Genomic DNA, 72089 nt, shown 5'->3' on the forward strand with positions numbered 1-72089 from the left:
AAAGTAATTTGAGGGGGAAGAGCTATCAGCTTTGAGAATCATTCTCATGTTGGAGGTAGCTTTGAACTAAGTTTTAATGGAAATTAGGGATTCTAAAAGGTGGAGGTTAGGAGGGAGGACATTTCATTCATGGGGGACACACAGGGCAGAGGCTATCTCCAGGTCTTTCCTAATTCCATTCCCAATAACTGAACGAGAATCTCCTCCCAACTCTGTGGAAAATCCTCCCTTCCTTCAAGGTCCACCTCAGGTACCATCTCCTCTATAAAGCCTTCTCTGACTTAGTATAGGAATAATACTAATAATATTGATTCTAATTATGCAAGTAGACTAGAATAATTAGGAAATGGGGGAAGTGTGAGGGAGAAAGATGGCAAGGGGAGGGAGTTTCCTGATAGCATAGGGTATGGAAACAAGATCTGCTTGGGTAATTCCACACATTAAAAAAAATCTAGATTGGCAAGACAAACATCAACACCTTCAAAATGGAGAGAGGCAGCCAGCTCACTAAGAGCCCAAGGGCTTGGTTGTTAGCTCAGATAGCTGACCCGGGTGGGGGGGAGTGGAGGGGAAGGGGGTAGTGTGCACAAGTGCAGATGATAATTGAAATAATAGTATTAGACCCTAACGATGGAACAAGGTCAAGAACTTCCCATAGCACGCACACATACCCTCCACCCCCATCAGCCAGGCACTTATTAATGGTGATCCATGACACTCCATTTCTAGACTCCATACATTTACACTTGTTGACCCCCATGAGTGGAAGGCTCTCCTTTCTTACCTCCTACTCTTAGCTTGCTTGGTTTCCTTCAAGCTTCCACTCAACGCCTCCTTCCGGAGAAGGCCTTTACAGTATTCTGATCTTCCCCACATTATTTCCTTTCCTCTGAGATCACCTTCTATTTACACTACATATATTTTATACGTGCATGATAATTTGCATGTTGTCTCCCTCATTAGAATGTGATTTCCTTGTTAGCAGGGAGTATGTTTTTGCCTTTTCTTCTATCTTCAGCATTCAGCCCAGCACCTGGCATATAATAAGTGATTAATAAATGCTGGTTGACTGAGTGACTGACTGAATTGAAACACTATAAGTGTGGTACATTCAGTCAGTGCTCTAGAAGTTCAGAAGAGGAGGAGATACTGCCAAATACATTAACACAAAAAAACTCAAAGCTGGAAGGGACTTCAGAGGTCATTTGTCCAGTGTGTGTGTGTGTGTGTGTGTGTGTGTGTGTGTGTGTGTGTGTGTGTACAGGAATAAACATTTATTAAGCACCTACTAAGTGCCAGGCACCGTGCTAAGTGCTTTACAAATATTATCTCATTTAAACCTCACTATAACCCTTAGAGGTGGGTGCTATTATGATCTTCATTTTACAGTCAAGAAAACTGAGACAGACAGAAGTTAAGTTACTTGTCCAGGATCACACAGCTTTGACTATGTCTAAAGCCAAATTTGAAGTCAGATAGATCTTCCTGACTCCAGCTCCAGTGCTCTATGCATTATGGTGACACCTAGCTCCTTGGGTCCAATAGAGACTTGAACAAGAAAGACAGCATGTACAGTGGAAAGACCACTGGGTTTGGAATCTGAGGGCCCATGTTCTAATCTTGGCTCTGACACTTATCACTCGTGTGACCTTGAACTATTCTCTTGCCCTCTCTAGAGCTCAGTTCTCTCAGTAATGTGAGAGGATTGGCCTAGATTAGTGGTTCTCAATCTTTTTAGTCTCAGGACCCTTTCACATTCTTAAAAGTTATTGAGGACCCCCCAAAAGCTTTCATGTATATGGGTTATATTTATTGATATTTACCCTATTAGGAATTGAAACTTAAATTTTAAAATATTTATTTATTAAAATAACAATAATAAACTTATTATATGCTAACAAATAACATATTTTTTAATTTAAAATGTTTTCCAAAACAAAAAAAAACAATGAGAAGTGTGATTGTTTTACATATTTTTACATATCTCTGTAATGTGTGGTTTAATAGAAGACAGCTGGATTGCATTCAATCTGTTGTGATATTGTGTTTTGTTTGGAGTACATATGAAGAAAATTTGGCCTCACACAAAAATGTAGTTGGAAAAGGGAGAAGTATTTATTAGGCAAATAATGTCTTAGTATTATCATGAAAATAGTTTTGATCTCAAGGACCCCCTGAAAAGATCTCAGGGAGGGCTTATGGACCACTCTTAGAACAGCTAGACTAAATGTTCTCCAAGTTCCCTTCCAACTCTAAATCAACCATCCTATGACCTCCTTCCCAAGAATCCTTTCTACAACATAACTGACAAGTGGGCATTCATTCTTTACTCTCACGAGGGAGAATTCCTGGCCTAATTGATTGCTACTTGCAGATTTTCAATGCACCTCCATAACAATCATCTCCAAAGCTTGCATATATCTCTTGAATGGTGGAATAAATACACTCCAGTATATTAGACTTTACATTTAATCCTAGATTTCTACTGACCTCCGATGCAAAAATAGAGAAATTTTTTTGGGGGGGGGGATAAAAAGTTCATTGTTTTGAAAACTGTTACGATGGTGGTGAGCCCTACGGTATTGTATATAATACACCATCAGTACTATGGCTCTTTGAATTTTTAGATACCCCATATCAGTCTTCTGTAACTGTTTGACTCTTTACATCTCTTCTGAATTTAGAATAACTATTCAGTGTTAGTTACTTTATCAGCAATATAACAATACTAGTATATTTTCTAGGGAAACAATGGTTAACTTACGGTTAAAATGAGGTATCTGGATTATTTGTGAATTTCATATCCTTGTATGGTTTTCCTCTCTTAAGAAACCAATTGGCAAAATTAAGTCCCTAGGAACCAATGCATGTGTACCCATAGTAAGCAATATCATGGTGGTCAGCCAATGGATACTCAGAAGAATCACTACAATGGAGCTTCCAGCTTTAATAAGGACCATTGCCAACCATTCGGTTTCTAGGTCATTGGCCAAATAATATCAGAGAGAAGTTCTGAGGTGTTAGGATAGGGCCTGGTTATGATATACTAATGGCATTCCTGAGAAAGACATCGATTAGGCAAATGTTTGCCCTTTCTCCATTTGACATGGCCCTATCAACTCTGAAAAAGATTACTGCCCGTGTATCAAATGAATTTCAAGTAGTCTCTTCCTCCAAGGTGTTATTTCCTTATGACAGTAGTCAGTCAGGTAGCTTTTTAGCAGCTCACATAGTATTTAAAAATTCAAAACTTGAAACAACGTTGTATGTATCTAAAATATGTGTTTAAAGCCAGGAGTCTTTCAACTAACCCTCTATTAGTCAAATTAGTAGCCTGCTGCTGGGATCCCTCCATTAGCCAGATGGTAAACACCCTGAATTACAAAGGACCCCAGAGTAAGACAGCAAAAAGCTGTACTGTGGCACTCTATTGCCAATCTACTAGGAACTATGGGCGAAACAGGAGCTACTGATGTTTTGATGAATTTTTTATGGCAGGCAAAAATTACAAAGAAATGCTATCATAATATTTTCCCATATATTTACTTCTCTCTTTAATTGTCCAGAGGCAGAAAAGGAACAAAGTTTATAATGGGAATTGTGTTTCTATAATGCATTGTTATTTTCTAATTCTTTCTTTAAACTGGTTAATATTTTTTTTTGGAGGGAGAGGCAAGATAGAATCACTTTTTGAGGTCTCAGAAAAACACCACTATATCATATTGTCCTAAGTGAGTATTTCTGCCAGCTTCCCCTACTTGACTAAAGATTTAATTACAGAAAGGCAATTTATGTTCATTCATTTCCAGAAGGCCAGTTGACAATGACAACAAAAGACTTAAGAGTTTTAACAAAAGAGATTCACAATTATTCTTTGTTCTATAGCCAGGCATGGTTTGGAAGCTGTAGAGGGATATAATGTTAAAAAGAATTAGCCAGTGTATACTAGTCTGAAAAATACAATGAGGGATTGCCCAGAATCCATGCAATTAGGTCAAACAAAACAGACTTTGAGATATTCAGACTGATCCTTCCTTTCCTGCCTCCCTCAATCCCCTCCCACTTAGTTTGTCTTTGAGGCTTACTTGAGGAGATATTTGGGAAGCTCTCGGCCATTTTCAGCATTCTAGAAAGTTTTCCTAAAAGGGTTATCACACCCTGTCAGTTGAACTTCTTCAAAAGACAAGCAAAAAGCTCAAACAAAAGGGAAAAAAATCTGGGTGACTACCTGGCTTTCTGAATTGTGTCCAAACATTTCCAAAAGAAAATGTTGAATTGAGTCTGTGGTTTAAGGTGGAGGGGAGAATGCAAGTTCCATCTCCCCTCTCCACCTGGTATTGGTATTCCCTACATGCTGACTACTTTCCCCTTTTCCCTTCCAAATACTATGGGGTTGGAGTGAGACATGGAGTGATGCTCCAGATCAGCTTGTACACATTCAGTGGTGGCAGAAACCAGATATAACCCTCTGTGACACTTACTAGCTGTCTAATCGTGAGCAAGTTACATAACATCCCTGAGCCTCAGTTTCCTTATCTGGAAAATGGGGTAATGATAATGAGGCAACTACCTCAAATGGTTGTAGTGAAGATAAAGACTTAATATATACAAAGTGCATTCTAAACCTGAAAGTGCTATATAAATGTCAGTTATTTATTCTTAATAAATAAACCATAATAAGAAGCCAAGCAGCATCCCTCCCTCACTGGACCTGGAGCTCTGTTTAAGGCAATTATAGAAAGGTTATTGGTCAAGAAGAAAAAGAAGCCATTTGGACCTGAGTTATAAGGGGAACTTTTTAAAGGCAGGGACAGAGAATGGACCAATGATTTCATTGGTATAGGGCAGCCATTCTCAAACGTTTTGATCTCGTGACCTCTTTATACTTCTAAAAGTTATTGAGGATGACAAAGAGCTTTTATATCTATCAATGTTTATCACATTACCTACCTACATTGTCCAAATATGCTGGATAAATTTTCAGTTCTCTCCTTTACTTTAATAATATAGCTCTGGCCTTAGAGAGGAAAAAGTAACTAGGAATCTCATTTTTTTCCTGATTATCTGGCCTCAAATTGAGAACACACTGATTACCTTATCCAAATCTCAATTACATTGCTCACAGTGAATTATGGAATATAGCGGAAACTGATTACCCTGCTTATATCTGTTACTGCAGTGACATGAGGCATTTCTATTGTGATCACTTGAAATAGGCCGCGTTCTAGTTAAAGTATTATAGTTAAACAAAATACATTTATTCTTCTTTAAGAAAAATATGCATACTTACATGAAAACACCCACATCCAACCATAAACCTACCCCCACTATGAGCAAAGCAGCTCAAAGCACACATCTTACTGATGGTGGGTTAATGTGCTATCGTCATATATTATGAGAAGCACATTCCATTCAGCAAGACCATGGGAAAACTTCCAAGCTCCTACCAAATGCCTCTAGACCACCCTTTAGCCAATCACAAAAGACCCACAAAATGCCACATTATCATCTCATTAAACTGCATTAAAAATCCCCCTACCCAGAATTTATAATCACAGACAAGAAGGCAAAGAAAAGCCAGAGAAAGAGCTTTTGAGCAGTAGTTTTCCAAAGGGCTTTGGGGATGAATAAAGATATGATAAAAGATAACGCATGAATTGTAACAAGGCAGGCTGGACCTGAAGAAACTTGCCAATGGAGGGGATGGGGGGAGGGGATGAACTTAGATATCATCTGCAATCTAGTCCCTGCAGCTGACTTCCAATCCCATAGGTCCGTCTGCATGCAGCTTGAAGGGCATCTCTTACAAACTGAACAGACACTTCTTCACAGGGTTATCATGAGGATGAAATGAAATGATGTAATCTTTTTTGTTTCTTCTCCAAACCACGGATTTCATTGGTGAAAGCAACTCCCGGTGATGAAACTCTCAATATCAATGTACATCAGCAACTTCTCTGCGATTTATAATCTTCCCCAACAGTATTCGTTGCTGGATGAGTCCTGGGCAATCAAGCAATAAGCATTGAGTATATAAGAAGCCCATGGTCTTACCTAACTTATCCACCGCCCTCCCGGTTCCTCCCCACCTGTCAATATGGAAGGAGGGGGAAAGTATTCTCATTCTAGGGGTGACAAGTACATCTGTCTTCCCTTCTCAATCCTTCAGTATCCCAAACTGCCAGCATAAATAGCTGATACTGATGCTTTACCTAGGGCTATCTAGAGTTTTCTAGATTCAAAACATTGATGTCATCTATGGTTTCTCTTTTCCCTTTATTCCCTACATACAGCCAATTTATCTTCCAGACCTGCTGGTTCTTTCCCAGCAACATTTTTTTTCCAAATTCACCCCTATATCCATGTCCTTATCATATCACACCCTAATCCACATCCTTAATATAGCACACTTGGATTATTGCAAAACCCTCCTAAATGGTCTCCCTGTATCTCGTTGCTCTGAGCTATCCTGTACAACAGAGGAATCAAGCCCCCAGCCTAGAGAGGCAAGAAGCCTACAAAACTTCCCTGGAGTCTGAACCACATTAAAATGTAATTGGGAAATGTTTAGCAAAATAAATAAAAATACAGTAGGTGATGAGTCATTTTTTCAGTTGTGTTTGACTCTTTGTGACCCCATTTGGGATTTTCTTAGCAGAGATATTGGAATGGTTTGCCATTTCCTTCTCCAGCTTATTTTTACGTATGAGGAAACTGAGGCAAACAGCGCTAAGTGACTTGCCCAGGGTCACACAGCCAGTAAGTGTCTGAGGCTATACTTGAACTCAGGAAACTGAGTCTTCCTGACTCCAGGCCTGGAGCTCTATGCACTGTGCTGACTAGCTGCCCTGGACAATACAAAATAGATAATGTCAATTTTTGGTTTTCTACATCAATATGCCTCCACTTTTCTATTTGAGTTTGATTCCTCTGCTATACAACACTCCCAGATATATCTTCCTCAAAACACTATTTTCAACATGTTACTTCCCTGCTTTAGAATTTGCAATGGCCATCTAATAGATCAAGTACAAACTCCTTCACTTTCTTTCCAAGGTTTTATATTGACTAGCCCTAACTCCCCATTCTTACCTCCTGCTACATTGTAGGATGAACCTTTTGCTCCAGTTAGGTTGGTACCTTCTCTGTAGCCCATATACATCGTGGTCACACTTACTTCCATCTTGGATTATGTTCCTCTTTCCACCTGCAGTATTTTTGATACATTCTTTTCCATTTATCCATATCCTATTTACCTTCAAGGACCTACTTCCTCTCTTTGCCAACTCCAGCCTCCACCACTGATCCCTTATCCTGTTATTTTATAGCACCTCGTCTCTACCACACAATTAATTTCTTCATTACAAACACAGAACCAAAAAACTTTAGGGCTGGAAGGAACTTTGCAGACAACTTGCATCTCATCTAGGGTGCTGGAACTCAGCCAAGCAAAGATTATAGCTAAAGCCAACAGAATGGAAGGAGGAAGCTAGGTACCGCCCAAGGGGGAAGGATTGCTGAGTAATGTCATCAGAAGTAGAGGGAAGCAAGCATCAGTGATTCACAAAGCTAAGGGTCAAAAACTGGAAAGTGAGTTAGAAAAGGCATCCATGCCAATGAAAGAGAGAGAGTCAAGGACTTCTGGCTGGGTGGAGGGCATTGAATTTTAGGGAGAGGAGTAAAAGCCAGAGGGGCAGTTAGGTGGTGCAGTACATGGAGTGCTGGGCTTGGAATCATAAAGACTCCTCTTCATGAGTTCAAATCCAGTTTCAGACACTTACTAGCTGTGTAACCCTGGGCAAGTCACTTATCCCTATTTGCTTCAGTTTCCTCGTCTATAAAATGAGCTACAGAAGGCAATGGCAAACCACTCCAGTATCTTTGCCAAGAAAACCCCAAATGGGGTCACGGAGAGTCAGACACGACTTTAACAACAACAACAAAAGCCGGAACAAGAGAAAAACATCAGAATAAAGGCCAAGTACATCAAGGAAGACCTAGTATTTATTTTCACAAATGAGGAAACTGAAACGTGCCCAATGTCAAACTGCCACAACAACTCTGATCCACTAACTCCCACCCAGCTGTTCTTTTCACGATAGCATGCATTTGTTGTTCAGTCATTTCAGTTGTGTCCAACACTTTGTGACCCCATTTGGGGTTTTCTTGAAAAAGATACGGGAGTGGTTTGCAATTTCCTTCTCCAGCTTATTTTACAGATGAGAAACTGAGGCAAACAGGGTGAAGTGACTTGTTCAGGGTCACATAACTACTGAGTATCTGAGGTTGGATTTGAACTCAGGTTTTCCTGACTCCAGGCCTGGCACTCTATCTACTGTGCCACACATTATTCTCTCATCATTCTATGGATTACTGGATTTATTTTTGGCAACTGAGCACTGTACTAGACAAGTGGCAACTTTGTACCTCACTCAATGTCAAGCATGGTGCTCTGTACAAAGTAAATTGTTTGTAAAACGAGTTGTTGAACTGAAATGAATTAAATTGGTGGTTGGAAAGAACACTGGATTGGGAGTCAGAAGACCTGAAGTTGAATCCTGGTTCTCTTATTTACTACCTATGTTACCTTGGCCAAGTCACCTAACCTCTGTGAACCTCAGTTTCCTAATATGAAAAATGAAATTGAATTAGATGATCATTAAGGTCCTTTCCAGCTCTAAATACTCAGATCCAGTTGACTGAATCCAAGGGTTTCCAAAAATCCCAATACCAGAATGTTCCATAAACATTAATTTTTTCTTTGGAGGCAATCAAGGTCAAGTGATTTGCCAAGGGTCACAGAGCTAGTAAGTGTCTGAGACTGGATTTGAACTCAAGTTTTCCTGACTCCAGGAATGTGCTCTATCCACTGTGCCACCTAGCCGCCCCAAACATTAAATATAAAAAATTAAAATATTCCACAGGGTACTTGGTCCATTAGAATTTTCCTGAAAAACTTGAGTTGGAAGTAGTATTAAGGCATGATAAATGAATAACATAATTAAGGCAGGATAAATAGAAATATATATAGAAATATATATAGAATATATATAGAATAATTTTACATATATACTACCTATTTGTGTCTAATGGTAGCCATCTCTAGGGTGGGGGAGAGGGAAGAAAAAAAGAAATTTACACGATAACTTTATTAAATATATTATAAAGAACAGCAATTTGTACATAATAGATTTGCAGTTTCATGTGCAATCATCTTTTTTATTATACTATGTTATAGAATGCTTCTTTTATTCCACAAATTAAAAATAAAATTTTTAAAAAAGCATAGCAGATAGTGGGCAACAAAAGGCCTCCAGTCAACAAATAATTATTGAGCACCTGCTGGGGATGACAATAAAATAGTAATAATAATAACAACTAACATAAAGTACTTTAAGTTTTACAAAGTGCTATACAAATATTATTTCATTTGATCCTCACAACAACCCTGGGAAGGAGGTGCTATTATTATCCTCATGTTACAGTTGAGGAAACTGAGGCAGACAGAGGCTAAGTAACTTGCCCAGGATCTTATGGCTAGGAAGTGTGTGAGGCAGGATTTGAACTGTGATCATCCTAGCTGCAGGTTCAGTGCTCTATGTACTTCACCAGCTTCAAGACACAATGTGTGCTGGAGGGGGAAGGGATACATAGATGTAAAGATAGGCAGTTGTTTTCAGGCAAAGCTTGGTGCAATTTCTAGGCTTTCATGGTCTTGTTGCAGAATGGAGATTTTTTTTTTCTTTATAAAAAAGCTTAACAGGGATTTCTTGGTCAACTGGAGCAGGAAAGCCATTATGTAAAGGTCACGTAAAGCGGGCTGGGACCTCCTCACTCCTTTACACCTGAGCAGTGATGTGTCTAGGTTGTAGACTGCCAAAGAGGCAATTCTATCAAAGAGATTTGCAGAGTGAATTTACAGACAGAGTACCATCGGAAGTGGTGTAAGCATACCCCAAACAATGCAGGGAGGAGGGCAGAGGAGTGTCAGGGGAAACAACTTCAGGTGAATGGAGCACACAAATCATAGCAAGAAAATATCACTAACGCAAGGAGTGAAGAGCCATAAATTTATGTTACAAGGTAGGGGAATGGAGGAATATTCCTGATTTGTGGCCCTGACTTTGGATCTGGGACATTAAGAGTCAAATCCCTTGTAACTGACTCCTTCCCTCCAAGGTCAGGTCCTATCAGGCTCTCTGAGGGCTACAGATCACCCGGGGCAACAGGGTATTGCAAGGGGCCCTTAAATCCAGCTGTCATTCCCAAAATAAGCAAATGTAAGTTTTGTAGAACAAGTAAATAATGCACTTTTGACTTCTCACTCTCACTTCCTCCACATATCCAATCCATTGGCATATCTTGTTTCTCAACTTTTTGCACATATGTCTCCTGCTCTCCCCTCACCCAAGCACAACCTTAGCCTACAGTATGTTGATAGCCTAATATTGGATCTTCCTACCTCTTCCCACTTCAATTTATCTTCCACTCAGCTGACAGTGATTTTCTTCAAGTTTAGGTTAGACCACGTCCATCCCCACCCATCACTCCAAACAATAATCTTCTGTGTCTCCCTATTACCTCCAGGACCAAAGCCTACCTTGCCACTGAACTTGGATGACTCAGGAGGAGATAGGGAGGCTGGTGACTTTGCACAGCTCTGCCTCACTTAAATCCAATTTACTTGCAAGTCAAGACATCACTCCCCTGATGTCATTGGTCCTCTTTGAGAAGGAAGGATGAACAACGGATGAACAAAACCAATTTAAAACATCTGCCTTTTTGAAGCCCTTCACAATTTAGCCTCTCTCTCCCCATCCAATCTTTTTACACTTCATTCCCCTTGGAACACACTCTAGGCCAGGTACACTGGCCTGTTTGCTGCTCCTTATACATGACAATGTCACTCCTGGCATCGTTCATCCTTCATGCCTGGAGTGCTTTCCTTGCTCACCTCCATCACCTCACTTCCCCAGTTCAAATTCCACCTTCTGGCATAGGCCTTTTCTGGTCCCCCCACCTCCACCTCAGCTGCTAGTGCCTTCCCTTCTGGGATTACCTGCCACCTACTCTGCATATACCTAGTTGTTGTTTGTGCTTCTCAAAGAGGACCACAACATCAGGAAGATGATGCCATGCCTCATAAGTGAATTGGATTTAAGAGAGGCAGAGCTGTACAAAGTCATCAACCTCACTTTCTCCTCCTCCTCTGGGTCCAGTGGCAAGACATAGATCAGGATAACTGAAGATGGTCCCAGATGTGGTGGGACACCTTAGCCTTTTTAAGCTAAGGTCTTTCCCATAATGGATAGAAAGATGGCATTAGAAGCAGGATGACTTGAGTTCAGATCCTGTCTCTGACATATACTGACTTTGGTGACATCTTACAAGTCACGTAACTTCTCAGTGCTCTAGGCAATATTCAGAAACTATGCATGGCAGAGGAGGTGCTGGCCTGCATTGGTACAGGAATAAACATTGTATGGACCAACTGAATTGCATGTTACCTCTCCATTAGAATGTTTGCTCCTTGAAATAAGGAACTATGGGGGCAGCTAGGTGGCACAGTGGATAGAGCACTGGCCCTGGACTCAGGAGGACCTGAGTTCAAATCCAGCCTAAGACACTTGGCACTTACTAGCTGTGTGACCCTGGGCAAGTCACTCAACCCCACTGCCTAGCCAAAAAAAAAGAAAAAAAGAAAAGAAAATAAAAGAAATAAGGGACTATGTTTTTGTTTTTCTTTGTAATCCCCAGTGCATAGCACAGTGCTTGAAATTATATTAAGCACTTAATAAATACTTGATGATTTTATCATTGTGGGGAACTTCCTTTTATAATTGTCCTCCATTGATGGAATTCAGCAGCTCTTCTGTAAATGACAGTCTTCCAGAGTTGCCTAGGGAAGTGACTTATCCATAGTCGAACCCAATCCTTCCTCACTTTGAGGCTGGCCCTTGTCTACTCCACCAGGTTGCCTCTTATTCAGGGTGTCCCAAAAGTCTTCTTATAGTTTTAGGCTATTATATTTTGGTTATTTTTCAAATGCATGTAGAAGCTTTGCAAAATTAATGTGATATGACTAATATGAAAACATGTTTTGCATGATAGCACACATATAATCTATCTCAAATTGTTTATTGTTTCAGGGAGGGGGGAGGGAAGGAGAAAGAACATTTGGAACTCAAAAATTTTTTTAAAATGAATGTCAAAAATTGTCTTTACATGTAATTTGGCAAAATGAAATATTACTTAAAAATTAATGCAATGCAGATTTGCCATTAAATTCACAGTAGATTTTTGTTATGTATTTTCTCCATTCCTGCATGCTAATAGTCCCACTATCATGTGAGGGGCAGAGAGAACTTTTTTTGGATGTTACTTGACAAGTTTGTGGATCCCTGACTTAAGTATCCCTTCTGCACTGCAACACAAAAGTATTCATTGAAGAAGCATTTATTAAGGGCCTTCTATATGTCAGACACTGTGCTAGGTGTCCAGCATACAAAGCAAAAATTAAACAGTGCCTGTGCTCAAGAAGCAAAGATTGCATGGGGTAAACGACACATGTCATTAGTGCACTAATACACTATTACCCCAGTCAATAGGGGGCACCTGGAACGAGATACCTGGAAGAGTTAGTTTGCCTCCCTAAGCAACTATTTTAAAACAGAAAAAAAAATAACTTTCCAAACTATGAACAACAACAACAAAAACCTAACCTGGCTGATATTACTATTTTAACATTAATTAATAAGGGTTTAATATTAAATGCACAGCAAAAAGAAAACAAAAACTATGTATCTGTGTGGTTCATAAGGAGCAAAGAATAATAGTTTCATCATAATTTACTTTGTATAATCTACAAAAATGTTATTTGGAAAATACAGGTAATCCTTTCAATTGGACAATTTCCATATCATTACTGATTCCTAGACTAGAGTTTAACCTGGGGTGCGGGGGTGGAAGAGAGGGAAGGGTAATTCATGCCTGTAAGTTGAAAAAGGAAACCTGCCCGTTAAGTCATCAGAACAATTGGAAATGCTTTTTGAAAACATGTAAGTACTAGCAAAATAAACCTTGTGATATCTTAATTAATGAAAAGGTTGCATTCTAAGGATGCATTTGTGGTCAGACACATCATTATCAGAGATGGAAATAATATGAGGCACAGAGATGAATTCCACAATGTCAGAAAAGTTGGGCTATGATATGAAAAGATCATTAAACACTGATTAAAATAATGTCAGATGTGGCAGAAAAGTTTAAAACATACACCTGGGTGTCTTGGGGTAGAAGGAGGGGAGAAGGAGCTGTGGTTATGGGCAAGGCCCCACCTGTGCTTTGTCAGGAAAGAGAGAGAAGGAGGGCCCAGGTTTTGAAAGAAGTCAGTAGTGGGACATCGGTTTTTCTGCCCCCAATGATGAGCTTCTAACAACCTGGCAAACTCTCCCAAGAGAGCTGGAGCTACCTAGTGTGAGGAGGTAACTTGGACCAACCTTTCTGATCTCCATCCTGTCACTCACAAAGCATTAAGTCAATTTTACCTTGAGGGTCAGCCAAACATTAGATGTGATGCCAGAAGTTGCCCTTTCTTCCCCCTTTTCCCTCCCCTCAATTTTTCACACTTTACTCATCAATGTCAGAAATCCCCACAACTCGGGACAATGATTTGAATTCTACAATTAGGGACAAAAGTCTTAAAATGCAAATGCCTAACTGAGAGGCAAGGTGGGGGGGCATAGTGTGTGCTCCTGGTTAAAGTAAGGCATTGACCGGCACTCACCCTAAAATCTATTAAACAGAGAATCAAGCAAAAAAGTGCAGATGTTACAGAATAGAATTGATAGGAAAGAATAGAATTTTAGAGCTAGGAAATGTTGGAGATTAAAATGGACTTAGAACTGGCAGGCACTTTAAGATCATGTTGTTGTCATTTCCCCCTTACTTTATAGATGAGACGTTGAGGCCCAGAAAAATAAGTGATACCAGTCTTTCCCATTTTGATGGGGCCGGTGCAATAATCAACCTAGACCTTCTCCCCTAGAGGAAGCTAGTTTCGCTGGGCCTGGAGTCAGGAAGATCTGAGTTCAAATCTGACCTCAGATGCTTACTAATTGTGTGACCCTGGGAAAGTCACTTAACCTCTGCCTCAGTTCCCTCAGTCGTAAATGGGGATAAATATAGCACTTACCTTCTGGGATGGTTATGAGGAGCAAATGAGATAATATTTGTATAAGCATTTAGTACAGTGTTTGGCATATAGTAGGTGTTATATAAATGCTTATTCCCTAGTATCCCTCTCACCTGACAAATGTATTTGCTAATCCCCACTTTTAGGCTATACTCCACCCTATACTCAGGTACCAATAGTTACTCTCATTTATACAGCACTTTGAGGTTTACATAGAGCTTTCCTCACAACAGTCCTGAGAAATAGTAGTACTTGTATCATTAACCCTATCTAATAAATAAGGAAACTAAACATGTTAAGTTACTCAGTCAATAAACACTTATTAAGTGCCTACTATGGGCCAGGGCATGTGCTGAGCACTGGGGATACACAGAAAGACAAAAGCTAGTCCCTGTCCCCAAGGAACTCACATTTTAATGGGAGAGACACTTGTATACAACTGTGCAAAAAATGATATACAGGAAAAATGGGAAATCATCAGTGGAGAAAAGTCACCAGAACTAAGGGGGCTGGAGAAAGGCTGCCTATAGAAGGTAAGATTTTAGGTAGAACTGGAAGGAAGCCATGGAAGCCAGGAGCCATAGAAATGGAAGAGGGGAGAGTGTTCCAGGCATGGGGAGCAGTCAGAGAAAATTCCTAAAGGTTGGAGATAGAGTGACTTGTGTAAGAAACAGTGAGGGCGGGGGGTCATTGAATCATACAGTATATGGCAGGGAGAAAGCTAAGATTGGAAAGATAAATGGACATCAGAAAGGCTTTGAATGCCAAATAGAGTATTTTATATTTGCCACTGGAGTTTATTGAATAGAGTGATGTGGTCAAAATTGTGCTTTAGGAAATCACTTTCACAGCTGAGCAGAGGATAGACTGAAGTGGGTAGAGAGAGGCAGGAGACCAAGCGGCAGGCTATTGCAAGAATCCAGGTATGAGATGATGAGGGCCTGCATCAGGTTGGTGGTTGTGTCAGAAGAGAGAAGGGGGCACCACAATACACCACACAACAATGCCACATACAACCTGAACCCCTGAGGGAAGGAATTAGGGAAGAGGTAAGGGGAGGCAAGCAGGGAACCAGGGGAAAAAGGACACAAGTCCATGTTGCTGCTAGCCCAGCTCTGATGGTGAGTCCCAACGCTTCCAAAGTTGAGCTTTGTCCCCTTGTATCTTGGCACAAAGCTTGACTCCTGCCCTTACAGTCTCTAGGAAGCAAGAGTTTCTACCTTGCAAAATTCACACCAGTATTACTCAGGTTCCCACCTGTGCAACCCATTCCTGGACCCAGCACTTTAATTTCTCTGTGTCAGGGCCCTGAGCTCAGGCTTTGTGGCTTTCCATGATGTGTCCCCTTAATAAAAAGGATTTGTTCCGTAAAACTTGGATTCAGTTCCCTCAGTCCCTTGAGGACCTGGAGAGCCACATGTGGCCTAGAGGTCACAGGCTCCCCACCACTGCCCTAGACTTTCCCACTGGACTTGTCTTCCTGTATGGACACTATCATTCACTCATCTGCTATTGGTGCCTTTTCCCAATCTTGGTCCCAGAAAGGTCTACTACATCTACTGAGTAGATACATAGTCATCATCCCCCAGCTCCAGCCGCAACATCTCAGCTCTTCATTGCTCACGTTCTTTCAGCTAGGTGGAGCAGTAGATAGAGCTCTGAGTCTGGAGTCAGAAAGCCCTGACCATGGACATTTACTAGCTGTGTGACCCTGTGCAAGTCATTGCCTTCTGTTTGCCTCCATTTCCTTGACCATAAAATAAGGATAATAATAGCACCTTCCTCACAGGGTTGTTGTTAGGATCACCTGAGAGAATATTTGTAAAGCACTTAGCAAAGTGCCTAGCAAATAGTAGGCATTATATAAATGCTCATGCCCCTTCCCTTCTCCCCTTCTCCCCTTTTTCCTCTGATGGACCTGAACCCCAAATCTCTAAACTTTGTTTCCACCTAAACTTTTGGCATTCAGACCCTATCTGTTATTTCCTTAAACTGACCTGCCCATCTTGGCTCCATCTCCAGGACACACATTCCCACATGGCTGTACCTAGCACAATGGAACCCTATGATGGCCATACACTGATGAAGAGATGCCTTAATCTAGGTCAGGGGGAGGGTAACCTGCGGCCTCAAGGCCACATGTAGCCCTCTAGATCCTCAAGTGCAGCCCTTTGACTAAATCCAAACTTCACAGAACAAATCCCCTTAATAAAAGGATTTGTTCTGTCAAACTTGGACTCAGTCAAAAGGTCACACTCAAGGACCTAACTAGGTTCAACAGCAGTGTTTCTGCCAAACTGTACGTGTACACAATTAAATAGAACAAAACAATTAGTCAATCAGTCAAAAATTAATTACTATGTACCAGACATTGTTTAGCACTAGGGATGTAAAGAAAAATCAAACCATAGTCCCAGACCTTAAGAAGCTCACATTCAAATGGGCAAATAACTATGTACATACAAGATATATACAATGTAAATTACAAGTAATCTCAGAGCAAAAGCATGGAGAGGAAGGAGGGAGTCAAGGGACCATTGAAGGCCTCCTTGCAGAAGGTGTTGTTGGTGGTGGTGGTCCTTCATTTTTGAAAAGGACCAATGACATCATGGATGATGTCTTGATTTGTTCATGAATTAGGTTTAAGTGAGGCACAATCATCAGCCATACTCTTTCTTCCAGAGTTATTGAAGTCCAGTGGCAAGACAAAAATCAAGATGATTGGCGATGGCCCAGGATGCAGTGATGATCTTGGCATCTTTGATGTCTGACCAAGCTCTAAGCACCCCACAGTGCCTGCTTCAGCTGCTTTCCTGGCCATTGGAACAAATTGTTCTCATCTGACCATTCCACCTAGGGAAGGCTCCACATGCTTGGGGCAGACATCCCCTTAACCCACTGAAGGGTTAGAGGATACCCTCAACCTGGTTTAGCCTGGCTGCTGCACATGCTGCAGCTTCTTGGAGCCACAAGTGAGGGTTGGGTGGCAGGTGGTCACCCACTGAAGGCGGATGAGCAGCCTTGAAAAGGGCGCAGCAAGCCCTCACACCAGAGGTGCTAGTCCTCCCTGAACACCTTGTAGAAGGTAGAATTTGAACTGAGTCTTGAAGAAAGCCAGGGAAGCCAGGAGGCAGAGGTGATGAGTGAGAGTATTCCAGGCCTGAGAGAGAGCCAATGAAAAATCAGAGAGTTGAGAGATGGAGTATCTATCATGTCTGAGGAGCAAGCAAACCAGCATAGCTGGATTGTAGAACATGTGTTAAGAAGTAAAGGATAAGAAGATGAAAGGAGAGGAAAGAGGCCAGCTTATGAAAAAATTTAAAAGCCAGAGGATTTTATATTTGATCCTGGAAGTAATAAGGCATAACTGAGGTTTATTGAGTAGATTAAACCTTTTCATTAGGAAAATCACTTTGACAGCTGGGTAGAGGATGGATTGGAATAGGAAGAGATTTAAGTCACAGAAAGTTGAAAATAAACTAAAAAAAATCAATCAGAGAGTTGACAATGGGAATAGTTATGAAGTTGGTGGTTTGTCTGAAACATGAACATGCCTAACTTCATCTTTCTTTGTCCTCATCACCCCCTTCTATACTGACAACTCCTCCAACTTCAGATGTCTTCTGAAGAAAAGACTGTCTTCTGTTGGAATTAGGGTTTGAACTGTGGGGACTGAGGCAGGGAAGGCTTTTTGTGGAGTGTGTGTATACCTGAATGGTTTGGAAGCTGAGCCTCTGCCCTTCTAGTCCTCATCTAAGCATGCTGCAAGACAAAGACGTGGCTAAGGATAGGTCCTATTTTTTTCCTCCACAGAGGAGTAGGAATGGGGAAGATACTCAGTCCCATCACATCTGAAGCTGAGTGGCCAGGAAAATCTGCGTTATCTATGATGTAGCTAGGGAGACACTGAGAAACACAAGTGCAGGGTACAACAGGATAACATGGTGCCAGAGTTTAATCTAGGATGTATTCTTTATCCTGTAGGGTCCTGAATTTCTTAGACGGGATGTGACCGATCACTTAGTTCAATCCCTTTATTTTATAAATTAAGAAACTTTGACCCAGAGAAGGTGAAAGGTATGTCCAAGATCATACACTTAGTGACTAGTATATGCATCTCCTGAGTCACAGGCACCTGACTCCACTAGGCATACCTTCGGGGGAAATGGATTAACTAATTGATTTTAAGATAAAAATACTACAAGTTCAACCAAGAGACAGACATAGCCAGTGTCTCATAAAACTGCAAAGCCAAATAGGCTTATTTAAATAACTTTACTGTTTATTAAAGAAAGAAAATTGTGGAGTTCTGATAGTGTGGGAGGGGCTTTCAGATTTCCATTACACTCCAGAGACTCTTATAAGACAGAAGAAAAATTCTTAAGTCAAAATTATTGGATCACAAGATTTAGAACTGTAAGGTACCATAGATGTCGTTAGTTTAATTCTTTTATTTTTTATATGAATAAGCTGAAGCTCAGAATGAAATTGCTTTTCTAAGGCGACTTTTTAAAAGTCACCATCTATCAGATGGTAGAGCTTTGATTTTAACTTGGGTTCTAATTCCAACTCCAGATGTAGATACTGGACTGGAGCTCACAACTATTCATTTTCATCCTTTTCTGAAGAAGAATTTTTCCACTTTCTTTATTCAATGATATCTTTGCAAAATTTACTTGAGGTTATTACCAATACCTTCTTGTCAAAAGCTCCTCTTCCCTTCCAACCCTGCCAGATACCCGTCTTCCTGGTCACCTATCCACACTTACCTTACCTCAAGCTCTCTGCTCATTGCTCTAAAACAATTTCCTGCTTTCACCGAGATTCAATAAGGGTGCTTTATAAAGCTGATAGCCACCTTAGTTATTAAAGCTCCTCATGATGCTGCTCAACTCACTGCAGACCTTTGTTACTTGTGAATACCTAAACTTCAGTTTGCTCACTAGGTTCTCATCTATGATGATGGTTTTGTTCCATGGATAAGTTCCACCCCTGAACTGCTCACCTAGTTTCAGACCTTTAGTTCCATGATAATCCATGACAGGCCACTCTCATGCCTCTCCTCTGTCCTGGGTTTTCATCCTTGCCCTAGATCTGCTACTGGCACCTCACATTGAAATCAGAGAATCACTATTGCCTTTGGTCTGAAATAGTTTCCAAATTATCCCCCATCCCTTTCAGGGAAGGCACTGGCAGCACATCCTGTTAACTTGAGGAGAGAGACGGACAGACAGTCAGACAGACCCAGAGACAGAGACAGAGTGTGCATGCATTCATATTACTCTCCTAAATTCTAACCCCTTAGACAAAGACAAGAGAGGAAAATTACTCTTCAGTTGCTGGTGGCCTACATGGCATCTCAGAAAGTAATACAACTGAGATTTCTTGTCAGACTGAATAGTGTGCAGGTACACAAACCTAGTCCAATCTTTAATAAATTGGTTGGAAAACTAGAATTTATTTTGAAGAAGAAGAAAAAGAAGAAGAAGAAGAAGAAGAAGAAGAGAAAGATAGAAAAGAAAAAAGAAAAAAAGGAGCACATCTCTCATGTACATAGCTTACTCATGTCATCTCAACACTCTGAACCTGAGGTCAATTTGTGTCAAGATAACAGGGGAAGGATGACAATGGATAATGAAAGGAGAAAAATAAAAAGAAATGAAAGCACCTGAACTGCACAATACATTTCTACATGCTGCCTCGATATTATATTACCATAATTTATTAGTAGTATTCTGACCAAAACAAATGACTTTTTTGGAGCTGCATTTCCCCTCAAAGAATCATTTTTTAAGTCTCTTTATATGTTAAGAAGTAAGTCCATATTAAATAGTTTAGGGTCCCACAATGAAAGTTGTCCTAGATTTCCTCTTTAGGTCAATGTTAGTGGTGTTATAATAGCACTCTTTAATGAGTGGGAAGCGTTTTTGTCTCCCTCCAGGGTTAAATTTTTGGCATTACTTACTAAGCATCCATTTCCCCCCTAAAGGTATTCATGTCCCTTCAGCCCCTTTCTCTTCTCTTTTACAAAGTCCTTTTCATCTCAGTGTGTGGCCTCCTTACTATCCCTTTTCAAAGCAGCAACAATGAAATACTCAGGCATTCTTTATTTTCATAACAAATCAGTTAGTTACCCTGTAACTTACACAGTAGGGAAGAGTATTAAACAGCTGGTTGCAAACAGCTAAATAGCCACAATATTATTGGAAAAGAGGAGAATGATTTTTTTTTAAATCACAGGATCAGCATTTTTTATTTAAAAACGTGTTTTTCAGTTCCCCCATCACGTTACACACCGAATGCTTCTTTCTTATCTACTCTAGAGGAAGAGTCTCCTTTTTCTTTCCTGTGTTCTTTATTGGAGGAAATGTTGACATAGAGTCGTTTTAGAAAGATTGGATACAACTTAACGATGCATCCCATCTGGAAGGAATCAGTCAATGGCCAGTCAGCCCTGATTGCTCCACATAGAAATCAGGATACTCTTCCGGTCATTGCCTCCATTTCTATAATTTAGAGTCCAAATCAGATGTCATCTCTTCTATGGATACAACTAAGGTTCCCCACTGTTGGGGATGCCATTTTTGCACCTCTTTAATGCATCTAGCATGCATTTTATGCAGTACAATTAATTACATATATTTAGCCCTAGGCTAGTCTGTATACTTTATAACAAAGAGGACTGCATCTTATCTAAACTCTGTACTTCTCTCTGAGACTATCACAGTACTCTATATATAGCAGGTGCTTCATAAATGTCTATCAAATTCAACTGAAATCTTTAGTTCTTTGTCCTTCCTCTTTCCCAATATAAATAACAAAAAACCCTTTTTGTTTTTCTGACCATTCATTGCAAATAATTACTAGATGTATTTTACTCTAAAAGAATATTTTTCCATATAAAAAGAGCACAACTGAGTGGAAAAAGAATACTGTGCCTCCTTTGGCTTGATTTACCTGCCCATGGGAAATTCAGCTGTTTGGACCTTACAGTCATAGTCCAGGTGTCACCACCCCCCCGGAAGCTTGAATTACAGGCACAGTACCAAGAGAAAATAAAGCCTCTGTAATGCTAGCCTTGGAAACAAGAGTCAAAGTTCTTCACTACTTTCTAGGTAGTGGAATGTATAGAATGGTAGATATGTAGTCAATGATACCTTAGTTCAAATCTTGTGTTAGACCTTTACTAGGTATATGATCCTGGACAAGTCACTTAACCTCTCTCACCCTCAGTTTCCTTATCTATAAAATGGGAATAATAATAATAACACCTCCTTCACAGGGTTATGATGAAGATCAAATGAGATAACGTATGTGAAGTGCTTTGCAAACTTTAAGGCATTATATAAAATCTAGCTATTAGTATTATTCTAAATTCAAATATATAAGTAATGTTTGGGATTATGTTTTTGATCTATTCCATTTTTCCATTTTTTCCCCTCAAGAAGGAGTCAACTATAGTTGGTTATTAAACATTATTAAATAGCTTTGAATATTATCATTCAAAGTTTTACCAAAATTTCTTGCTCTGCAAAATGTGTGTTGCCTCCCTTACTATACTTAGCAATATCTTACTTTCCAGAAAGGCAACATTTTGCACCTTATGAGAGAAAACTTCCTAACAATTAGAGCTGTCTAAAAGATGAAGGAGCTTTCTCTTATTAGAGATCTTCTACTTAGTCATTTCTTAACAAGGATTTTATTAAGTATTCACTGTGTGCTAGGCACTGGTGAAGTCAACAGGGCATTTGATCTGTGGAGGAGGAAGGCAGCAATTCTAGCTAATGTCCTCATAAGAACTCCAGCTTTACTCCCAGCATCTGCCTGTAACCTCCCTAGAAAAGCACAACAGCCAAGCCTTTCAGACTAGGGGTTCTTGTATTGTAGAGCTGGCTATGCCATCAGAACATAGATCAGGAGATGCAATGATACCCTGCGGTGGAGAGCACAGTAGGGCAGTTCTGGGGAGCTGGGTGACCTGGGCAAGATTCCCTGTGCTTGTGTGTCCCTAGGAAATATCATGTAGATAGCCGTAGTGTGAGCTGCTAGTGATCTTAAGATATAGAATTAAGAGAAGCTCAGAGTTGGAAAACACTTCACAGAAATCCAATCCAAACTGTTCATTATTCTTTCCAACATCTCCCAAACAGATTACCTAACCTTAGCCTGAGGAATTCCAGGAAGACCATCCAGAGTGTACAGATTTTGTGAAGAGATGTGCTATCTACCTCTTGACTGAGAGGTAACTGACTCAGGGTGCAGTTTGAGAATACAAACTTTGTTGGGGGGGAGTTGTTACTGTTTTTTGACATGATCAGTGGGATGGGGGATTTGTTTTGCATGACTATACATATTTGTTACAAAGGTTTTGTTTTCTCTGTCAATGGAGATTGTGGTTGGGAGGGAAAAGAGAAAGCTTTTCACTAATTAAAAAAAAAAGGTTTCATAATTAAAAAAAAAAGAAATCCAGTGAAGGAGAATCCACTAGACCAAAGGACCTAGTCAGAAATGATAATGCCGTAAGGTAGGCAACAGCTGCATTTTTGACAAAATACTCTGTCTTTCTCTGTTCTCTTGGCATACTTTTAGGAAGTAACACTAACACAACTACCAATAATAGCCAATGTTTACAAAGCACTTAAAGGTTTGCAAAATACTTTACATAGTTTATATCATTTGATCCTCACAAAAATCCTGTTAGGTAGATGCTATTATAGGAGAAGAAATCCCAGGAGACATCTTCAAAAATGTAGGAAGCACTCAAGAATGAAATTCTGGAGACATGAAAAAGCTTCACTGAGGAAGAAATGAGGATTTGTTTTTTAAAGATATCACTGTGCATTCACAGGGAATTTATCAATCTTCTGAGTTTTCTTTAAAAAACATAAAAATATAGAAGCAAGGATAACAAAAATGTAATAAACACAAAAGAGTGGCACAGGCCTGAAAGAAATGTCAAGACCGAGATAAATCTAATCATAATATCATGAAAGAAATTAAGGAGATGAATAGAATTTTAGATAAGTTAGGTATGCTAGACCTCTGGAGAATATTAAATAGGAATAGAAAGGAATATACCTTTTTCTCAGCTGTACATGGCACCTTCACAAAAACTAACCATGTATTAGGGCATTAAAACCTTACAAACATGCAGAAAAGCAAATATATTAAACGTATCCTTTTTGGACCACAATGCAATAAAAGTTATACTCAATAAAGGGCTTTTGAAGCATATATTTTTAAAAATTGGAAACTAAATAATCTAATCCTAAAGAATGAGTGGGTCAAAGAACAAATCATAGACTCAATCAATAATTTCATTAAAGATAATGACAAGAAGACAACATACCAAAATTTGAAGGATGCCGCCAAAACAGTGCTTAGAGGAAAATTTATATCTCTAAATGTTTACATTAATAAAATAAAGAGCAGATCAACAAATTGGACATGCAACTAAGAAAAAAAAACAGAAAAGAAACAAATTAAAAATCTCCGATTAAACACAAAAATAGAAATCTTGAAAATCAAAGGAAAGAGTAATAAAACTGAAATTTCTTAAAAATGAACTAATTTATCTAGAAGCTGCTTTTTATGAAGAAGAGTGTGAAGAAGGCTTAAGCTCAGGATAAGCTATGTTTGGTGAATGATTTAAGCCTTTAGAAAGGGAAGTAATGATCCCTGCAAAGACTCCCCTGAGCTGCCCTGCTCTGTTCTGCCCCACAGAGGTTTTTCCTGGTTTTCATGGTCTTGGTCCTGTCAACACAGTTAGCTTTGCAGTACATGGGCCTGTGTAGAAACCTTTCCCAGAAGGCGAACAGCTACAAGGACTTTATAAGCTAGATTTTGGGCAAAAAGGAGGTCTGAGAAGGGACTAGAAGTGTTGCTCAGGGTGGACAGGAATGGTGATAATTGACAAAAGGAGGAAAAGTCGAATGAATCAGCTCATTTAATTTCTGTTCTCTGTGTTCACAGAAAATTAACTTTGTACTAGAAAGGACACAAGTTGCACAGGGAGTTGAAACCCAAGATGTGTTAGCAAATAGCAAGAGAGTATCAAACTGCCCCTATTGGTTCAAGTCACTAGTTCTAGATGAATTACATCCCAAGCACTGGATGAACTGGTGGGTGTTATGATTGAATTATCACTGATGTTTATTTTAAAGGCCATGGATAACAGAAGAGGTGCCACTGCACTCCAGTAAGGCAAAAAAAAAATGATTTTTAAAAAGGGAAGAAGGTAGATTCTTCAAATAATAATCCACTGAGTTTGACTTTTATGCCTAGCAAAATCCTATAATACATTCTTAAAGGGATGATCTATGAGCCTTGAGAAAGGGCAGCAGTGATCATTTAAGCTTTAATATATATCCACCAAAAACAGGTTTCAACAAGCTATTTTTCCTTTCTTTTTTCCATTTTTTCCTTTAACCATTTTCATTTCCTTTTATTAACCCTATTATTAGATTAGGAAAATGTTATGTAGACATAATATGCATATATTTCCACAAAAATCACTTTATTCTTCTGGGCAAGATGGAGAGATTTAAATTGGAGGATAATGCAATTAGATGTATTTAAACAGGCTGAATGGAAGGACCTAAAGTACAGTGATTGACAGGTGAATGTCAATTTAGAGGAAAGGTCCTAGGAATCTGTGTTTGGTCATGTGTTATTTATTTAATGTTTTTATCAATGACTTGGGTGAAGGCAGATGGTCTACTTATCAGTTTTGCAGATGACAGTACTAATAATGGACAACACAAACCTGGGAGAGAAAGCCTGTATAATAAAAGCCAGAGTCAATATGTAAAAAACACTGACAGGCCAGAACCATGGACTGACTCTAATGAGATGAATAATGGAGACTCAGTCTTGAGTGTTGTTGCAGGATCACTTGCAATCACTAACAGCCCTCTTCCTTCTTGCTCCAATGTACATTCTTCAGGCTTCTCTAAGTGCCAAGTAGGAAAAATGTGAGCGTTTTCCCCTGCCTCTAAAAGGACTCAGCTGGAAGTGCTAACCATGCAAGGGATACATTGCCTGCTCTCTAAGGTAGGAAAGAGGTGAATGGAATTCTGTTGATCTAAATGGGGACCATCAGTTGAGACAGTTAAGTTGCTATGTTTTCACTGCCTCTGAATGCCTCCTTTGTTTTCAGCCTGAGTGGAGTTGTGGCCTGACTAAAATGAAAGAGAGAGAAATATGTTCATTAGCTAGTGGCTTGTTGGCTCTGGCTGTCATATTGTAAGAGATGTAATACTTTCTGGAAGAAGATGAAACAGATCAGCAACAGTAGCAGCAGTAAAAGGGTTAATGGAGCACGTTGGTGCCTTCAAGCCTCAACAGTGATGAAAGACTGAACAATGCAAGTCACAGACACACAGGCCAGTAAGACCCAGAGGCATCCACAATAGAGCACTGAATGGTGAGCACAAGATGGAAGAGAAATTGGTGCAGCAAGAACCTGAGGTCCTAGAACCATAGACTAGAAAAACATATAACCACAATGTGAAGGAACAAACTTGGGCCATGTCATTCACTAGCACTTCTGGACTGTGAAGGTCCAGAAAAGGGAAGGAAGTCAACTCTCTATCAACCTAAAGCTCTTTTCCTACTTGGAGGTCTTAATCCAGTATCATCATATAAAGTCACAGTGACTTTACAGGTTCCTGGATAAGGTGGGGCTCCCCAATACGGGAGGGATATTTAATTTCCTAGCACTCCTGAGTTCTTTCCCAGTTTGAGGGGTGGGAGATGAGGGGAGGGGTGTGATCCTCTAGCACAGAGTGAGCTATAAATCTGGAATAATTGCATAAAGTCCCTGGTAAAGATGAAACCCACCAGAGGGAACATTTTTCTTGATTGTTTATGGACTCCGGTACAAGCCTTTTTTCTACATTATTTGTTGCATTTTAATAAAACTTATTGCATGTTCCTTGTTAGCCTGGAGTCCTTGTAGGAAAAATGGAGAGGTTTATAGATGGATAAATTCTCTGAGCATGAGTTATCTCTTTCTTGAATCCAAAAATGAGCTATCATGATGTGAAAAAAATCTGGTAAAAATTTCCTAGGGGAAATCCTTAATCAAATTTCCCAGGGGAAATCCTTAATAAAAGGATTTGTTCTGTGAAGTTTGGATTCAGTCTAAGGGCCACACTGGAGGACCTAGAGGGCCACATGTGGCCTCTAGGCCACAGGTTCCTTACCCCTGGCAACAGTCAGGGCCAGAAATGCCCGGTTTTTTTTTCAGCTTGCCATGTAAGCAAGTTGTATAAAATAAAATTGTATTATATTTTCCATGTAAAAAGCATTCTTAACTCACAGGGCCTTACAAAAAAGGGAGGGAGGCAATTTGGCCCTCAGGCAGTTTGCTGACCCTGGTCTAAATGACCAACTGCAATTCCAGAGGACACAAGATGAAATGTGCTACTAATAAAAAGGTAATGAACTCATAATACAGATTTTTTTTTGACATCACCAAAGTAAGAATTTTTCTTTCTTGAGTACACCTGTTTGTATCCGGGGTTTTGTTTCTCTTGCTTTCTCACTTGGAAGGGGAAATGGAAGAGAAAGAGAATACAGACCTGAAAATAAAATAACATTTAATTTAAAACAATTAAGCAAACAAATAAATGCTCATTACTGAACAACACTAAAAGCTAATATGGTCTACTCTTGATTATCAGCATTAATAGAAGGGGTACTGGTTTTGGGTAAGAAAAGCTCTATGTATGATACATCCATTTGAGTCGAGACCATGGACTCTTCCTCGTGGCAAATTTTCCACAATGCAGAACACAGCTATCACAATAGCTCGGAATAGATGGACAGCAATGTAGCAGGACATCATGAAAGAGGAAGTAGAACAGTAGTCCTATGGCCTTCCTCTTAGTAATGAGGAGCAGCTTTTGGATGATGTTAAAAAACAACGACACAACACTTCATTTCAACAACAATGGAAGGTTCTCAAAGGAATTTTCTCACAATATTCTATAAGAGAAGTAAAATCCATTACATATTTTTAAAATGCAAATAAATAATTTACATGAGTTGGTGAGTTTCATAATTAAATGCATTAGAGATATTGAAGTCACAACGATCAGAAAAATTTAACCTTGTTGTAAGATAACTTCATTTAATTTTTTTATTGGAAGGTAGCATTTGAGTTTACAAAAGAACTCCATGGTTATTAAGTGGGTTGTCTCCATTTTACAGAGAAAAAAGGCCCAGAAAGGTTAAATGATTTGCTTATAATTACACAGCTAGTGAATACCCAAAGCAGGATACGAACCTGGTTGAGGGTCACTCTTATGAGACATGTATTTTTGGACACAGCCATTGTGTAGATTTCTTTTGCTTAGCTATGTGTATTGATTACAAGGTTGCATGACTCCAAGAGCAACACTCTTTCCCCAACCTGATGCTGCCTCTTTAAAGGAAATTGAGAATTAGCCCTATGGATATTTGCTATTATTCAAGACACTCAGAGTTGTCAAAAGGTACAGGTTATAATGAAAATTGAACATTAAGTAATTGAAAGAAAAACCAGGTATTTTCATTTTCTTTTAAGTATTAAACTGTTCGATAATAATTAGGCTTATTCTATTTGCTTTCAGCTTTTGGGTACATATGCATAATTCTTTTCACAGCTTGCTTAATTTTCTTAATAGAATAATACCACGCATACACAAAGGATGAATTAACAATATAGAATATGCTACTGGGTCAGATAACAAATGCACTCAGTAGTATACTAAGTTACATAAAGAGATTTGGAATTGTGCTTAATGTTCTTTCAGGGAGCTTAATAAATCATCAATCCATGTAACACCCCTGGGAGAGGAGTGGCAACAATGAGGTTTTATGAGTGGGACTGCTCCATTGTGTAAACTCTTGAGCATGTTTTACGCACCAGATTCAATTCCACAAACACTGAATGCCCCCAAAGGGTGGCATTTCTCCTTTTTTCCCATATCAGTATGACTCGAGGTAGGAAATTCTGATGCTGTCTCACCACAAATTATTCTGAAGAAAAGATAAAGTATAAAGTTTATGGTTATTGGTACCTGGTATTTTCGAAAAATAACATTAAAGAAACCTTCCCAGTATTGATGTTAACTTAATAAAGTTATTTGCCTTTGATGACTGATTTTTTCATAAATTATCTTAAGAAGATATTCTTGTGAAGGCCAATCTGGAGAACAATTTGGAACTATGCCCTCCTCCTCCTTCCAAATACTAGACTGTGCATGCCCTATGACCCAGCAATATCAATACTAAGTTTATATACCAAAGAATTGCAAGATAGAGGTATAGGACCCATATATACAAAAAACTTTCATAGCTTCACTTTTCTGTTGTCACAAAGGACTGAAAACTAAAGAGTGACCCTCAACCAGGAAAAGGCTGAATAAATTATGGTATATTATTTGGAATGGAATAGTATCACACTATTAGACATTACAAAATGATTCAGAAAAGGCTAGGAGGACTTGAATGACTGATATGGGGTGAAGTGAGCAGAACAAAAAGAGCAATTTAAATAATAACTACAAAATTACAAAGAAGAAAATCCCAAACTATGAAAGAACTCAGTTCAATGTAATGACCAACCAGGATTCTAGAGGACCAAAGATGAAACATGTTTTTCACTGTCTTCTAAAGGTGAAGAATGAGACATGTATTTTTGGACACAGCCATTGTGTAGATTTCTTTTGCTTAGCTATGTGTATTGATTACAAGGAAGGAGTTTTTTTAAGTGGGGGGAGGGGAAAACTGGTGGGCAAAGAGAGCAATGATAGCACAGAAGAAAAAAGATATAAGAACATCAACGAAGCATTAAGAAAATGTGCACATAACAGAAAGAAATTTAGAGGGAAACATAGAAAAGCAGAACAATTCTGGAATCAATGTACTGAATGTATTAGATACTAAAAACAAAACAAATCACCAAAACTGTCCATAATGTGTATTTGTGGTATTGTATACAGTCCTCTTTTCTGTTCTTTGTATATAGAAATGTTTGTGTTTGTTGGTGTTTATCTAGTTCAGAGTGGCAAAAGATTTTTAAAAATTTTAAAGGAATGTTTTCAGGCAAGGGAGTCAAGGGCATACTATTCTTAGACTTTAGTTATAATCTATATAGTCAGTAAGAATGAAAGATGCTGACTATTTCAAGCTTTTAAAGTACTCCCTGGCTCAAGGTCAAAAGACAGAAAATATTTGAATAGCATCAAAGCAAAAGGAAATACTGACCATTTCTGGATAGTCTAGATGACTAGACCCAGATAGATAGACCTTCAGAGTTTAATCCCCACATTCTACAATTGAAGAAATTGTGACTCAATGTTAAGTGACTTACTCAAAGTCACACAGGTAATGAGCTTCAAAGGAAGGATTTGAACTTTAATCTTCTGACTTCAGAGCAAGACCTCATCCCTTGTACCATACTTACAGTCAGCTTACTCCAGAAGTTAATGTGGAATGTAGGAGGAAAAAAAAGCATTTCCATACATATCATAGAACTCAACTAAGAAAGTTCCTAAATTGGGAGATGAGGTGGCGGAAAGAAGAAAGGAGAGTAAGATCTTTACCCTAAAAGGCATGAAATTCAAGATGTTGGTATTAGAAGTGTATTAAAATAACATTAGTGCTATATGGTCTCCAAAGTTTCTTCTTACTTTAGTATTCTGTGTCTATGGCTGGAAGAGATAATCCTCAGGCATTAAGTGATTAGGAAATAAAAACAGAAAAATTACATATAACCAACCTTTAGTAAGGGCAAAACTATTTTGAACATACTCTCTTCAACTCCCAGGAAGAATAAATCAAGTCCTTAATATTTTATACCAAAGAGAGCCAGAAAGCACAAAAAATAACATAGTTATCAACCTCATTGGATAAAGCTACTGCTGTCCTTGACCAGGGACATACACTTCCCCAGAAAAAAAATAAAGTCTTTTCTTCTCAGGGAAGTAACTAGGGCAGGGTGACCAAAGCTTGACTGCCCCCAGGGTGCCACATTTAGAGGACACCCAAATTCAAAGAATACTGATAGCTCTTAGATCCTCCAGCAACATAGAAACAACCTCCTTAGAGAGAAGCTGCCAGATGGCCGACTGAGGTGAGGGTGAAGCAGACCAGACTGCAGAAGAACATCCTCATGCCCAGCCTTCCCTACCCCTGCCCTCACAGAGCCTGCTGGGCACTTGAATGTATAGTGGAAGTACTTCCTCCCTTGCCAGCTCACCCCTTGACCATATAGATTCCACCGGTATTTTCCCTTTCCAATGGTCACAGTTCTGGGCCTCCCTGGTCCTACATATGACTGAAAGACAGACACTGGCATTCAACACTGCTGCAATGCACAGGGAGTCACCAGCTCTAATCTTTCTGGGAAATTGGAGGGTCACTAGACTTTATCACCTGCCTTGATGCTGAACCCTAAAGATCCCTGGGCCTGTCATCTTTCTTGCTGCTTGCTGCTCCTAGAAACCAGTACTCTCTTCTATCACCTTTTAGGTGAATCCTCCTATTTCCACCCAATTTTCACTCTATTTTTCCCCTAGCACTCAGCACATAACAAGCATTTAGTAAATGCTTTTTTTTGTTCTCCAACTGATTATTTCCCCATTCATGGCTATCTCCCTAGCAGCAGCCCCACACTGATCTACCCTTCCCCCTAAGGCACTCTGCTTCCACTTGTTCCAGGCATGATTCCTGTTCCAGGTATTTTCCTGGGGTGCAAACATTCCTAGATATGTCTTAGCTCCTTCCAATCCTATCAACATGCCAAGCTCTCATGGACAGAATGGCCTCCAAGGTGGGAGATGGGGCATGAATTCCAGGAGGCTGTTGACCAGTCAAAGGTTGGAAAGATGGGTTACATTCCAGCTTCCCTGTGATAGCCAATAATGAGGATTGTATCCAATAAAAACATATCTGTCCTTATTCTCCAACACTCCAAATTCTCCTTTCATAAGTTCCCAGTGTCCTCCCTTCTGAACAGGAAGTTCTCTCCTAAGAGAATTGAGAAAGGAGAGAACTAACTGCTACTTGGAAAATTTCAACAGTAACTGTGCAGGTGCCATTGAGAAAGATCTGTATTCAAGTTCTACTTCTAATACATACTGGCTCTATGACCTTGGGCAAGTCATTTAGCCTCTAAGTATCTCAAAGAAATCTTCTAAGTTGAAAAGTTGCTCAACAGTTGCCAATCTGCACTGGTAGAGGAAGTTTCCTTAACAGAAATACCCTAATATCAATAAAATCCCAAGTCCAGGCAAAAAACAGCTTTGAGAAATGGCAGTATCATAGCCTGTGAGATCCAACCAATGTATAATTCTTCCTAATCTAACACTCCTCCAGGAAAGCCATACTCTATGCCTTATCATGGCACGGAGGTGATCCTGGATTTTCAAGAGCCATGCCAGTAAAACACAAACTCTGGCCAGCTAGAAAGACTTCAAAAAGAGACCCAGCAATTGCATGATTATCATACACACATCAGCCTGTCTGAGGGTGAAGAAGCTCCTCACTTGCAAGTTACTTGCAAAGTGTTGAATTTCATTTAATTTTTTTGGCCAGAGTAAATCACAAAAACCCTTTCCTTACCTGTGATCCACATTGGTGGAAGGAATACTCACACCAATGAAGTCATTGGTCTTTTGAAATATTAAAATGTAAATAATTTAACTTGACAACTTTATGGATGAGTTAAATAAATGTTTGAAGGCAGTATCTAATTGCCAAATTAGTAACATAGAAAATAAGTAGGATTTCTGAGAAGAGGCAGATTGTTATAGCCTGGAATAATTCATCCCAGCAGGTCTCAAAATGTCCTCAAGGGTTCCTGAGAACCCTTTCAAGCCATCCATGAGGTCAAAACTATTTTTATAATAATACTAATATATTTTAATTTCTAATGTGGTAAATACAGATATATAACCCACATAAACAAAAGCTCTTTGAGGTCCTCAATAATTTTTAAGTGTGTAAAGAGTTCCTGAGACCAAAGAATTTGAGAACTGCTGGTCTAGACACATCTTATAAAGAAGGCAGAACTTGAGCTTGATCTTGAAGGACGGCTGAAATTTGAATATTTTTGAAAGGAGTAATGAGAGTACTCTAATGAGCATCAGCAACAGAATATGCCAAGGATGGAGAAAACAGCTGTGCCACTGATTCTGAAGGGACTTGCAACTTTTTGTAGTTTCTTGCTATTCCACGAGCCTACCAAAGAATCATTGGGAATACCCTTGATGTGAGTATTAGGTGTGGCAGAAGAAATTAATGCCTAGATGTATGGAACATGGTTAGGCATGAGTATTGTTGCCAGAAGGATGTAACTGAAATTTGTCCATTCCCTTTTCATAGGATATTTCTTTCAAATTCTCAGTTTTTGTTTTTTGAATGATTCTTACTAGTTTTATCATCCTATATCCTGTTGTGAATCATCCTTTACTTCTTTCTTGCATTAAATTCTACATTCCCTTGTTTACTTTTAGGGCACTCAATTCATTCGTACTTCAAAGACCTTGAACAATTCTGGGTTATTCACCAAAAAATAAAATTATAATTTCTAAGCTCATTAAAAAACCCATATGTTCTCATGCTGAAGTATGCTCAGTTTTTCAGGCTAGGTAATGTCAGAGTACAGACTTATTTCTATTGTATTTCAATACACCCATTCTAGAACAGTCTTTCAATTCTGATCATTGTTGGGACTTTTGTACAATTAGAGACAGCATTTCTTTATATGTGAATTATTTCCTCTGGGTTGCTTGCAAGATTTTTTCTTTGATGTTGATGATCTAGAACTTTTTTTTGAGTTAAACTAAGGGTTCCTTTCTGCTGCATCCCTGTGGATTCTATTGATTTTTCACTCTGCCTATGTTTCTAATACTTTCAGGAAATTTGATGGTTTACTAAAATGAGATGTTCAAATTCTTCTTTTGTACTTTTCTTGGAGACTAATAATTCTCAGACTATAGATTATTGGATTATTAATGCAGAACTGGAAAGAATTTAGAGTTCCAATCCAGTGTTCTTTCCACTATACAATGCTGCCTTGCCTCTCTTTGTCTTAACAAACTTTGTCCTCTGGTGCTATTGCTTTTTTATTGATTTGAGCTCTTCTTTGAGATTTTCTATCATCTTTCCTGGTTTGTCAATTCTAATATTAACATTTTTGAATTTTTCCTTTGGTAATCTTATTTCCAGTCTTGCACACTAGATCTTTTTTGTCATTGTTGTTGTTTCTCTTATTGTGATCTAAATCACTTCAGAGGTTCTTGAAGTATATCCATCTTCTTACCTAGCAGTATATATTATTATTATTAGAGTTATGACCTTTCTTATGATTGCTCTCTTTCACCCCATTATATTTATTTATCTGTAAGTGTTGCTTTTGAAGAGGGGTAGCTTGGTGTTATCTTGTCTGTCTGAGCTCATGGTTGTGCAAAGAAGGGAAACGCCATCATTATATTCACTGGGTAACTCATATGTATATATGTACATATATATACATATATATATATATATATATCTAAAGATAGCCACACACATTCAATTTCAGGTGTTTATATAAACACCCCATCAATACTGTGTACTTGTAAGCAAAGCAACAGCTGAAGTAAGAGGCCCCTAGGTACCTTACACAGTCTTGAATAGAATAATCCAGAGAAGAAATAATTACTTAGTTTATTACAAGAGACTCCAAATAATTGCAAAGGAATTAGATAAAGGGAAATACCCAAGGAAATCTAACAGTTTAATCCAATTGTTTATAGTCACTGAATGTCAGTGTACGTAGACCTAAAATAGAACTAAATGGTAAATATGCTGTTTACAAACTGCCAAACTAACCCCTTAAATCTACATTTTGCCCTGAATTATCTAGAAAGAGGATTTTTTAAAAAACTTTATCTACAAAGTCTGAATTCAATGGATAATAAATAACCAACTTTCCCCTTTATTTCATACAGTGTAGACTTGGTTTTTAAAAAAAAAAAAAGGTAGCAAAGGCAGCTATCCAAACCACAATGGGCCAAGGAAGAAAGGTTTAAATCTAGGGATTTTCCCATACCTGCCACAGGGGGAAACTGCACTTTAATTTTAAGTCTTCCTGGCTTTTGGACTCTAAGGAAGCCTTTCATATTCAACAGCATGTCATTAATTTTTATGAATACACAAACTGAAGAAATTACTCACAATGATCGTAACAAATGCAGAACAGACTGTGTACTCTTAAAAAGAGCTCATTATTACATGGATTTAGATAGAAGAACCAAATCATGTCTTCTGTAACGATACAATTACATTCAGTAAAAAGCCAATATAGTACAACTAACCTGTGACAAGGGTATTAGTCCTAATTTTCCTTTTAGGCATATTCATTTACCAAATAAAGAAATTAACACACAGGAAAGTGACCTTCAGCAAATCATTTCATGTCTCTGGACACAGGTTCTGCATCTGCAAAATGAAGTCATCTCTAAGGCCCTTTTAAATGCCAATATTCTTTGATTCTTTGAAGTATGTTTTAAAAGTGAATGGCAGAACTAGGTACAAAGCCCCTGTCATGCATCTACTAATTTTTAGGTTCTGTCCATCACCAAGGTTAAAAAAAAACTTCCATTACATAGATGGCAGGGCTAATGTTCATATTCAATGCTTCATTCTACAATCAAATCACACATAAATGGGGAGAACTATGCTCACCAAAGGTGTTGCTACTGTCATGGAAGATGTTCAAATTGCGGAGGAACCTCCTAAGGATAACAAATAAGGTACTTCAAATGCTTCTCTCTTAAGATTACTTTGTAATGATTGCGTGAAGTCTGAAAACACTGAAGAGCCTTCTAAACAAGACCCTTAATCACTCAAAAGAGTTAAACCTAACTATCCTCATGAGATAAATCAATTTAATGAAAAATGTTCATTCCTCAAAGTTGCATAGATAGCCCATAGAACTTGACTGTCAGCCTGTGTGTATATGTATGTGTATATATAAAAATTATATAGTTATATTTTATATCTTTCCTATCAGTGAACTAGGCCCAGAATTGAATTGGAGAATGAAAGTAAACTGGAAAGCTTTGGTAAAATTGTGCAGGTCTTTTAATAGCCTCAAGGTTCTCCTTGAAATAAAGAACCATATTTTTAAACATCAATATTTGTAGGTGACTTTATGACTACAAGTCAGGAAACACCAGTCTCTAAAGACTTATTGATCATTTAAGGTACTCGGTCAACAAACATTTATTAAATGCCTCCTAAAGTCAAGGCACTGATTGAAAAATTAGTACCTTGTACCAAAAGGAACACTTCTGTACACAAGCTAATATTTTCCCCTTAACTATCCTCCTTATATGAAGCTAGGAAATCTAAATTAAAGGTTTGCAAGGGTAGTTTTTTTTGTTTGTTTTAAATATATGATTATCCTTTGAAACAAATGAGTAAACAGAAGCATATTATTACTCTATCAGACTCAACAATAAAGTATTGATAAATCAATTAAACATAGTAATAATAATAATAATAATAACTAACATTTACATCAGGTTTGGAAAGCATATTACATATATTGCTTTATATATTGATCCTCAAACAACCCTGTGAACTATGTCCTTTTATTATCCCTCTTTTACAGATGAGGAAACTGGAGCTGGGAAGGGTTGAGTTACTTTCCAGGGCTCACACAGTTGGTAACTATCTGAGGCAAGATTCAAACCTAGCTCTTCCTCATGCCAAATATAATGCTCTATCCACTACACCATACAAGAACACTGTCAACCGATTTGCTAATCATAAGAATTTTATATAATATAAATATGTTTTATGGATACCCCTCACAATTTCAGAAGTTAGAATACTCATTTTATGTAAATGACTTCACTAAAATCTGCCTTCTCTTCCCTGTTATATTGCCAACTGGAATTCTTGATACTAACTGGACAGATCTTCCACTTATGGAATATCATATGCTTGTATTTCATATGGGGGATCCCAGAAAGGGAGACTAACTTTAAGTATCCAATACCAATCCCACAAGATCCCTTAGAGGACCCCAGTTGGTGATACACATGGTCAAAGAAAAGCCCCCAAATTCCCCTATACAGTTACTAACCTGTCCCTGTCTTAAGAGAGATTGGACCTTGAAAACATTCAAAGAATCAAAACAACACCAGCTCTATTGGTCCTTATACCTAAATCATCAAAAGCACTAGGTCTCTAAGTCCCACAATAGAAGAGGAAGAGACCTTGTGGGGAAAGCATGGGTCTATTTAACAATATAGAATCCACAGTAGGTTAAGTGCTGAAACAATCGTCTCCTACTCTGCTTTCCATCCTGGTTCACCTGGAACTCTCCAGGGTTCTGACCCCTAGCTCTGACCTGGTTTTCCTGGACATCAGCTCTCTGAACCTCTAAATGTGAGACCTTTCAATTAGCACAAATAAAGATCAGTTGCCCCCTGAAGGGATGAGAATGGTGTCACTATAAAATTCATTGTGTGGCACTTGGTGGTTGATTGTGCTAGTTAATTAGAGAGAACATTGGGTAAGAGCTGTGTAATTCTAGCAATATATGTGGTAGTTCTTTGTCTTGTGGTTGTGGGGCAAAAAAAAAAAATAGAGACAATCCTTGAATTGGACGTTGGCCATGAAACTTCAGTTCTTTTGACTTAAACTCCCAGTCTTGACCCACTGACATGGACCTTGACCATTCTGACTTCTAGTCCATTATGTAAGTCCTCACTCTTACTACTTAGATTCAACTCTTACTTTTGGTTTCAATTCAATAAATATATGAGACTACTACATGCAAAACATTTTGCTAAGAATTAGTGGAGAAAAAGAGGTACACTATGCCATCATGAACCTTATAATCTATTGGAGACAGAGGGCATAGCATACAGTAATATACTATAATACCAAAAAGAACATGATGAATAAAAAAAGGGGTGCTACATGTTATTCAAGATATAAAGAAGGACATTATTTCCCACTGGATAAATCAAGAAAGGCATCATGAAAGAGACAGCTTTTTGAAGGAAGGGCATGATTTCAACAGCCTGGTAAGGAAGAAGCATTCTTGACATGGGCAATAGCATGAGAAAAGGAGTTCTAGACAATGTCTAGAAAAGGCAAGTTTGTAGAGGAGGATAATCTATGTGCACGTATAATAAGCAATGAGGTTAATGTCATGAGCCTGTCATTTTGCTCACAAACAAGGTATATAATACTTGTTTGTTCCTGTACCATCATACAAATTTTTTCCATTTTCTAGAAGGACTATGCCATCTCTTCACCAATCTATATAGCCTTGCTTAGCAGCATGCAATTGATCACTCCCACACTTGGTGAACCTTAGGCACTTGTATACTTAGCTTGAGTATTATATCACTTTGTATTTGTTGAAATCTTGCCTTTTAAATGTCTTTTTGCTCAAAATATGTTTGGACATTCTATCTTCCCAATGAAAGAATAATCCTCTCATTAGGCAGGAGCTGTCTCTTTTGCATTATTAGTAGTTACAAAATAAAATCTAGTGCATAGCTCTGCATGCAGCTTTTGACATACTAATTTATTCATATAGAGAAATTAAAGCACAGATCAGTTACCTTAAGCAAGTCACTGTATCTCTCTATACTTCAGGTTCCTTATCTATGACATGAGAAGATTGGATAAGACCATCTTTAAGGTCCGTTTCAACTCTAACATTCTGGGATGCTGTGAACTATCCTGTACTACAAGGAAGAATTAGGTGCAAAATCCCAGTCATGCATCTTCTACTCTTCAGGTTCTGACCACCAAACATCTCTTCTGGATTTTTCACCTCTTACATTTTACTAAACATCCATAATACAAAGGATTTACATTGTTTTGGGAACATTTCACTTCAGAGATTGTCCCCATTATCTGTTCTCACACAAGACAAAGAAGTCTACATTTCTAGGCATTTTGCAAGAGTTTATAGGGCTCCGTACAACTCCTGGCCAATACTCCTTTAAATTGTCTAGACCAGTAGTTTATCTAGTAGAACATACTGAACCTTTCTGCTATATACTTTCTCATCTCTTTCAAAGAGCAATTGAAGTTTATCTCTGTTAGTTGATAGCTGGTCCAAACCATACGTGGTATTGTTTCAGTTTAGCAAATAATTGACTGCCTTTTTTTTTTTACTATGAGGTATTGCAGGGGCTCGAGGGGAGTGGTATTTCTTTGCTCTTTAGTAATCATATTAAGGTAAGTCAACAGCATACAATGGATTTTGTCACTATATGTCGAGCACTTTTCTATGAAGTAGGAGAGATAAAAAAATTATGAATAGATGCTGCCTTTATGAATCTCATAATCTCTTAGGATTGGAAGGAGGACAGAGGCCTTCATGTGATGTAAGATTAGAGGGAATGACTACTAACAACTTTAGAGACAGATAGGTGGCACAGTGGATATAGTGCTGGATTTAGAGTCAGGGAGATCTGAGTTCAATTCCTGCCTCAGATACTTACTTCAATGTCTAATTCTAGGCAAATCACTTAATCTCTGTCAGCCTCAGTTTCCTCATCTATAGAAGAAGGATGATAGTAGCACCTACCTCCCAGAGTTATCGGAAAGATCAAACAGAACAATTCATGCAAAATAACTTTGAAAACCTTAAAATGTTATATAAATGGGGCTTTTATTATTGTTGTTATTATTTCACAATTCCTAGCTATTCAATTTCAAACCAAGAGTTATTTAACCATTTTTTGTCCTGGGCCCTTTTTCTAAATAAAAGTTTATGTGGGGGGGGGGGCTTGTTAGTTTGAGAAATTCAGAGTTAATTTGGTTGTTTTTTGGTTTTGTTTTTTGTCTACTGGGAGTCCAGTGGAACATAGTGTGGTAAACTAGCAGAAACAAAAATTAATAACACAGAAAAACTCCAGGAACAAACAATAAGCAATAAAAGTTGGCAAGTAGTTGCTGATGAAAACACAAGTATCTTTGCTCTCAGGTCCCCTATCATTAGTCTTAACCTCTAAGGTTAAACCAGGTCTGCTACAATGGTCAGAAGTCACTGGTAACTACAAATTCTCTCCTTTTACTGGTTTGGGGCAAAAAAAAATGGGTATTTTAACTTTTTAAAGTTAAATTTATTTTATTTTCAAACAAATATTTGTCTTTTCTAGTTCCCATTTCCCTTCTTCTGTCCCCATTGAGAAAGCAAGAAAAACAAACCTCTGTTAAAAATATATATGGTTAGACAAAACAAATGTTTACATTGGCCATGTCTAAAAAAATATGTCTCAATCATTACTCTGAGTCCATCACCTCATGTTTCATCACATGTCATCAGGAATTGTAGTTGGTCATTGTATTGATCAGAATTCCCAAGTTTGGGTTTCTTAAAAAATATTTTGTTTTTATCAGGCAAGATCCACCTCCTATTTCCCTCCCCTTCACTGAGAACACAAGAAAAGCAAAACCTATTACAAACATGTATAGTCAATCAAAACAAATGTTCACATTGGCTGTGTTCTAAAAAAATATTTGTAGGTAGCATGTTTCATCCTTAGTTCTCTGTAATCTCAGTTAGTAACTATGCTGATAAAAGTTCATCATAATAGAATTGTATCACATTTATATGCCATAACTTGTTCATCCATTCTCCAATTATGGGCACACATACCCCCAGATTCCAATTTTTGCCCTCTCTAAAAGAGTTAGAAATACTTTTGTACATCCTCAGAATTTGTTTTGCTTAGGACTAATCTCTCCCTTCATCTATCCTCCAGTTTCCTCCTCCCCCTTCTCCCCTTGGCCTTCTATTTCCCTGTTGAGTGAAATGTATTTCTATACCCAACTCTGTGTGTGTGTGTGTGTGTGTGTGTGTGTATCTTCCGCCTTCTTTTGACCAATTTTGAGTGAGGTTTAGGTGTCAGTTGTTCCTCCACCCCCACCCCTCCTCCTTGTTTGTATAGATGTCTACCTCTGCACGCTAATTATGCAAGATAAAATTCCCAATCCTTCCTTTCCCTTCCATTCCAGTGTATTATTCCTCCCTTCTCTTTCCGTTCTTTTCTAAAGATCAAGACTCCCAGGCCTTGTCTAATTGGATTCCCCCTATGAACCTTGAAGAAGACAGGGATCAGAAGGGACACCCCTATCATCTCCCAATGTTTGAATGAATGCAGTTTATCTTTGTTTAGTCCTTTATCATTTTTCCTTCATGTTTATTTTTTTCTCTTCATTCTTGTGTTTGAACTTCAGTTCTCCACAGTTTTTTAGCCTTTTCATAAGGAATTTTTAGAAGTCTTCTATTTCATTAAAAATCCATTTTTCTCCCATGTAGCATTATACTCAGTTTTGCTAGGTAAGTTATTTTTGGCTGTAAGCCCACATCCTTCACCTTTTGGAATATCAAATTCCAAATTCTCTGCTCCTTTATAGTGGTGGCTACATTGTATGTGATCCTGACTTTGGTTCCCTGGAATTTTAATTCTCTCTTTCGGGCTGCTTGCAGTATTTTTATTTTGACCTAGAATCTCTGGATTTTGATTATGATGTTCCTGGCAGTTTTCATTTTGAGGTTCCATTCAGGAGGTGACCAGTGGATTCTATTTCTACTTTGACCTCTGGTTCTAAGAAATCTGGGTGGTTTTATTTAAAAATTTCTTGAAATATGATGTCTCAGCTCTTTTTTTGGTGAAGGGATTCAGTGATTCTTAAATTTTTCTCCTTGATCCATTTTCCAAGTCAGTTATCTTTGCTATGGAATAACTTACATTTTCTTCTATTTTTCATCAGTCTTTTGACATTATTTTAATATTTCTCATTGCTTCATCAAATCATTGGTTTTTATTTGGTCCATTCAAATTTAAAGAAAAGTTTGTTGCCTGGACAGGGTTTTGTACCTCTTATGCCAAGCTGCTAATTCTCTTTTCTAATTCTTTCTTCCATAGCTCTCATTTCTTTTTCATTTTTTCCTTATCTCATTCCATTTATGAAAACATTTTAAAACAATTTTAAACTCTTTTTTTATGTCTTCCAGGAATTCTAGTTGGGCTTGTGCCCAAGCTGTGTTTTTCTCTGAGGCATTGATGTGGATGTTACGGAATCATTCTCTTCTAACTTTGTGTCTTGAGCATCCCTGCCACCACAATAACCCATTATGGTGGGGGTTTTCCCCCCGTTCTATCCTTTCAGCTTACTTTTCAGACTTCAGAGTTGATGTTAGAGATGTGGACTGGTCCTGTTGCTGCTTTCTTGGGGTATTAAATGTTATGTTGTTAGTCCGCAATCTCAGGGACCTACAAGCTTTTGGTACTCCCAACTGATAAATCCAGGGCAAAGCCTGATTGCTGCCCTCCTAGTTTGAGCTTTGCAAGTTCCTAATCTGAGTCTGAGTCTGAGCAAGAGTAGAATGCTGGGGGGCAGCTAGGTGGTACAGTGGATAGAGAACCAGCCTTGGAGACAGGAGGACCTGAGTTCAAATCTGGCCTCAGACACTTGACACTTAAGTAGCTGTGTGATTCTGGGCAAGTCATTTAACCCCACTGCCTAGCGGAAAAAAACAAACAAATAAATAAAAGAGTAGAATGCTGTGGGAAGCCAACTGGAAAGCTCTGCTGGCTCCCTTTTGGTTTGAGATTCCTGCCCTAGAATAGTCCTGGCCAGTTAGACTAGACACTGGAAGTGAGGCCCTGATTCCCCTAGGTCAGAGATGGGGAACCTGTGGTCTCAAGGCCCCATGCGGCCTTCTAAGTCCTTGGGTACCACCTTTTGACGGAGGCCAAGTTTTACAGAACAGATTCTTTTATTAAGGGAATTTGTTCTGTGAAGTTTGGATTCAGTCAAAGGGCCACACTTGAGGATCTAGAGGGCCCCATGTGGCCTCGAGGCCACAGGTTCCCCACCCCTGCCCTAGGTTCTGAGTTATACCCTACTATTGCTGCTGCTGCTGGCTTTTGATCTCCCTTTTTTCCCCCATACATAGCCTAGGGCTTTCCTACTTGGAAAAGCCACATTGTCGGTCATGCAGGTTCCCATTTTAGTCCACCCTGGATCTATGACCAGCAACTGAATAGTGGGGAACAAAGCTGCCAGTTCCCACCTGTCCCCATCACAGTGCCCTGGTATGGGTCTGGGGCAGCCCAGTCTGGGTCTGGGGCCTCCTCTAGCCCTAGCACACAGCCTTTCCCAGGCATTGGAGTGCTCTGAAGACATGCTTTTGGCTTGATCTGCTCCCAACATCTGCAGACTTCCCTGCCTATCTCCTTATGCAGACCTGGCTGGATAAAAGACTCCCCATGACTTTTTTCCTGGATTTCCCCATCAGGATAGTCTAATGCAGTTTCTAGAGCTGTCTGGAGGAGGCTGTGGATGAGAACTCATCATCTTGCTTCTTTTTATTCCACCATCTTGGTTCTGCCCTAGAAATATTTATTCTTTAGATTCACCTCTATCTTCTATATTAGTCTGGGTGACAAATTAAAGAAATACTTCCCTGCCTATAATAATCAATCAATTAATGAGCATTAATTGAGTACCTACTATATGCCAGGTACTGTTCTAGGTACTAGGGATGCAAACAGGTGAACATGGGAGCTCTGAGAAATAGTGAGATTTAAAAATATATAGCAAGGTGCTAAAAAGCTCAGGGGTGAATCTGAAAGGTATTTATCTTTTATGTCCGCAAATAAAGACTCCCTTAAATGCTCAGCTCCTTCTCAGTATATTTATACGATCTAAATTTCTCACTAAAAAGACTTATATACACTTTGGGAATCCATTGAGGGAGATCTCATGATATTTCCAGTAAACTGTTTCAGAATTCAGCTGACCTGACCATTAAAAGCAATTTGAATTAGACTTCAATCTTTGTTTTCCTGAAGTTTAAGCTGAGTCCTTCAATCAGTAGTTATGAAAACAAGTGATCACTTTCCACCACCACCAACCTCAGACTAATTTGCTTATTGCTACTGTATCTCCCCTGAGCTTTCTCTGCTTTAACTTCAACCCTCTCCATTTTCAGTTCAAAACCACAAGGACAATCTGTTTATCTTCATGTTATAAATTTCATTGTAGGGGCAGCTAGGTGGCGCAGTGGAAAGGATACCGGTTCTGAAGTCAGGAGGACCTGAGTTCAAATCTGGCCTCAGACCAAACACTTGATACTAGCTGTGTGACCCTAGGCAAGTCACTTAACCCCAATTGCCTAAAAGAAAAAATTTCATTGTACATAGAAATTAAAATGCTAGAATGAATAGGATTCCTGACACTTTTTTCCAATGCTCCCTTCTCCATCTTGTGGCAAATTTTAAGGCCCCCCCCCTTGCTTATGCTGCATATTTATTATACATGTGGTTGTTAGCATGTTATCTTGCCCATTAAAATATTAGTTCCTTGAGCAGAAGGACCATTTTTTAAAAAAATATTTTATTTGTATCCCTAGGGCTTAGCACAGTGCCTGGCACATAGTTTGTGATTAACAAATGCTTATTGACTGACTGATTGACTGAGAATCCTAATAACAAGATGCATTGCTTTTTACCTCCTTTCTCAATCTGCTGCCACTCATGGGATGAGAATTTGGAGAGGGGCAGAATAATCAACATTGTCCCAGGGATCTAGCAGTTTCCCTCCTCCTAGAAGACACTTTGGAATCTGGGGGTGCAGAGAAGAGAGAAGTCTAGCAAACCTCTTTTACAGCAACCTCTGTCACCTCACACAATTACACACTCACATAAAGACATAGACACACAAATACACAACCTCATAGACAGATCCTTATGCAAACATACAGTTTGATGTCCTCATGCAAACTCATTCAAACATCCTCAGACACATCTTCACTCAGAAGTTCACTTTGTGGTGAGCTAGGTGGTGCAGTGGATACAGCACTGGCCCTAGCATCAGTAGGACCCAAGTTCAAATCTGGCCTCAGACACTTGACACTTACTAGCTGTGTGACCTTGGGCAAGTCACTTAACACCAACTGCCTCACAAAAAAAAAGTTCACCTTGACATACTCTCTGGCATGTATACAATTTGAAAGCCAATACACCTACCTACTCTCAAACTCTATGATACACAAAATATGTCCAGAATTAGAACCAGATTCACAAATACTGGCCTCCTGGCTGTTCTACAAACAAGACATGCCATCTCTTGGCTCTGTGAATTTTCTCTGGCTGTCCCCCATGCCTGGAATGCTCTCCCTCCTCCACTTTAACTACTGACCTCCCTGGCTTCCTTTAAGTCCCAACTAAAATCCCAACTTCTCCAGGAAACCTTCCCCAGCTCCTCTTCATTTTAGTGCCTTCCCTTTGTTAATTATTTCCTATTTATCCTGTATATAGCTCACCTTGTATTTATTTGTTTGCATGTTGTTTCCCCTATTAGATTGTAAGCTCCTTAAGGACAGGGACTATCTGTTGCCTCTTTTGTATCCTCAGTGCTTAGCATGGTGCCTGACATAGTAGAGACACTTAATAAATGTTTACTGATTGATTGATTGATTATAGATACACAATGCAACCCTCAAAGTTATGTAGGAAACAAGACAGAAAAAGAACAAAAAGGGGAAAATAGAAATGAAAGAAAAATACAATTTGAAATAACAAGGAATTATGACAATACATGAAAAGGGAAGAAAGGAAGTGAGTTATTGACAGAGTGGACAGCTGAAAGAGAAAACTAAGAGTACGTGGAATAAATAAATAGTTTCATAGAATCATGTTCTGCTTTCCTTTAATCCAATTAAACAAACATTTATTTGTTGTTGCTCAGTCATTTTTGACTCTTTGTGACCCCATTTTGGGGGTTTTATTGGCAAAGAGACTGGAGTGATATGAAATTTCCTTATCCAGCTCATTTTATAGATGAGGAAACTGAGGTAAACAGAGTTAAGTGAGTTGCCTAGCATCACACACCTAGTAAGTGTCTGAGGCTGAATTTGAACTCATGAAGATGAGTCTTCCTGACTCCAGGCCCAGCACCTCATCCACTTTGCTACCTAGCTCTGCAAACATTTACTAAGCACTTGCAAATCCAATGCATTGTACTAGACAATTAAGACACAGAGATAAAAGAGACACTCTTCTTAAGGAGCATACTATATCATACTTGAGAAATGACGTGTGCAAACAAGTAACTTTGACACAGGGAGGGAAAGTGTTTTGAGAAATGTGATGGAACCTGAACTTGGGTAATTGCAATGAGAATGGAAAGAAAATAAAAGATGTGAAAGATGTTGACCAGGTGACAAGACTGTGAAGCTGGTTTGATGGAGGGGGGTGGGAATGGGAAGGTTACCGGGTAAGGGCATGGAAAGGGCCTACAAGGATTCTAAGGTTACAAGCCTACATGATCAGGAGGAGGATGGTGCCAATGATAGAAATAAAGAAATTAGCTATTCAGTTTTGAACATGTTGAATTACAAGTGCCAACAGGACTTCCTGTTAAGAGATTGTGTATCCAGGAAATTGGATATGGGAGACTAGAACACTGAAGAGAGGATGTGGGCAAAGAAATGAACTTGGGAATTCTCTGTATAGGAGTAAAAATTGAAATCATGAGGGCAGATGAGATCACCAAGAGAAGGAAAACATAATAATAGCTGACATTTCTATAATACTTTAAGGTTTACGGGATGCTTTACATACTTCATCCTATTTGGGAACCACAATAACCTTGGAAGGTAGTATTATAGATATTCTTTTATAGATGAGGAAAATTAGCCTAAGAGACTAACATAGGGTCACCTAGCTAAAGGTCAGGATTCAAAGTCAGATCTTCCTTGCTCCCAGTTTAGTGCTATTTACTGTGTCAAAATGCTTCTACATAGAAAGGAGAGGGCTAAAGAGAGAATGTAAGGCTCACTTAAGATTAAGCAATGGGAGGAGGATGAGAAGAAAGAGATGGAAAAGGCAGAGATATAAGAGGAAAGACAAAAGAGGTCAGTGCTATGGAAATCAGAAGAGGAGTATCAAAAAAGGAGGGGTGTTCAAGTGATGGGGACACAAAAGACTTTGTGATAAGAAAACTAGCTGTTACTTTGGAAACGGCAACTTTATTGTGGTTGTGGAAAGAGAAAATAGATTGCAAGGGATCAATGAATGAATGGTGTAGTGGGAAAAAAGCTTGGGGAAAAAGCAGATGCCAGCTTAGTGACTAGCACCAGCTATAATAATCTTGGAGAAGTCAGGACTGTAAGTAGCAAGCCTCAAACCACTGTGGCTCCATAGTAGGCACCATTGTGCACTTAGGGTATGGAAAAGTACCACTTACTTTGGTGATCCTTTCTGCATTAACTCCTAGTAAGTAGTTTCCAAACTTTTCCACTGTAGAAAGGGATTTCCAAGTGGAAACTCTTCAATTTTAAAGACCCTTGTAGTAAATCTTCTAAAATTATTATTTTAATGCCTATTAACAAACACAAGGGTCGTTAAAAAAAACAACTTGGGGTTGTTTCAGGTTTCCTTGCAGCAGCACAGTTTGAGAAACATTGCTTTTAAGGATTGAAATGATCAGATTAGGGCATGGATAGGTTACTTAGGTAGTGGTATTAAAGATGAGTTGGAGAGAGAAAAAGGATAGGGAATAAGCCAAAGGACTTCCCAGATGTTGAGCTAGAAGGGACCTTTGAGGTTATCTAGTTAAACACCTGCATTTTACATGTGAAAAAAAAAACTGAGTCCTAGAAAGTTTAAATGACTTGTCTAAGGTCCTACAGGCAGATACAGTGGCATACAGTAGCATGCAAGGTTATACCTTGAATTCAATGCAGACCTAGAATTCAAACCCGGCTCCTCAGACTTTTGTGTAATGCTCTTTCCTTTATTGTACTCTTCTAAATAGGTGAAGCGGTAACATGGCGAGAAAAATTCTCACTCTCTTCTTATAAACAAGATGGAGGTATGATTCAGCTCCTAAGAACAATTTGGCAAGATATCATGAATACAATTCCTTAATTGAAGGAAACAAGAAAGAAAATAACTAATCCACCAAACTAATAATTAGCTGATTATTTACTTAACTGACTTAATGTGTATGTTTCTTCATTTCTGATCAAACTGAACATTCTTCCAACCCACACAATAAGTGTTCTCTTCAGTCACCATAGGATCAGGCTTCAGTAACTACTATAGCACCTTTTCTGGGATTCTCCTCTCTCTAAATCACACTCAAAGGCTGGATCCCAGGAAGGGTGACTACCTTGGATTCAAAGTCTTCTGCGGCTCCAAACTCGTAAAGCTCACTAAGTCCCCACAAGTATGAGTACCTTTAACATTCAGTTGATGCAATTAGGTCAGAGCAAAAGTATTTACCGAGATCATATCATAAGAACAATAGTAATAAAACATTTCTCCCCTCCCCCATAGATTGGGGTACACCATACTACAACTACATGCAGTGTCAGTGGGAAATGTGGTCACACACTAAAAGCACTAATAGAGAGTACACTTAGGAAACCTGTGTGGCCAAGGCAACTCATTCATCTAACAATACAGGGCCTTGATGTCCTTTCTGTTCTGCCTCCTTAAAGAATGTGTCTTGATTTTTAAAGAACCTTATGAATGAGACCAATCCTTGATCATTCAATGGCTAATTGCCCTCTAATTCCATCCTGAAGAAGTTTTTCACACTTTATAAAGGAGTAACAGAATATGGGCCCTTCATTACACATTTAACATTTTAATCTTCATATCTGGTTGTTAGAATCTGTGATTTCATCAACTGGGCTGAGGGGAAATTGAGTAAGGTATCCTTCTTCTCCCCCCTCCATTTTATTTACATCTACCCAGGCAACATAAGTTCATTCATATCAAATAACTTACACATGATGGTTAATCCCTCTGTTGACAAAGTGAATTGCTAATTAATTTATGGAATTATCAAATAAAACAGGCATGCCCAGTTCTCTAAGTACTCACTGGGAAAGACTGTTGGAAACAGCCGAGTAATGCTTCAATCACACCTTAATACGGCACAGAGGGTGCAGGCACAAACAGCATAAAAATACAGAGACAAATGGCAAAGGGTAAGGGGATATTGAAGCTGACAGTGTGGGACCTGGGATTTGGTGGTGAGGTAAGTCAGGGAGCATAGGGAAGAAAATGTGAAGGGGGATAGGCACAGAGAGTCACTTGTGCTGCTATGGATTAGAGTTGGAAGCACTCACTAGCATGGACCCAAACAAATACAGAGGAGTGCTAGGAGATGGGGGACAGGGAAGAGAGTTTGAGGTCTCATTTTCACAGGGTTTTAGTGAGAGACAGACTAACTCTTATCCATACTGCTTTGGAGTTAGTTCAGCAACCCATCCACACCATCTCAAAGTTATCAGCAACAGTCTCACTGGTCTCACTGCAAATCTCTGGAACTTGTCTGAGGTTTACAGATCATAGGACCAAAAAGCCCTGACAGCAAGGCCTAACTGGTTTCCTCTGACTTAGCACATAGTCTCAGGATGTGATTTTTGGTTAATATATTATACAGTTTACAAATTATGCTCCTTTGATCTATGGGACAGTCTGTGAGTGACTTCTAGGTTCCCCTTTGCAATCTTATTTCCTGCTATTGTTACTTTCTACTGGCTACTTACAGTAGATACTAACTAGATAGAATGTGGGGGGTGGTTAAAGGGACCAGAACAAGATACAATTTTAACACAAAAAAGTCATTTCAATGTAATAATTAACCAGAAAAAGACCAATGTCTTTAAAAAAAATGACTGCCAGGCTCATCTTCTTCAAGCACCTCACAGAGGTCATGTGATTGCCCAATCCTTTGGTTTAGTACCAGTTTAAAAGGATTTATTTTAAAACTGAATACATGCCATTTGTCATATTAGGTTTCAGTTAAATGAGCCCAGATGAAGTGAAAAGTTAGAAAAATTATCCTGATTAATCCTAGCAGGTGCTTCAATTATCTCTACTTCAGATTAAAACAATTTTTGACTAAATCAATTGCCTCAATTCTTTATTTTGTTAGCATAGGCCAGCCCTTTATTAATATTTATAGCACCTATAAGAGCATTGGGATTAAATCATTCTTTCAATTTTAACTCATCATAAGGACATTTATACACACCATCCTCTATGAACACCTCCCTCAGTGGTGAGATTGTGTTCTAAAGGGTCATAGAATCAGAACTTTAACATTGGAAGGGACCTTAGAGGTCATTAAGGACAACTCCCTTATATTACACATAAAATTAAGACCTAGAGAGGTTGAGTGACTTGCTGAAAGTAAGTGGTAGAGCCTTGATTAGAAACCAGTGCCTCAGATTCCAAATCTCAGAATCTTGCCTTGAAATCTAAGCAGTTAAAGATTATTTCTCTCCATGTCAAGTATTCATAAACTAACTTTTTAAGGGGAAAATATATTATTCTATTCCTAGTTCTTAATTTTAAAATCACGTAATTTTAATATTTTATATCTGTCCTCAAAGAAAAAATAAATTGTTGCTCTCTCTCATGTCTGGAATGCTCTGCCTGGAATCATTTCTGCATCCAGGTTTCCCCCAGCTTCCATCAGGTCTCAGCTAAAATCCCATCTTATGCAAGAAGTCACACAGCCCCCCCCCCCCCCAATGCTTGTGCATTCCCTCAAAGCTTATCTCTTGTTGATTCTGTACATATTTTGTTTGTACACAGTTGCTTGCATATTGTCTCCCCCATTAGTCTGTGAGTTCACTGACAGCAGGAACTAGGTTTTGGGCATTTTTTTAAGGGGGAGAATTTGGCCTTTCTTTGTATCCTCAGAACTTAGCACAGTGCCTGACACATAGCAGGTACTTAATAAATGCTTGCTGACTTTACTTCCAAATATCCTTTAATTGACGGGGGGAGGGCAGTATTTCCCGGCCCATCATGGGGGTTGGTGGTGGTGGTGGGGTTACATGACCTTATTAAGAGAAAGAAACCTCCTCTAGAGACCCAGGGAATAAAAGACTTTCCTGGTTTATTAAAAAAAAGAGAGAGAGAGGAATGAAAACATAATAATCTTGAATCGACAAGATGCTTAGTAAAAAAAAAAAAAAAGTGCATTGCATTGACCTAGATCAACAATAAGGATGTGTTCCGACAACACATTTTATTTTAAGAAACTTTGTTACCAGAGGGAGAAACAACAGGAAACATGGAGATACATTCCAGACACAAGGAAAAAAAAAGAGGGTCGTGGTGCAAAAATATCATTAATTACTAACTAAAATCATGTGAAATGCTTCAGAAAGTACCTGATATGGAACTTAATATGAATTTTAAAGTTTAGAAGACTGAGTTAAGATAAAATTATGCATGTATACAGATATAATCATAACAATAGCTAACATTCATATCATGTCCAAGTTTGCAAAGGACTTTACAAATACTATCTCATTTTATCCTCACAACAACCCTGGGATGTAGGTGCTAGTAATATCCCCATTTTACAGTTGAAGAAACTGAGGCAGATAGAAATTAAAGTGACTTGCCCAGGATCAAACATCTACCAAACATCTGAGGTCACATTTGAACTCAGGTCTTCCTGACTCCAGGTTTAGCCCTCTTATCTTGCCACTGCACCCCCTAGCTGTCTATCTATATGTCATATATATACATACATATATACATATTTATCAGAGACACAAGTCTTACAGCCTTTATTTCAAAACCACTCCTATGAGTTGGTAGGGACACTAGCAAAGAAGTAAAGAGTTGTAGATGTACCTGGCTTCTGACTCTTGTGACTGGACTTTCTCTTCTACTGACTTCTCATATCTCTGGTCTATAAAATTTGTTGTAATATACGAATTTAAAATGCATCCAATTGCTTATCTCCTTACCCAAGAAAGCTCCCCAATTTTTCAATATACTTTGTAAGAGAAACCAGCAAATAACTTTCTGAACCAGTCTCCTGCTGTATTTTAAAGTCAGTTGTTAGACATTCATAATGCTTTGCAATAGAAATGATGCTATTAGCCAGAAACAGCATCAACAGACATTTATTAAGCACCAGCTGTGTGCAAGGCATATTGTACATCTTGCTCCTTGCGGGTAGATGCTGTCCTTATATACTTAGCACCCATCACCACGTCTTATCCATAAGTGACACTTAGTAAGCATTTGTACAATTGAACTGAAGTCATGGTTAAGTACTGAAAGACATAAAGATAACTGATAAACAGGTTCCTGTTCTGGTGGAATTTGTAATCTAATAATGAAATGAGATGCATATGCAAATAAATACAATAAAAAAGACTTTGCTACCTTCCTAAGAGAGATAGGGAGAAAGCACTACTACAACTTGGAGCAGATAGGATTCCTACCTTTACATAGATAATTTCTGACTGGGGAGGATCATAGGATCTTAAGATGGCTACATATGGACATTCCAGGCCAGTCCCCAAAAGCCAATTCAACCCCTTGTGCTAGAAGTACTGTACTCATAGTGTTGTTCTAGCTATACCTCACAACTATATGCAACATTGCTTCACAGTGGTATGAAGCTGACTGCTATATTTGTGAAGTTTCTGCAAAATATGCTAAGTATATCTTATAAATACACTCCCTAGGCAGGTTTAAATATAACTGACATGGATTATTTCATTGGAACATCACAAGAGGTAAGTACAGAACATACTATTATCCCTTTTTACAGTTAGCAAACTGAGGCTCAGCAACAGTGAGTTGGCCCAGTACAAGTTTAAAAAGTATTGGGGTTGGATTTGACACCAAGTCTTCCTGACTCCAAGTCTAGCATTCTGACCTGATACTTCAAGGTAGTTGTACCAAGTCATACCTTTACACTATTAGCCATTTAGCGAGCAACCATCTGTGTGACTGCTAATGGAGGCTCATCCTCTCTACTTTGACAGGCTCATCAGCAGAAGGCTGGCTACCAATTAATGGGTTTTTGTTTCTGTTTTTGGCCATAGTTATTCAGGAAGTTTGACTACTAAGGCAAAGGCACAATGATCTGCTTGTGTGGAGGGAATATAAAGATGGGTGAAATACCAGACCATTGCAGTAATGAAGCATCACTCCATTAGAAAATGCACTTCAAGTTCCAACTCAGGATACCTGGAAAAAAATATCCTCCAAGGCATGGGTGAAAGACTTGGAGAGGAGGTGGTGGGTGAACCCTAGGTTGATAATTCTCCACAAGAGTAGATAGGCATCGCATTTACATAAGAGAAGGCACTTCTACACAGCTGTATAAAAGAATGCAACTCCTAGGGGTTCGGAGTGGGGGGACAAAGGACAGTTGTGGGGGGAGAAGTTCCTGATTCAGAATATCCCTTGTTCTCTTCCTCTTTCTACTTCTCCATCATCACCACTACACAAAGAAATAGGTTTTAAGTCTGAGACTGCCTGTAAAGGAGTCACAACAATCCTTGTTTATCAGTCCAGGTATCACAGCATGTCTTCTTTCAGAATGTAAGAAAGAAAAAAAAATGAGTACATCCCACAGTCTTTTCCCAATCTCCTAAACATATAGCCACTGTGAAGTAAATATGGGAGTCCTGAAATGAAGTGAGCTTGCTTTGTGATATTTGAAAATTGCTCTGGACACCATTTCTCCGAGGCTTGCCTTCCAAAGTTGAGTTCCCATTTCTGAAATAGCTATCCTTCAGAAATCCCAGCCCCGGAGTTCTTATTCAACCATGTTTGTTCCCTAGAACCACAAGGAAGCTTGGAGTTTAATCAGGTGGAAAAAGAATGAAGTGATTGTTTCGGGAAGGGGCGCTTTCTAGCTGAGTCTTTTTTGATCTGATTAATAAAGAAATTATTTTATACAGATGAGTACATTAACATTCGTTGAGTTATGGAAAAGGGGCTAGGAAACAAGCAGATATTAGCTTAGCGACTAGTATGGGCAATGGTCCATCCCAGAGAAGTGAGAACCAAAGGCAGGGAGCCCCAAACCTCGGACTTTGCTGCTCACTGGCCACAGTAAAGAGCCACCGACTTGGGCGGTCACTTCCGAGTAACTCCTAGCAGCAAGTGAATTTCTCCACTAGGGGAATTCCGGATATCTATGGTCTGCAAAACACACACACACACACACACACACACACACACACACACACACAGAGTCCCTGTCCCTGACCCCTACCTGCTCATCACCCCAGGCAGGGACCACTGCACACCCCGGCCTCCTCCAGCTGGTCTCAGGGAGCCGTCTTCAGTCACGTGCTCCTGCCTGGGGTGCTCAACAGTTCGCTCTGAAAAGAGGTTTGAAGTTGGGGAAAAGCAAACCACTGAACTTGTGCGTCCAGCCACCTGCGTCTCCGCCTCCCGGGAGCCGAGACCTCCCGGCTCAAACAAAGGGAGGCTCTGCTGCCCGCGTTCCCTGGCTCCTAAGCGCCCCAAGACCCTCCTCACCCACGGCAGCCCCGCCAATCAGGCTGTGCCCAGGTTGGGGTCAGTTGAGCCCAGCCCCCAGAGCCTGCTGACTCTTTCCTCCCCTCCCCGAGCTCTCGGCTGGGCTCAAGACTTCGGAGAGTGTCGTAGTTAGTTACCTGGAGAGCTGCTCCCGACACCCGCCAGGCTCGCTCTTGATCTCGCCGCTGCAGCCCCAGGGCAGGTGAAACAGCCCCTTCCAGGCGCCGCCGCTGCCAGTTATCAGCCGCCTCCTCTTCCTCTTCTTCCTCCTCCTCCTTGCACCTGCTGGGCCACTGCAGCAGCTACCACCGTAGCCCCGCAGCTCCCGCAGTGCCGCCGCCGCCGCCGCCGCTGCGGTCGCAGCTTCTGCGGGGCCCGGGACTGACTGGGAATGAATGGGAAAGAGGAGGGGACACGGAAATAGGCGGGCTGGGGAGGGGTGGGGTGCAGGCAGGCAAGCAGGCAGAGCAGCCAGCAACAACCCCTCCTCCTCGTCCTCCCCACTCTCACCCACTCCCTGGAGGGAAGGAGAAAGATGCGTTTCGAGGGAGGGAGAGAAAGTGGGCGGGAGAGAGAGAAGGAGGGCGCAAGGAAACTGGCACTTGGTTTAGAAGCGCCAACTCCACCTGCTCGGGCTGAACCTGAGGCAGCGGACGTGCCTCCTCTCGGCCAGGGGCTGGAGGCTGCGGGGCAAGGCAGGGAGGGCGCTTCATAGTCCGGAGGAGCCGAGCCGAGGAAGCTCAGCTTGAGCACTGAACTTTTCCAAGTCCCTGGACAGCAGGGAAACTGGGGCTTCGACGAAGCCCGGAAGATGGAAGGCTCGGTTTTGGGTAAAGTCCCAACTATCTAATGTGGCAGAAAATTCTTACAGGAAAAGATACCCTGGACCAAGCCCTGCAAGCCTCTTATTTTCACTAACTTAACTGGCTGCCAGAGGAGATAGGACAACATCCCCGACTGAACTGCACAGCTTTAGAGCACAGCTTTTGTCATAAAAGAATTAATGTCTAATCTGCTGTCTCAGATACCATTATAAACAGTTTCTGCTTCTTATATCTTATTTAATTCTGTTCATGGACTTTCACGTTAGTTTAGTTTGTATTGCTTTCTCCATGGTCACGACCTCTTAATTGCCACAGTCATTGGCTCTTATATCTGCCGTCTTCTTCTACTGGACCTCTGCACCTGTTGACCACTAAGAAGTTTTCTCCTCCCTTTGGCTTCCAAGGCCCATCTGACGATTCATCTTTCTCCTCCACTGATGCTTCTTTCTGCTCGAGGGATCAGAGGATTTAGAACTAGGAGAGACCTTAGAGATAATCTCCCATTTTACAAATGAGCACCCCACACAAACACTGCCTCTTAAAATTACTTTGTATTTTATACCTACTTGTCTATACGTCATCTCCTCCCACTAAAGGGATTTCATTTTTATGGAATGTCCTATTTTTATATTTTCATCCTCTTTTGCCTAGTGCAGTACCCTGACCATGGTAGGGACTTAGCAAATGTTTGTCGAATTGATTTTAAAGAGAAACTTGAGGTGATGTCTAAAAAAGATTAAACGACTTGCTTGAGGGCACACAGCTAATCGCAGAACCAAGATTCAAACCGTCTTCCAACTCCAAACAGTGTTGCCCCTGAATCTCGATATTCCCTAAAACTCTGTCCTGATCGCTCCTCTCTCCCCCCCCCTCTGTCTCTGTCTCTCTTTCTCTCTGTCTCTCTCTTTGTCTCTGTCTCTCTGTCTCTGTCTCTCTCTCTCTCTCTCTCTCTCTCTCTCTCTCTCTCTCTCTCTCACACACACACACACACACACACACAATATCTCCCTCCATGATCTTATCTAGTCCCAAAGCTTCTTAAATTCTTCTCTGGGCCATGTTGTGGAAGATTAAGGCCTTGAAATTAGATCTACTCAGCTAGGTTGGATAGGCAATTGGGCAAAGCCTTAGTCACAGATAATGGTTGATAGTCATACATGTAAGCTAAAACTACCTGATATTATTTTCAATACTTATATCAAGCAGAAATGATGTAGAATTATTAATATTAATACTCAATTACATCTGTGGTCTAATCAATATGGCTATTCCTTCCATCAGTGCAGATTATAACATATCCATGTCATCTCATCTTGCATATTTTTAATCCATGTAGTTCCTTGAATCCTCTATATGTTGGAGATCTGCTGCTTAAAAAAACTTCTGTTTTCAGAACACAAGTTAAAGGCTTCAGGAATCTGTCACCTTTCATCCTCAATGCACCAACAACCCACCTCTTTTTCTAGAGATATAAGTTCATAAGTACATACATTTAGAGCTGGAAGAGATACTGGAAGTCATCCGGTCTAAAACCCTGCTTTCATAGAGGAGGAAACTCCCCTATGAGGCTGAGGTTAAATGACTTTCTCAAGGTCTCAAAGGTATGTCACTGGCAGAAGCCATGATTCAGACCCAGATTCTTTGATTTCATAGCCTGTGCTCATGCACACACAGGGGTTGGGGGTGGGGTCCACACCAAGGGGGACAAGGCTTTTGCAGAATTCCTGGCATGAAATTAAAGAGGAGAAAAAAAGGAGCCTGAACTTACAACAACCTTGAAATTTGTGGTGGAGGTTGGGAAGGACGATGTCAAGAAGGACTGGACTGCTACCATCTAGAGGATGAGGTTGGACAGGAAGAAGAGGACATCTTGTCTGTCAGGGAGGTCAGCTTTCAGCCCACTATCAGGTCTGGCTGGAAGGGCACACTCTGCCTCCGGCACATGAATTCCTTGGACTGGCCCTGTACGACCTCTTGATGGGCTTCCTAGCTGACTGAGTGAATGAATACATTTGCTGATGAACCAGTCAAGCTCAGCATGGCCTTGGAACACCAGGAATCCGTCAACTTTCTGGAAGATCTGAAAGGGTTTGTTAAGTATCAGCAGAGAGATGCTGAGCGAAGGGAGCAGAACCAGGAGAGCATTGTACACAGGAACAGCCACGTTGTGAGATGACTGACTTTGATAGACTTCACCCTTCTCAGCAATGCAAAGATCTAAGACATCTCCATAGGCCTCATGATGGAAAATGCTATCCACATTCAGAGAAAGAACTATGGAGTCTGAATGCAGATCGAAGCATATTGTTTGCTCTTTTTTTTTCCTTCTGTTTTGTTTTGTTTCTTCTTTCTTGTGGTTCTTGCTATTGCTTCTAATTCTTCTTTACAACATGACTAATGTGAAAATATGTTTAATAGGAATGTATACATAGAGCCTATGTCAGATTGCACACCATCTTGGGGAGGGAGGGAGGGAGGGAGGGGGAGAAAATTTAAAACTTAAAAGCTTATGGAGGTGAATGTTGAAAACGAAAAATAAATTAGTTTAAAAAAATAAAATAAAATAAAGTGTTAGCAGGGAGGCCTGAGGCTGCAAAACCCCATCTTGGACCCACAGGTCCTTAGAAGAGAACAGTTGTCTAGAAGCTATCATGGAGAAAGTTCAGTAAAACACTTTCAGACATAAAGCATGTTACCTAACCCACTTTTATTTTCCTTGTTCTGCTGGCACTTTTGTATACCACCACAGAATGATGAGAAATAAAACTTAGACTCCTAAGTCTAAAAAAAATAAAAATAAAAAGCCCCCGGGCTATGCTGCACTGGTAATGGCTTTTACTTCATGTTTTGGGCTGCACTAGAGAGAACAGGCAGTATGCACATCTTTCACCACCTCCCATCTCTAGTTTCACAGCACTTTAAACACTGTGGTCCCTTAAACGTGGAAATAAAGCACCACACCCATTTAAGCATCTTTGATTAAAGTTCTAGTCAGTGATACCCACTGGATGCATAGCTCATAGTCACCCAGCCTAGAAAGAGATGGGGTTGCTTCTATCGTACCTCTTCAATTCAGGCTTGCTCTTCTAATACCGGAGGGCGCCATGATTTCCAGATCACTGCCATTCAACACTGCTCTATGCCAAGCAAAATGCCTTGTTGAACAGAGCAATGAAGACACTGGCTTGGCCTCAGTTGCTTTATACCTGAGAGGCCCCACTCCTGAGATACTGGCTTTCTTTCCCTAGACCTTCAAGATTTATGCTGTAGGGCCTTTGGCCACCACAAGTAGTGGAAGGGCTAAAGGGAGGAAGGGCTTGCCTAGCCTGTTATTAGCTTTATATGTTATCGTATACAGCATGCCATGGGAGGGGGAGGGGACATGCTTATATGGCTTTGCAGGTGCTCATTATCATATATATACACATATAACTCTCTAAGGATAGATAACAAATAAGCAGAGTGTCCCACTTCCTCCTCCTCCCCTTCCTCCTCCTCCTCTTCCTCCTCCTCCTTCTCCTTTTCCTCCCTCTCCTATATATACATATATAGGAATCTATATGCACATATATACACAAACTTACATAAATACATTTATATGTAAGTACATGTAGAAATCTTTGCTTGCTTATTATATCCCTTAGTTTTGTAAGGGGCATCACCATTTGTGTATATATGTGTTTATATAAACAGTGATTCCCTTCATAATATATACATATACACATATATAACTTATGTTATTATATATTAAAATATAAATTGTAGTGTGTGTGAAATATGCTAAACAATACACAATACATACATATGGAATATGTGTACAGCATAGAAATATGTATGCATATTCATTGATATAGAGAATCTACTCTACCAATGTAGATTGGCAACTGGTATACCAAGAGTTTAAAAGATTGTCCAGGGTCATAAAGCCAGTGTATGTTAAAAGTAAAATTTAATCTAGGTCTTTCTGATTCCAAGACTATCTGCCTTTCATAGTAATAGTAATAACTAATATTTATATAGTAAAGAGTTGTAAGTGGTTTACATACTTGGAAACTGAGGCTAAGAGAGGTTAAGTAATTTGTCCAGGGTCACACAGCTGATCTACGTTTGAGATAAAATTTGAATTCAGGTCCTGACTTGAAGTCTGCTGCGATATCTATACCAAAGGGTATATAACCAGACCCACAACTACACCCATCCACTCACATACCCATATGGGCATGCACATACATACAGAGGTATACTGGTAAATGTTTAACAAATGGCTCTTCAAGAAGAAAAATGTATTCACTACACAATTTTAAGTTTAGTCTACGTTACTACCTACATGGTGAAGTGGATAGGGTGCTGAGCTTGGAATCAGGAAGACCTAAATTCAAATCTGGCCTCAGACAATTTCTAGTTGTGTAATCTTGGGTGAGTCAATTAACTTCTGTCTCAGTTTCCTCAACTCTAAAATAGAAATAATAACAGCAACTACATCCAAGGGTTTTAGTGAGGATTAAATGAGATAATATTTGTAGAGTGGCACATAGGAGGCACTATATAAATGTTAGCAGTTATAATTACTGTTGTTATTATTCATAATTTTCTTAAGTCTAGAAATCAACAAAATAATAAATCAAGTCCTGATTTGCAGTGTTTGCCTATTTCTAAAGTATAAATGCTCACACTGAAAATTTAATAATTAACTCTCCTGAACTGGTTCCAAGCTGACTCCCACACACCCCTGCATTATGTGTATGAGTATCTGCAAGTTCCATAGCCCTATATGGGAGATCTAAAGTGAAGAAAGAAAAGCTTTCATTGAATAGCATACATATGCACAGTCAGACTCATGGCTGACTTAACAGTCACTCATTTGTCACCCATCGTTTTGACACCTGGCACACAACCTCAAGTTTCTGATAGTAACATACTGCAGCCTGGCTGCACTCATCATTGCGCTTTCTCATTCATTATCCTTTGAGTCACCTGTAGCTATGAGTCTCATAAGGCAGTCTGTAATTCACAGCCATGGAGCAAAACCAGAAAAAAAAAAACATCCATCATCAAAGACAAAATTCATTTGACTTTTGCTAATGTAGAAACAATATTATCACTTTTTGAATTAATAAGCTGTTCAGGAGAAAAGTCATTTTTGAGACTAAATAAAATATATCAAGAATAAATTTTAGATGGCAATGTTATACTGAAAGCTGTTTGACCTTGTTTGAAATAAACCTAGCCTAACCATTTCCATGGAATTTTGGTTAACAACCATATAGGGTTTGATTATATTTCATAAGAAGTTGTTTTCCATCTGGGAGGTGTTAGGTGATCTGGGCATGCCCATAACAAATCCTTCAGGGTGCTTCCTCATTAAGCGATCTGAACTTGCTCCAAACTACATTACAGGGATAAAGGGGGAAAAGTAGAGTCCCTTGCTTTCCCACAGGGTCTCTGCTTCCATAAAAATTCATTGGTGGCCATGACTTCAGCCTAGTATACGTGGAACTCTTTCCATCTTTCCTCATGCCTGATTTTTGAATCACAAGATGCCTCAGCTGGTGCCTCCTCAGTTATCAACTGTGGAAACCCCAAACTTCTGCCAAGTCCCAAGTGAGCTTCTAGTTTTGTGACTTTCCCTAAATTCATGGCCCTTCTCTCAGTAAGGGTGCTCCCAGTTCAAGGGATAGTTGGGTTGGCAATGCTTCTAGGTCTGGAAGGACCTTTACTCCCTCCCAGAATCTGCTTCTTTTTTCTTTAGTTTGGGCCCTGCTGGTTGGTTATGCTACACATCTGCTCCATACCTGCCTTTAATCCATTTGGGTCCTATCCTGGCCCCTGACCCCCTGGAAAAAGAAGTCATTTTCCTTTCGGGGTCCCAAAGATTCCTCCTCTGTTTTTCAAGCTGCCCAGCACTGACCTTTCAGTCACCTCCATTGCTCCTCCTAGAGATTTCCATGGCTCCTGGCCTGGCATGTCCTGAGTTCAGTGAAGGATTAAGTCCACCAGCTCAGGTTACCAGCTCTGCCCACATCCCCTTTTCTCTTTAATGACTCATCACTCAGGTGTTCTGAAGAGGGGGACAAAGTGGAACTTTGCCCAAAATTCCTTAATCACATTCTGAAATACATGATATTTTAAAATTAAGACCAAAAATCCCCAATGAGAGTAAGGGGAGGTGGAGTCTTTTCCATTCTCTTAAGATGAACAGTGTTTTTTTACACTGGGATATTTTAAGGTTCTTAACTCTTATCAAAGACAGAGGGAAATGACCCATATGTTAAAGAAAATTACAACCAGAAAAGCATTTTTGTTGTAACAAAGAACTGGGAACAAAGTGGGTGCCCATCAATTGGGAAATGACAGCATAAATTGTGGTATATAAATACAATGAAATGTTGTTGTGCAGTAAGAAATAACAATGGATTAAGAGAAATTTGGGAAAAGTTATATGAACTGATCTAGAGTAAAGTGAGCAGCAATAGGAGAACAATATATACAATAACTACAATAATGTAAGAGACTGTAATTTTGAAAGATCTAAGAACTCTGATTTAATGCAATAAGAAGTCATGACATCAGAAGACTGATAATGAAGCCTGCTTCTCACCTCTTGACATAGAGTCAATGGACTTGAGGTGCAGAATGGGACATTCACTTTTATCCATGACAAAAGGTGCAAATTTACTTTGTTTGTATTTATTTGCTACAAATTAAGATTTTTTTTTATGGAGGCAGTTAAGAATTGTGGGGATAGAATGGGAAATAGCGATAACAGTGTCCCCAAGAAAGAAAAGAAAAAGGAGAGTGTCAATGAAACATTTAAAAAAAATGAAATGAAGAGAGCAGAAGAAAGCACCATAGGAAGCACAGACAGGCAGGGAAAGGTTGCTACAACTGTGTTAAATTTAATATATACTATAAAAACCAGCCGTACATGATGAGATTCATGGATTTACTATATTCTTTTTCTGTTCTTTGCATAGAGAAATGTTTGTGTTTGTTGATGTTTGTCAAGCCCATGACAAAAAAAAGGATTAAAAAAAAGATCATCACCTCTCATTCTTCATTGGTGAAATTCTTTGACATATAAGGAAATGATATGCAACCCTACTCCATCAAGTTTTACCACAGAGTTTCAGTGGCACTGCATTATTTCCTGCACTTAAAATTTCTTTTGCTGTAGATTTTTCTGGAGGATTTCCAAATTCATAATGTCATCGAGAAACAAGTTCAGGCTCATGGGATGCACAGCTCATGGCTGTAATAAGTAGATGTTTATCACCAGTGGTCTCCCATGTGACTTCCATCCATTCCCAATCAATAGAGACCTTTCCACTCTCAGACCTCACTTAGCACTTTGTACCATTCTAATTCACTTAAGTCTTATGCACAAGAGGAGCTGTGCAACATAGTGGATACTGGCATGCTAGACTTAGAGTCAGGAAGACTGAATTCAAATCTTATTTCTAAATACTTCCTAGTCACATCACCAAGGGCAAGCAAGTCATTCCCCATTTATAAAATGGGCTGAATAACACCTGCAGTTTTATCCTCTTCACAGTGTCATTGTGGGGCTGAAAGGAAATAATATATGTGAAGCAATTTGCAAACCTTGAAGTCTATAGAAATATTGGTTATCTACTCTCCCAGACACCAAATTCTGGATATCCAATAATGTTTATTGAATTTGGCTCCATTCTACTGGCATTGTCAGTTAGCAAAGCAGATACTTCACAGCTCCTCCTCTTCCTTGTAATTCATCTATCTTATAGTTGGGATTCTCCACAATATGCCGCTTCCCCTGCTCTTTCTGTGCTTCTGCAAATAAACAAACAAGCAAATGGATGGATGGATGGATAGATAGGTGAGTGAGTTGATGGGTGAGTGAATAAATAAAAAATAAAACAGCTAAGACGTTGTTATTTCAAAGTTTACTACCCTTTTCTCTTTCACATTTGTAAGTACTTCAGGATACAGAACTTTGATAATCCTTTTCCTTTTCCCTTTTGTGTTCACGGATGAAAATGAGTGTCCCATTCTGCACCTCTAGTCCTTTGCCTCTGTGTCAAAGGTGAGAAGGCTGTTTCATTATTAGACATACGTTAAAGGTTCCGGTGAGCTCTGAATTTATGGTCCTACCATCAGGAAGGTCCTAAATTAAGAAAACCATCATGTCTTTAATCCAGGAGATTTTTTTTATAAGTCCCATCTCTGTCACATGGGTGTACCCATGGGCAAGCCTCTTCCAGAGGTGGGGCCGCTGCATCAAGCTTTGTTTTATCTCTCTCTGATGCCTTTATACTGTATATTATTATTATCTCTCTACTAGATTGTGTAAGGGTAAAGACATGAACACTAGGATAGCGTCGTTTCTTTTTTTTCTTTTTTCTTTTGCTTTTTTTTGGTGAGGCAATTGGGGTTAAGTGACTTGCCCAGGGTCACACAGCTAGTAAGTGTCAAGTGTTTGGTCTGAGGCTGAATTTGAACTCAGGTCCTCCTGACTTCAGGGCTGGTGCTCTATCCACTGCGCCACCTAGCTGCCCCTAGTGTCATTTCTAAACTTTGTTTCCCCCTCCATCTATCAGAGTGCTCTACACACACTGGTTATTTAATAATTTTTTTTGAATGATTGAGTGAAAAAATAAATGAATTAGGTTGGCCCTCTTCTCTCTAATAGTAAATCTGGTTTTTCCCTTTTTGCTTTCTCCCAATCCATCAGTGTCGGCATCTACATCCCTCTTTCTGCTTCTAGCCTGTGGTTTATTTCTCTTTCCCATTGTAATTCTTTTGTCATACTTATCCCCACCTGCTGCTCTGTGCACAAACCTCTCCCCACCCCCTTTCCTTCTATCTAGGTCCTCATATCTATCCTGCTCTCATTTATTCCATCCTGATTGTTCCCTTCCTCACTTCCCACCTACTACTTCCTTTCACTGTGCCCTTTGGAAACTACCTTCAACTGTGAACAAACTTCCCACAACCCTGAATAAATTTCTTTCATTTCCCCAACTTTCCCCAACTCTTGCATTGACTAAAATCTGGTTCCCAATGAAAATATTTTAGTCTGCATTACCCTCTCCCAGAAGAAATTCATTTTCTAAATTCCTTGGCCAAATAAGAAAGTATCCACCAACCATGTATACCTCCCTCCTTAGCTCTTGGACACTGTTGGATACCTATTCGTAGGCCCAATGCCACCTTCCTAGATGACTTCAATACCTGCTTCCTATTTTTTCTCCTCCCTCTAGATTCTGATGTAATTCTTGGCAACTTCAACATCCATATTGATGACTCACTAAACCCCTTTACCTCTGGTTTCCTCATCCTTTTGACCCCAGCGATCTTCCTTATTCCACTGTAGCTTCATAATTACATATCCCTCCCCAGACATCATTATTACCTTGCATTGTTCTAACTCAGAGAGCTTAGAGTAATTTTCCTTCTCTGATCACTCTCCAATATCTTCTATCTGGGCTACTCTCAAACCTCTAACGAAACTTGGGTTTCTGCCCTCGTTAGAACCAATCTCCAAACTTTCACCTCCTCCCAAATTACCCATTAGCTTCTTCTTGATGCTTTACCCATCCCATCCCCCTGATTGCCTCTCAGTTCCGAACTTTTTTCATAACAAGTCAATCATCTCCTTTCCTGTGTCCATGAGCTTAGTTTAGACTAGATAAAGCCTTTAAGAGGTTACTATGTGCCAGGAACCTATGCTAAAATCTGGGGATACAAATAAAAACAAAAAGAAAGTCCCTGCTCTCAAGGAGCTTACATTCAAATGGAGGAAGATAACACATGAAAGGGAGCTAAAGGTGAGGAGGAGAGCCTGCATGGTGGAAAAAAATGAGCCAGAATGACTGCAATGGATATTTCCTTAAATGGTGGTTGGAAGAGGGACTCACCAGTTCAAGGAGGAAGAATTTCCAGTGTGAGAAGGGCTCTAGGTGTGGAAGTGGAAAAACAGTCTAGAGACTCAAGGGCTAGAGGTTAGAAGTGTAATTTACAAGGGTAAAGTGATGTCATAGCTAAGGTCCACTCCATTCCCATCCATTTGAGACCTAATCAGTAGGAAGAGATGGATCCAATGGCTGGATCAGAAGTCAACAGGAGAAATCCTACAAAGAAAATGCTGAAGGCTTCTTCTTTCTCTAATAAAATTGCAATAGCATCAGAAGGCAGACATGACTCTTGCTCCAGCATTTAAGCTCTCTTCCTTATTCTCTTTAGTCCAAGTCTATACAGGTGCTGAAATATTCTGATACCCTGAGAGTTTTGAATGAATATTTGGTTTGTGCAATTTTGGAAATCATTGTTATATGTAACAATATAGTAACATTTTACTTTAACATTTTATTCATTCTTCAAAATTATTTTTGTTGGAGGAGAAAGAGAGGAAAAGAAATCTTTGAAATAAAGCAGAACTCTTCCACTCAGAAGTTTCATTCTTTTTCTGGGCCTTCACCTTTCTAGCAGTGAGTTAAACAGTAAGCAAATGCTCCCGGATTTTGTTAGTTGGCTAGATAGACAATAGCTTCCCCAAGTTGCTGAAAAACTCAGTGAAATTGCCTGTTTCCACAAGGCCCTCAAAGAATGATTCCAATGGCAGAAAATTCAGGAATTGTGACAAGATGTGAGGGAGATATATTTGAGGCAGTAGGGCTTTTGATCATATTCCATAAGGCCAGGGAGTTTATCTGGCAGTCAACGCCAGCTGGAGAAGTTCGAAAGGGCTAATTTTGCCTCTGCCCAACCCTCCAGTAGTACCTTCAATATAAATGACAAAGCAATCTGAATATCCTTTATGGAATTCTGCGCTGGAAAGAGAAGCCAATGGTGTTGCAGGTGTGTGGACTTCTGGGATCATGTCACCCAAATATGAGGATATAAGCAAGGCAACCTTTTGGAACTGTGAGGAAATAAGGAGAAAGCTAATCAGAACAAGTATAATGGATCTTTAATAATCTTCTATCCATTGAAGTAAGCTACCTCCCTTTGAAAATCCACTTGGTACCCAAGTGGCTCCATAGCGAACAAAGACAGCTATTTCTTTCTGTTAGTGGTAAAAGTGCCAAGTTTGAAATGTAACCTACCAATGCTTCCCTGCACTTCTTTCCCAGTCTTGAAAAATTCTGGAAGTGTGTAGAAATTGACCATCGTGAGAGCAAACTACCTAAGTAAACCGGTAGTTAAGGCCGGGCTCTGACTTGAGAGCTATTGATATTGATGAGTTAGTATAGAGCTAAGCTTTGTTCAAGAGTCTGATGTTGACTCTATAAGCCCTTTAAACCACTCCTGTTGCCTGAAGCCTGAATTTATTGCAGCACACATCAACTTAGAAGAGTTATATTCAGCAAAAGTCTCTTGTAGGCTGCTTTTGTTGCACTGAAAAATGTTACTCAAAGATAACTTCCTTCTCTCTTCCACCCAGCCGCCTACATTATCTCTGTGCCTCAAAGACCTTAAGAGATTTATTCCTCTGAGTTAAGGCACCAGATCTTTTGGATTCCCCAGTTAAGATGCAAATAGCCTATATTGAGCCATTAACAGCCAATTGACACCTAGTTAGGAACTAGGACAAGCTCCCTAGGGTTTTAGTGAGTTGAGGTCTTATCTGTGAAGAAATGGGACACAGAGTGGATAAAGCAAGCTCAAATAAGCCTGCCAATTGTTCAGTTTTCTGCTAGATCATTTACACTTTGGAAATCTGAAAATGCTACAAATCAGTGCTTGATTTATCATTTCATTGGTTGTCTAGACTTAAGGAAGTAATGGATAGAATATTAATAATGCAAATTAAACATTAAAGTGTGTTCTACATGCATCCTTTTTCCTCAGAAGTGGATCCGTTCTTCCTTCTCCCTCTACCCCCCATGGAAAGCTGGCTGTTAAACATTTAGGGTCACACTACTGGATATAAACCAAGTAAATTTTTATGGTAGGGACAGGGGAAATCTAGAAGATAGGGAGGAAGGGTCCACGTAAGATTTATGTAGTACGATATATGTGGAGGTGAATAAGGGGGAATAATGAGCAGATAGGAGGTAACCTGAGATCATTAGGAACGTAGGCTCCCATGATGGGGAGAAGGTAGGGCACAGAAAGAAAGTAGGTAGGGCACTGAAGGCCTTCTTCCCAATTTTACCTAAAGTTGACCCTGGAGGCACTACTGGTCATTGCTGCTAAAGTGTGTAGCAGGAAGATGTTTATAAAAACACTGAGAGACAATATAAGTATTTAAGAATATAATTTTATTTATACAACAGTGCTTAGGCCAAAAACTTTTTTTTTATTATTTTTAACTTTCTTTATCTACCAAATTTCCAATAAAATGCAGTTACTTTTGTTTGGAAGGTGGCAGCCATATAACAAAATGGAGAGTATATAACTCATGATAGAGGACAAAAGCTATGATCTTATTCCTTCTGACACGTACCCCGGGAGATCTTTGGAGACATTGAAAATGTTTTTGTCTTGAATCTCATCTTATGCTCCTACATTCCTCAAAATTTTCTCAGTGATCTAGCTAACTTTCTCTCTTACTTCATGTGTCACCGCTTGTGACCATTTTACCTAAAACTTGTTGCTTATGGTTAGTTTAAAATGGGCAGTTCTGCATAACCTGAGTAGAAATGAAGGTATCTGCCCTCTTTTTTTTTTTTTTTTTTTGGTGAGGCAATCAGGGTTAAGTGACTTGGGCAAGGTCACACAGCTAGTACGTGTCAAGTGCTTGGTCTGAGGCCGGATTTGAACTCAGGTCCTCCTGACTTCAGGGCCAGTGCTCTATCCACTGCACCACCAAGCTGCCCCAAGGTATCTTCCCTCTTTTAAAAAAATACATATTTTAAGGATCTTACAGTTTTTTCTTTAATTCCACTTTCCTCTAAGAGGCGGTGGCCTAGTGGATGGAGAACAGACTCATGGGAAGGAAAATATAAGTTTAAAACCTGTCTCTAACATGTACTGGCTATCTTACCCTAGACAATTTGCTTAACTTCTCAATGATGAAGGCAACTCTCCCAGACTAGAATTTGTCAATCTGTACCCATATGTATTGGTGGAGGAAGTTTTCTCATTGTGAGCTCCCAATAACAATGAAATTACAGTTCCAGCCCCCTTCATTTTCTTTTACCATCCCTTTCCCTCCCCACCCTCTCCCCAAAGCCCCTAGGGTAGGGGGGAAACTGGAGCAGTCTTCTTAGCACAGCAAACATTCTAGCCAAGCAAAGTCAGTAAACATTTATTAAGCTCAGCCCTGAATATCTAATTGCATTCTGGACATCAGCTGGAGGTCCTATTCACATTTCAAACTCAATATGTCCAAAACAGAACTCATCTTCCTCTCTAAACCACTACCCCTCCTCCAAACTTCCCTATTTTTGCTGAGAATACCACTATCATTCAGATCACCCAGGTTACTAAACTTCACAACTTTCACTTCATTTCATTACCTGGCCATCTTCTCACCAAGTGCCACAATGTGTAGCCTCTAATCCCCATCCCTTGCCTTTCCTGCTCTTGAGTTACATACAATCAACCCTGTCATTGCCCCTAGAGAGGGTATGTCAGTCTATTCCCCTATTGCTCCTCTTAACATCTCTGGGACCTTCCGACCCAAAATATTCCTCCCCTGCCACCACATGTGTGGTCTCCTCCAATTAGATTGTACACTCATTGAGGTCAGGGACAATGTTCACTTTCATACTTGTCTCTTCAGTCATTAACATGGTGCTTGGCACTTAGTAAGCTCTTAATAAATGCTTTCACATTCATTCATCCTTTACTCTTCCTTCTCTTTTATCCTCCACATCCACTCAGTTGTCCAGTCTTGTCAACTCTTGTCATCTTGTATCTAGCCCACTCACACAGTCACTATCCTAGCCCAGGACCTTATTTCTTCTCTATTGAATTATTGCTATAACCTCCTAAATGGTATCTGCTTCTAGTGTCTCCCCTTCTCTGATCTATCCTCCATGCAACTACTAAACAAATGCTCCTATAACAGATCTGACTGTGTCATGACTCTATTCAGTCACCTTCAGAGACTCCCTATTGCCTCTAGGATAAAATGTCTGGCACTTAAGTTTCATGATCTGGATCTTGCCTCCCTTTCTGGATTCGCTTCATATTCTTTCTTTTCATGCAACTCTCCTTCCAGCCATTTGCTGCTTTCTAAATTCAACATCCCATCTACCATTTCTATATCTTTGCACAAACAATGCTCTACCCCTTATGTCTAGAATACATCCCCCCTCACCTCTACCTCTTAGAATCCTTAATTCCTTTAGGGCTCAGTTCATATATTACCTCCTAAAGTAAGTCTTTCCTGATTGCCTCACCCCTCACTACTGTTCTCTCCCTTCTCTGATTGCTGTGTATTTATTGAACTTCATACCTGTTGTATACCCCTAAAATAAAGGTCCTTAAGCTTTTGTGTCATTAACTTCTTTGGCAATCTGGTAAAACCTATAGACCTCTTCTCTAAATATGTTTTTTTAATTTCAAAATTGAAGGAAATGCTGAATTTCATTTAGAGGTTAGAAAAAAATAAAGATGCATTTTTACCATCAAAGTTCGTGGACTTCCTGAAATGTACCCATGGACCCTAGCCCTACTAGAATTAAGCTCTTTGAGAGCAGGCCTTGATAGGCACCATGACTTGGACACAATGGACACTTAGCAAAATCCTGTTGAATTGCATTAAATCCATTCTTGGAACACTGAAGAACTTCCTGAATAGAAGATACACAGTCTTCTTGAATGGCACAGTGGATAGAGCACTCGGACTGGAGTCAGGAAGACTCATCTTCATGAGTTTAAATCTAGCCTCAGACACCAACTAGCTGTGTGACTCTGGGCAAGTAACTTAACCCTGTTTGCCTCCATTTCCTCATTGTAAAATGATCTGGGGAAAGAAATGGCAAACCATTCCAGTATCTTTGCCAAAAAAAAAAGAACCCCAAACCCAAATGGATTCTCAAAGAGCCAGACATGACTGAACAACAATAGCCGTCTCAAATTGAATTCAAAAGAGTTCAACTTAACTATTCACGTAGGAAAAATCAAATGGATGGACACCACTTATCCTCTAGATTATGATGTGCTATGCTCAGCACATAAAACTGGCCCATCAGAACATGTATCTTGAATAAATACTCCAGATAGACAACAAATAGGGCTCAGAACCGAATAGAAGGAAAAGTTTAGACTAGATTCACTTTGGGAAACTGCATATCACTTGGTTTCTCAAGCTTCTTACTGAAAAAAACAAACATTTTTTTTAACAGTAGCATTTTCCCAGTGATGCTGTGACTGAGCATATGACTGAGAACCACAATCTGCTGGTATCAAAACTATGGGTACCCTAAAGGGCAACACAGGTGAATGGTAAGTGTGGACATACTGGTATATTACCAGTAACAAACTCTGAGCGCACACACAAAATTGTAGAAATGATAGAGGCATATGGGTGGAAAAAAGAGATCAAGGAGTGAGTGCAAAGAATAATAGCTAGATAGCCTGTGTGCAGAATTGGGATCCATGTAATATCAAGAGATCTAAAAGAAGGCTTCAGCATGTTGGGCGGACCTCCTGTGGATGACTGACAGGAAGACATGGACAAGATTCACCCAGGATGAGGAGTTGATGGGCTCCCTTGGTGTGAACCTCTCCCCTTCTATTAATGAGCACAGACACATCAAAGTATTAATAGGGATCATATCATATATCCCAAGTATGATTTCAAGGAAAATAAGAAATAAACCAAAATGATGTTGTTTTATCGCAGGGAAATAATGGCCTCCAGTAAACACTACCTGGCATTGCTGTAGTTGAGTGTAGATTTATTTGATTCACTGTTTCCTCTTATTTGTCTCACTTGCCCTCTGCCCTGGTCAAGCCACACCTAGACAACTTTGTTGGACTTTAAGAGGTTCATTTCATAAAGGATGTCAATAAGTTAGAACATGTGTAGAGGAAGGCCAAACAAATGGTGGAGAGTGTGGAAGCCATGCCCTACAAGGAGTGTTTGTGGATATTTAGCCAAGAGATAAGAAGATGGAGGACAGAAAAGATAGCTGTCATCAAACTGTTGTTTGGAAAGGAACAAATATTTATTAAGCACCTACCATGTGTCAGGCACTGTGCTGAGAACTTTACAATTATCTCATTTGATCCTCACAATGACCCTGAGAGATGGGTGCTATTATGTTTCACATTTTATAATTGGGGAAACTGAAGCAGATTTGCCCAGGTCACAGAGCTAGTAAGTGTCTACGGTCAGATTTGGACTCAGGACTTCTTGACTCCAACTCAGTATTCTAATCTCTGTGCCATCACCAGCTCCCTCCTTGGTCAAGAAAAAATATACTACTTCTGGTTGTTCTAAGAAGGCAGAACCCCTGAGTGATGGGTGAAAGAGGAAAAGAGGTAAATTTTAGCTCTCTCTCAGATACTCAATTGATCAGTCAGTTGATAAACATTGATTAAACACCTACTATGTTCCAGGTACTATACTAAGCATCTGTGATGTCAAAGATTTGGGAGTTCCCTTCTACAATGCAGTCCTCATCCACACTTGTCCATCTTCTTTGCCTTTTGTCCATGTCCTCCCACAATTTCACTACGTGGGGTTTCCCCAATGTGCTAGAGGTTTTCCTTGCTTCCCTTTGACATCTTGAGGCCACCAGTGAAGCATTCCAGCTACCTCTAATTTCTCATCCTGGCTATAAAAATACTTGATGAACATCTTGCAATATGGTTCCTGTTCTTCTTTGAGGTTCCTCATTGGTTGCAACCTACTCACACCCATCATAAGCCTCTGCCCCTTGTACTCTGTGTGTTATTTCTTTTTAGTTCTTAAGAGTCTGTTCAATCCCATGTTTCACTGCCAGACAGCAACATTGGTAGAATATTGGTATTAAAAAGGTGAATCTTTGTTTTCATAGGAAATTTGAGGTCATCAAAACAGCTTTGCAGTTTTCTAAAGGCAATCCAACATGGTCTCCCTCTTTTGTACAACTCTGGGCCCAACTCATTGTCCATCTGAGCTGTCTCAGATATGCACACTGCATCAGAAAGGCTCCATTGCTTGCTCTTCCAAGTGCATGTTGTAATCTGGGCAATAGACAGTCTTCATTGCTTTGGTCTGAGCTCTGTCTTTCCTATTTCAGGAGATTGTAATATTTGGGCCTTGATGCAATCAGCACAATGTCATCCACAAACAGGAGCATCTAGGGCAGGGGATCTTAACTTTGTTATGCTCCTTAAACCCCTCTGGCAGACTGGTGAAGCTTATGGTTGGATGCCTTTTCAGAATAATATTATTCACGCCCATGCCAGTCATTTTCAGTCATCTGACTCTTCATGACCCATTTGGGGTTTTCTTGGCAAAGATACTGGAGTGGTTTGCCATTTCCTTCTCCAGCTCATTTTTTTTTACAGATGAGGAAACTGAGGCAAAGAAGGTTAAGTGGCTTGCCCAGGGTCACACAGCTAGTAAGTGTCTAAGGCCACATTTGAACCCAGGAAGATGAGTCTTCCTGACTCTAATATTATTAAATGCATGAAATAAAATCCACAGTATTATGAAGGGCTCTATTCATTTTCATTGGCTGCCACCCATGCCTGTAATAACCTTGTCTCCACCTCTTAGCTTCTCTGGCTTCCTTCAAGTCTCAGCTAAAGTCACATCTTCTTCAAGAAGCCTTCCTACTACTA

The sequence above is a fragment of the Vombatus ursinus genome, unplaced genomic scaffold (genome assembly GCF_900497805.2).
Source record: "Vombatus ursinus unplaced genomic scaffold, bare-nosed wombat genome assembly UNPS02014791.1, whole genome shotgun sequence".
NCBI lineage: Eukaryota > Metazoa > Chordata > Mammalia > Diprotodontia > Vombatidae > Vombatus > Vombatus ursinus.